The sequence below is a fragment of the Brassica rapa genome, chromosome A03 (genome assembly GCF_000309985.2).
Source record: "Brassica rapa cultivar Chiifu-401-42 chromosome A03, CAAS_Brap_v3.01, whole genome shotgun sequence".
Lineage (NCBI taxonomy): Eukaryota > Viridiplantae > Streptophyta > Magnoliopsida > Brassicales > Brassicaceae > Brassica > Brassica rapa.
In genome coordinates this window covers 37,870,032-37,942,120 of record NC_024797.2, presented here as the reverse complement: position 1 = coordinate 37,942,120, position 72,089 = coordinate 37,870,032, and the positions used below count along the sequence as shown (strand labels likewise).

General features: G+C 41.1%; 1 protein-coding gene and 3 long non-coding RNA genes across 4 annotated transcripts; 2 read left to right on the top strand and 2 right to left on the bottom strand.

Annotated features, from left to right (window-relative positions):
- Positions 1–229: 229 nt before the first annotated feature.
- On the top strand, positions 230–4,775 carry LOC117132966. The gene is made up of 2 exons (XR_004456737.1): positions 230–3,474; positions 3,574–4,775. It is a non-coding gene; the product is annotated as an uncharacterized LOC117132966 (long non-coding RNA).
- On the bottom strand, positions 1,317–6,836 carry LOC117132965. The gene is made up of 2 exons (XM_033288625.1): positions 4,776–6,836; positions 1,317–4,699 (listed from the first exon to the last, which is right to left on the bottom strand). The coding sequence occupies exon 1, from the start codon at positions 6,770–6,772 to the stop codon at positions 5,747–5,749; it is 1,026 nt and encodes a 341-aa protein (XP_033144516.1). The 5' UTR covers positions 6,773–6,836; the 3' UTR covers positions 1,317–4,699; positions 4,776–5,746.
- Positions 6,837–26,229: 19,393 nt separating this feature from the next.
- On the bottom strand, positions 26,230–32,865 carry LOC117132918. The gene is made up of 2 exons (XR_004456664.1): positions 27,353–32,865; positions 26,230–27,322 (listed from the first exon to the last, which is right to left on the bottom strand). It is a non-coding gene; the product is annotated as an uncharacterized LOC117132918 (long non-coding RNA).
- Positions 32,866–48,310: 15,445 nt separating this feature from the next.
- Positions 48,311–58,644, top strand: LOC117132953. The gene is made up of 2 exons (XR_004456722.1): positions 48,311–50,354; positions 50,447–58,644. It is a non-coding gene; the product is annotated as an uncharacterized LOC117132953 (long non-coding RNA).
- Positions 58,645–72,089: the final 13,445 nt, after the last annotated feature.

Sequence of the window (72,089 nt, the reverse complement as noted above, 5' to 3'; positions counted from 1 at the left end):
GTATAAAACAAAATATATAAATAACTAAACAAAACATTTTCTATTAAAAATAAAATAGTTGTATAAAAAATCTAAAAGGAAAAACTGATTATAATTTTTTTTAATGTATAAATAAAATAAAAATGTAAAAATAATCTTATTTTTCATATCATTAACTAACTTTACTTTTTAATAATTTTGTGTTAAAAAAATATAAACGAATATTAACTTCAAATATTTCACCTAATATTATTGTGACATGTGTCAATAAAAAAAATAGATTGTGAATGTGTCAATAAAAACTGATATTATGTGAAAATAACTTATTATTTTCCTAAAATCCTAAAAAAAAAAGATTTATAAAAAATATATATATTTTCTAATATTAACAAACTAATATTTTTTTCTTTTTTAGATCCTGAACAAAGAATTGTAAAATTTTATTTAATAGTAATTTTTACTTAAACATTAATGATAAACATGAAAGTAACAGTTATTTAATTAACAAATTTTTTAAAAAAATATTAGTGATATTACAAAAAGAATTTTTAAAATGGAAACTTTTAAAAATAGTTAATATAAACTGGAAATAATTATTTGATAAAAATGTTTTTTTAAATCCTAAACAAAATATAATTCTAAATGATTATGTAATATTAATTTCCTATCTAAAATCCTAAAAAACTGTAAAAGAATATTTGATATTTATTTCCTTCTTTATAAAAGAAATCCTAAATAAAATAAATTTGTATCATATTTTGAAGTCCTAACCAAAAGAGAATTGTAAAATTTTATTTGATAATATTTTTAAGAGAGTATTTGATGATGAAGAAGATACTAAAAATTATTTAATAATAAAAGAATCACTACAAGAAAACATATTTTTTACGAGGGCAATATTCGTTGTAAATTCGTCGTAAACGGGGTATTACGACGAATTAACCTCGAAAGATGTTTTGTCGTAAAACGTCCGTCGTAACAGAGGTTTTGTCGTAAACGACTTGTTACGTTTACGACAAAATATATTCCTCTTAAAGCGCATGGCATCGTTTCGTCGTAAACGAGACGTAATACTTCGTGGTAAACTCCACGTAACGGTTTTGGTGTAAAGCAGACGTAAATTCTTTCGTTGTAAAGAACACGTAAACGTTTCGATGTAAAACCCTCGTAAATCTTTCGACGTTAATCACTCGTAAACATTTACGTGGAGTTTACATCGATTCTTATTAATATATAATAAATTTGAATATTTTTTTAACCTCAAATATAAATTTAAATTTATTTAAAATTCAGAATTTAAAATAATTTAAATTTTAAAACGAAATATGAAAATGAAAAACATATTTTAAAAAAGCATTAAAAAGTCATACAATAATATTTAAATTCATAATACAAACCGAAATATAAAAAACTACATATCATCGAAGTAGTCGGTGGGGTTGCTCGGCTGTTGACGGGTTGGATCGGACTCTTGGGGATCTCGTACTGGCAACTCAAGAGCGGCCTCGTCTCTCACTCAACATTCTCTGCATAACCGGGTTTCCCACGGCCATCACGTCTAGCAAATCCTCAAGAGAGTCTAAACGAACTTGCTGGCTATACATTCGAGCTTTCATCTGAGAAGTCTCTTCATCCCGTCTCGAAGTGTATGACGAAGTTGCCCTTGCAACTTCGTTAACAGAGCCTATACCGACTATCCGTCCCTTCCTTTTAGGAGCCACCTATAAAATTAAAACATATATTAATATAGTTAATTATGTTAAAATATTAAAAATAATTTAAACAAAAATTTTAAGTTGTACCTCTTCGAAGATTCTGTCGGCGTCTTCGGTGGACAATGTGACGGGTAATCCATCGGGAGAATCCTAGGTTACTTGCGTCGCCCGTTCTTCAATCCGAGAAGCCACTGCTTGTAAGAGTTTCTCAGATGCAGGATCCACAAAAACTCCGTCGGATGTGGCGTGAGTCATCTTGAATAGGTCAGACAGAGATGGTAAGATTCCCGTCTTCTCTAACTACAAAAAAAAATTAAATTAAATATTAAAAATTAAATTAATTGAAAATTTAAAAATAAATATTTTAAACAAAACTTACAGCTTCTAGACGGATTCCTGCATGAGGTTTTTGTCCGGTTCTGTGAAGCATGGACAAATGACCATCTTTATCCTTCGTTCTTCGAGAAGCCGAGCACGAATTGGCCTTTTTGATGGAAGAGGGGTGCTCCCAATAGGCGATGAGGCCATCCCACACATCCTTCGTGAGCTCAGTGGGCTTTCCCTCATACCCGTAGATCTCCCACTTGTCCTTCCAATCGGAGACTGTGTTGCAGAGGCGGATCTTTGCCTTTGCAACGAATTCCGCCTTCACCTTCTCGGTGATTCCCAAAGACCAATGCCACTTTTGCTGAAACACAATTTTTTTGAAGAAATTATAATTAATAATAAATATTAAAATATATATATATATATATTTAAAAGTGAAAATTTAATTAAATTTAAAATCTTACCGCAAAACATTTAAACCAAGTGATCTTAACGTGATTTGGTGTATTGCTCCAGTTCGGATATGCCCCGTCGTAATAACTCTTAATCGTCTTCGAAACGCTCCGGCTAACATGGTTGTTAGCCCCAAACCTGAAAAAAAACAATATAACCGTTAGAAAATAAAAATAATTTAAATTTTAATGTAATAAAAATTAATAACTTACCAATAAGTTCCTCGGGGTCTATCGGGGTCTAGAACATCCAAACCCTTCCGACCAGGCTGGGCAAGCAAATCCTCCACCGTATATCTCGCGAATGGGGCATATGAAGGCACACGCAAATCCGGATGAACTGCACCTTCTGGGACAGGCTGAGGTGCAGCCGCTGGAGGAGGAGGTGGAGGCATCTGCGGTGGAAGAGGAGGACTCCAAGCAACTCTCTGAGAAGGCTGAGAGTCTGGAACTGCATCAGAAGACGATGGACCGGAAGAAGATGTACCGGAACCATCGCCAAAGAACTGGGAATAAGTAGGTGCTGCTGATTTCCTCCTAGGAGCCATCTAAAAAAAATTAAAATAAATTTAATCAATTACGACATAATTAAAAAGTTATTCTGTTACCTAACTAATCACCTAAACTAGTATTCCGTCACCTAACTAATCACCTAAACTAATTATCTAACTAATCACCTAAACTAATTACCTAACTAATTAATCACCTAAACTAACTTCAAAAAAAAAGAGGGCAGAGAGTTTACCTTAGAGGGAGAGCAAAGGAGTTTGGGAGGAATGAACGAGGCAGCCTCGCTCTCGGCGTCTCATTATATAGATAATGATTCGTCGTAAACGCAACGTAATATTACGACGAAGTTATCAGGCCCGCGTTTTTCCATTTACAACGAAGTTACCAGGCCCGTGTTTTTTCATTTATGACGAAATTACCAGGTCCGTGTTTTTCCGTTTACGACGAAATTACGTTGAATAGGTTTACCAGGCTTTTCCATTTACGACGAAGTTACCAGGCCCACGTTTTTTCTTTTACGATGAATTTACCAGGTCCGTCTTTTTCTATTTACGACGAAATTACGACGCCCTTGTTATTTTTACAAGGAGTTTACGACGCTTAACCCTAAACACCGAGAATGAAATCCCTAAACCCCAAAGTCACATATCATCTAACATCATATCTTATTCTTTACTACTTCTCACTCTTTCTCCAACTTAAACCCTAAAACTCCAAATAAATTTTTAAAAACTAAAGATGAAAAATTATATAAAACAACATTTGTTACACATATATTAAGATGGTAAAAAAACAATATTTCTTTAAACATACATTACAATAGAGAAATACAACATTTGTTACGTATATTACATCACTAAATCATTTTTCGTTCTCATCACTATCATTACAATCATCATCGTCGCTTCTCTCGAACTCGTCTTCACGTGCTTCATCTGTCGCATCTTCGGGAATATCTTCATATTGAAAGTTCTGCGGGTAGATCAAAAGGATTTCATCAGTTGGTTGTTCTAGTACCTCAACTTCAGTGATAGCGTCTTCTTCTTGCAAGGGCGGTTCTTCTCCAGCGACAATGCGTCCACGAGGTGTAATTTTGATAGCAGCTACCCAGTTTATCCCGGAAGTTCGAAGCCGAGGATAAGGAAGGAAGCTAACTTGCTCAGCTTGTGAAGCTAAAAAGAAAGGCTCAAATTTGTTGTATATTCTCTCATAATTGACATCCACAACACCAAATTTGTTATACCGAATCCCTCGGTTCACAACAGGATCGAACCATTCACATTTGAAGAGGACGCATTTTAGCTTCAATAACCCCGGAAATTCCACTTCAATAATCTCCTGCAATATCCCGTAAAAGTTTGTTTCACCTTTCACACATATTCCGTAGTTACTCGTTGCCTGATGTCTCTCATACTTGTATGTGTGAAAGGTAAATCATCATGTGAAATACATAGGTGATGTGGTGACCTTTGCAACTGGACCTTGAACCAATTCGTGAAACCATACGGGATAATATGGATCGTCATAATCAACCTGCAAAAAGCAGATTTTCTTAATTAATATTGAAGTATCAAAACACTTACTTAATTAATCAATGTATGAGATATATTACGTACCTGTGATTTTAACCACTTGACAAAGTACTTATCTTTACGTGTGTCCACATCAGTTGCAGATATTCCTGGTATTGCTTCTTCAACTTGAAATACAAACATGCTGCAAATTAAACAAATAATCAAGTCATACATAATTAACTTCAATTCATATAATTAACTTTCACAAAAATATTTACCTTTCAAAGTAACGGGTCATTGCATCCTCGCAGTTGAGCAGAATATAAGTGTGGGCACTATGTTTATCCTCTTCACATGACCACCATACTTCTTTCGTTTTACCACCAAACCGTCCAATTTCGCAGAAAATGTCAGGAACACCATCAATTGGATATGATGTCGGTACTTCACCATCATCATATCTTCTAGGAACTCTTTTTCTCGTACGAACAGTTGGAGCAAAGTAGTATGATGTGAAGTTAGATGTTTCGGCTGTCAAACTCCCTGCAACTATTGAACATTCTACATTTGCAAGATTTCTTGATTTCCTCTTCAAATGTTTAATCTGTCGCTCATACGGATACATCCATCCATTGTGAACAGGTCCACGAAGCAATGTTGCATACGGTAGATGGACAACTAGATGCTCCATGACGTCAAAAAATGAAGGAGGAAATATCTTCTCCAGGTTGCACAATATGATCGGAATGTGCTGATGAAGTTGTTCAATGACTTTCTCCTTGAACGTATGTGTGCTAAGATCTCTAAAAAATGCTCTGATGGCTGTATATATATTGCAAAAGTAATCAAATTAATAACATTTCATAACATATGTATATATATTATAAATTTATAATTACCTGCAAGTGCTTCATGGACATTTGCTGGAAGGAGCTCGGCAAAAGCAAATGGAAGCAGTTGTTGCATAAACACATGACAATCATGACTCTTCATTCCGGAGAACTTTTGACCTCGTTCAATACATCTTGACAGATTTGAAACATAACCATCAGGAAACTTAACTTCCGATGCAACCCAATTAAACAAGGTTGTTTTGGCTTCTGATGACAACCGGAAGATGGGAACAGGAACGTTTCCATTGCTCTTGATATGTAACTCACTTCTTGAGCAAATATCAGGTAAGTCCATCCTTGACTTTTTGTTATCTTTTGTCTTCCCAGAGACGTTAAGTAATGTATTCATGATGTTCTCAAAAAAAGTTCTTCTCAATATGCATGACATCCAGATTGTGGCGTAAGAGAAGATCCTTCCAATAGGGTAGCTCCCAAAATATACTCTTCTTATGCCAATTGTGAGAGACACCATACCCATCAGGCATATTTCTAGGAACATGCCAATTTCCTCCTACCTTAACTGTTTCCTGAGCTCCGTAATAATCAATGTCCGCTTCGATCTGCTGGCCGGTGAGATATGGAGGAGGACTGTCTGTAACAATTTTTTTGTGTCGAAACAATGTATTATTTCTTCTGTACGGATGGGCAAGTGGAAGAAAGCGACGATGACAATCAAACCAACAACTCTTCCTACCATTCCTCAGTTGAAAAGCATCCGTGGATACAAGAAAATACGGACAAGATAATCTTCCATGTGTTGTCCAGCCAGACAACATCCCATAAGCAGGAAAATCACTTATCCTCCACAGCAGAACCGCTCGCATCGTAAAATTGTTTTTCAAGGAACAATCGTACGTCCTCACCCCTTCTGACCACAATTGCTTTAGCTCTTCTATCAACGGTTGAAGAAAAACATCAAGAGACCGTTTTGGATGCTTCGGCCCAGGGATTAATATGGTCAAAAATAGAAATTTTTGTTCCATGCACATATCCGGCGGTATATTGTACGGCGTAAGAATGACTGGCCACATAGAATATTGTCTACCATACATTCCAAATGGACTAAATCCATCGGTGCATAACCCAAGATAGACATTCCGAATATTTGTAGCAAAATCTGCGTGTACCTTGTTGAAATGTTTCCACGCTCTTGCGTCTGATGGATGTGCAACCTCACCATCTCTCTGGACATGTTCTGCATGCCACCTCATCGACGCAGCAGTCCTCTCAGATTGATATAATATTTTCAATATGTCTGTAATTGGTAGGTACCACATCTTTTGGTACGGTACCCTATTCCTCCCACGGCCTTGCGGTTTGAATCGTGGTTTTTTGCAGAATCGACACTCTTCTAACTTGTCATCTTTCTTCCAGTAGATCATGCATGTGACACCCCCGATCGAAGATGACCGGAAATGACACGGTCGATGTTCCTCGATTGTCGATCTGAGGTTCTCAGAATACTTCTGATCGCCTTAGACCAACAACCAAAGAACACCAACGCTCCTATCGGATATAACGCTAGGCTTTTCAACCCGACAAAGCAATACCCGATAGTTAGTTCGTCCGGACAAGGACTAATATCATATGGAACCCTTACTTAAAAAAAAACATTCTTTATATATCAATCAAAAGCATCTTACAAAATTTGTTATAAATTAACCTCGAGGTTTTCGGTCAATAAATCTTATAATAAGAAATATCAAAACGCCTTTGCAAGGATAATAAAACTACCGCTGGCTAATGATGTTCCTTCCCGTCCTAGAGTTAGGTCTCCCACCTATTGGTTACCTGCATCACAAATGAGTCATGAGTAACTAGTTTACTCAGTGAGTCTAATCCCACACCCAAACACATATCAATAGTATCCCGAGCAAGCGACACCATTTGAATGCAGTGGAATTATATTCCATAATTAATATAATTATAAGGCCTCTCAATCCATCCATGTGAATCTATCTTAAACATCACCTCCACTATACCCGCCAATCACTCACTCTTAATATATATATATGCTAAACCCGGAAAACCACCAAGGCTAACCGAGCTTAACGGGGAATAAATATAACCATCATCTCCATCAGATATTCCAAGATAGAACATCCAACGCTGCATGCAGTTACACGGCCTCCAGGGTGCGACCCCATCATCGTGTCTTCATGACCTTGATCCATATCGCAGGACCAATTCACGGTAATGCGGGACTTTTGGGAGAGTGAGTATACAATAAGACTTCACATGATTCACACTTATTAATAGAATACTTATAGATTAGTACTTGAGAACAAGTACTAAGGCTCGGGATAACCTCAAAGAATTATTCTTATTAATTCTTAAGTATTTAAACTAGATAAATACTTCATATATAAATATAGATCAAGGGATAATACTTAATCAATCAACCATAATTACTCCTTAATTAATACATGATTAATCCTTAATTAATCAATGATTATCCCTTAATTAATTCATGATTAATTCTTAATTAATCAACCATATTCAATATGCAATCATGCATACTCATTCATCATCTATCTAGACTCACCTTTAAATCCATGAGATTGGCTAAGGAAGACTAGACTCGAGCTCAAGCTAATCACACTTCACTTCTGGATCACTCTCGGTTCAGAACCATCACAAGGATCCGGCTGATCCGAATACTCTCCTTGGCCATCAGTTTTACTCAACTAATTAAACTTGACTGGCTGTCTATCTTCAAGCTAACCACGAATTAACCGATCAAAATCAAAGGCTGAAGAACATGGGTGATTCTAAACTCTTGGACACCAAACCTTCAGCTCTTAACCACACCAGAAGACACTGGATAAAGACACAGGATGGTGAGAAAGGTTCATCAATAGCATAACTAAAAGAAGTTCCGGTCAACAGATAACCATTTCAACTCTGAACAACTCGGTACATACCAAATAACGGATTTGCGGATTTCCCCAACTTTTCTAAAACAATTCTTTCTTTTCTGAGCAAACACTTTCACGATAACCAATTCTTCATCGCACATAACTTTCATATACTGCGGTCTACATACTTCCTTTGGCATCGTTGAATTTCTGAATACCATTACTTCTGAAACCTTTCTATTTGCTTTCCTCCAGTTCAATAACATGGAAATATGGAACGTCAGGTGATGTGCCATACGTGAAGGTAACATCTTCAGTCTGGTCAATGTCAACTTGATTAACCGTGCAACAATCAAACAAGAACATGCACGATCAATCACGCTAACATGATTCAGACCAAGGGTGCCACTCTCAAATACACACACACACACTTATTCCAGGAATGATTTCCCTTACAGTATTCCATACCCTTCTTATCTATCTGAGATACTCTTCAAAAACTTTTGAACGACTCAATCTCATTGAAGTTTCGCATATCCAAGTCTTGTTCTATTACTTTCTGATTTCCTTCTTCTGTCTAGTAACTGAGGAATCAACAAGTCCGCCTATACCAAACTTGATTTACCAACGAAGTACTCTTGTATGATGACTTCACACTTTCTCTGTTAATACATCTTCTGATCTCTTAACAACTTGAGCATTCCCATATGCCTTATGGTTATACCTTTTTCCTTGCACTCTTCAATCTTCCTTGGGATTTACTTCACATCTGCTTAATTTTAGGTTGAATTTGGGTTCCTTCTCCCACATCTCCACTTTATGAACTTGTACATGACACAGTCCTCATACTATCCTTCGAAATTCTCTTCACCCAGTTCCTTCTATGAATTCCTTAGATTCTCATCCTTCAACTGAGTTCCTCAAATACGAATGAATAAGCCATCTCGATTTTCTACTTGCAATCTAGGAGGTTCTCTATTCTCTCCAGACTGATATGAGCGAGGCTCCAACATTTAGTAGAATACCACTTCAGGCCAACGATAACTGGTCTTCTCTCAAAGACTTCCTTCCTCAACAACATCCTAATTGAGCTCGATAACTAGATAGCCAATCTCATTCTAGATAGAAACAAACCGCTCTAATGGAAGTACTAAGGAATGGGGATGGGACATGAAGGCATACCATAACTCTAATTGGCAGCCAGTACTTCCACGAATAAGAACAGTGTACCTGAATTCACTAAAGTGAATCCTTCCTAAAACAATGACACTACCCGAGAACTACATCTATGTGTTGTTCCCGCATCAAACACAATATGGGCGGAAAATTCCATCCATAGGCAAGGTCTCATACGACACCTTGATCACTCCTTCACTTATTTATTTAATCATTCATAAATTTTTAAAATGCACACAACACGCAATGGGATAAGAAGCAAACCTGTGATTGGACCTTTCAGGGGTTTTGACGGTCCAGTCAACTATAAAGTGTAGGCTCTACCCAAATAGCCTAACACTTGGATGTGGACTAACGGTAAGGAAAAGTGGACAAGTTCAACATGTGTTATCTTAGGTATAGGTAACGTAGATCGGGTAACTTCATGAGGAAGGGTCACCTAAAATCCTAACTCTTCACAAGAACCACCAAAGCGCGAATGATGCAAACGTTCCAGATTTCCCAAACTTTGACAATCACGACCATTTTGTCTTTTCGAGTCACAACCATAACGGCTCAAGGTCCTCGATCTTGATCCGATGAAATGTACACCAAAAATCATCCCCAACGACTTACTTAACTCACTGCTTGAAACTGACCTTTGATCTGCACCTGTTGAAAAATAAACGGTCTGCATGACTTGGTAAACTTCTTCAGTAAAACAGCTTCTATAGAATTCATGTGATCCTCCACCAACTCCTCATAGCTCTTAAGCTTTATAGTTTGGGTTACTCTGAGATTAATGGCTAAGTCACAATAGTACATCTTCATGATCTTTAGCTCATCCTCCAAACCATAATGGATGAATCAGATTAACTTGACTTCGAAATCTTGGCGGAAACATCTCACTGTGCGAACTCCATATCGGTCCCATGTTTTGGGTAGAAAACACTCTATCTTGAACTCTTGAAAGAAATCCGCCTAACTTGGACTAACATTTCCCAAATGATGCTTGACGCTTAATCACCAACTTACTGTATCATTCTTGATGATCTATGGTTCCATATCCTTCTTGCAATCTTGTGAACAATGGGCCATGTTAGTTGTTCTGCTCCTAGTGTTGCATTCGAAATCTTCCTCTATACAAAATCTACATCGAATGGTTTAGTAATTGTCGGTGTTGTCCCAACTTCTTTATCTTGTTCACAAACTTCAAGATGTCTTGTTGCAACGGAATGGTGCTGGTGCGTCCATCGTCTTGTACTACTGCTGAACTATCTCCGCCACCAACGTTAAGCTTGAAACAAGTGCTGAATCAATCAGGCTTGTACGTCTCTGGTTCTGGTACGTTTGGGCATAAGCTGGATTGAAATGAGCAGCCGAAAGAATAAGTCATATGAAGTCGGATATTCTGAACCGGATCATCACCAACAACGTCAACTTTGACTTCAATAAAACACGGGCCGAAGATGTAATTGATGTGTCAACTCTGTCTCATATATCTTAGAATATCGATATCCACACTAGAAATTGTAGGAACCGCAGGAAAGCATGATGATACCAACTCCGAGCATGATGGTAGCAAACCCAAGCACGTCGTTAGCTCACCCGAGCACGATGATAATGGATTGAAGCATGACCGGATTGAACCAAAACATGACGATAACAAACCGAATCATGACTGTAGAAAGCTCAATCATGACTGTAGGAATCTCGATCTTGACAGGATCAAAATTGGTAAGTACACTCCACTCCGTCGAGAATGTCTTGATGCATCTTGTATGAAAGATAACAATAAGGTAACTACCCATGACTATCTATCCTAAGATGAAGGAACCAGCCAGCACATCCTAATTATCCTTGCGACTCATTTTGACTTGAAAAACGTTTAAAACAAGTCCCATTCAAGCATCGTATAACCATGCTCTGATACCACCTTTGTGACACCCCCGATCGAAGATGACCGGAAATGACACGGTCGATGTTCCTCGATTGTCGATCTGAGGTTCTCAGAATACTTCTGATCGCCTTAGACCAACAACCAAAGAACACCAACGCTCCTATCGGATATAACGCTAGGCTTTTCAACCCGACAAAGCAATACCCGATAGTTAGTTCGTCCGGACAAGGACTAATATCATATGGAACCCTTACTTAAAAAAAAAATTCTTTATATATCAATCAAAAGCATCTTACAAAATTTGTTATAAATTAACCTCGAGGTTTTCGGTCAATAAATCTTATAATAAGAAATATCAAAACGCCTTTGCAAGGATAATAAAACTACCGCTGGCTAATGATGTTCCTTCCCGTCCTAGAGTTAGGTCTCCCACCTATTGGTTACCTGCATCACAAATGAGTCATGAGTAACTAGTTTACTCAGTGAGTCTAATCCCACACCCAAACACATATCAATAGTATCCCGAGCAAGCGACACCATTTGAATGCAGTGGAATTATATTCCATAATTAATATAATTATAAGGCCTCTCAATCCATCCATGTGAATCTATCTTAAACATCACCTCCACTATACCCGCCAATCACTCACTCTTAATATATATATATGCTAAACCCGGAAAACCACCAAGGCTAACCGAGCTTAACGGGGAATAAATATAACCATCATCTCCATCAGATATTCCAAGATAGAACATCCAACGCTGCATGCAGTTACACGGCCTCCAGGGTGCGACCCCATCATCGTGTCTTCATGACCTTGATCCATATCGCAGGACCAATTCACGGTAATGCGGGACTTTTGGGAGAGTGAGTATACAATAAGACTTCACATGATTCACACTTATTAATAGAATACTTATAGATTAGTACTTGAGAACAAGTACTAAGGCTCGGGATAACCTCAAAGAATTATTCTTATTAATTCTTAAGTATTTAAACTAGATAAATACTTCATATATAAATATAGATCAAGGGATAATACTTAATCAATCAACCATAATTACTCCTTAATTAATACATGATTAATCCTTAATTAATCAATGATTATCCCTTAATTAATTCATGATTAATTCTTAATTAATCAACCATATTCAATATGCAATCATGCATACTCATTCATCATCTATCTAGACTCACCTTTAAATCCATGAGATTGGCTAAGGAAGACTAGACTCGAGCTCAAGCTAATCACACTTCACTTCTGGATCACTCTCGGTTCAGAACCATCACAAGGATCCGGCTGATCCGAATACTCTCCTTGGCCATCAGTTTTACTCAACTAATTAAACTTGACTGGCTGTCTATCTTCAAGCTAACCACGAATTAACCGATCAAAATCAAAGGCTGAAGAACATGGGTGATTCTAAACTCTTGGACACCAAACCTTCAGCTCTTAACCACACCAGAAGACACTGGATAAAGACACAGGATGGTGAGAAAGGTTTGTCCATGCTCAATTCTCTTCTCTGAATTTTTTTCTGAATTTTTCAACTAGTTTTTCTCACAAATTTTTCTCTCTTCTTTCTCTCTTTCTCTCTGAATTTTTCTCTGGTTTTTCTTGCAGGTTATGAACGTCCAGAGGAGAGAAGATGGTGTTTTATAACATAAGAAGTTGCTTCAGGTGAGGGTCTACTTAAACCAAAGCAAGTTGGTGTCCTTTCCCTCCCTTGAAGAAAGATTATTTTGTTTTTATTAAACAAGCAACCAGCTTGTGACTTTCATGTGACTTTAGTGAAGCAAGAAAGCAGGTAGGTGCAGCTCATGTGACTGATTTACTGAGAAAGCAAGAAGAATAGCTGGTGAAGGTATTAGACTGGTCGGAATTTAGTTAAGAAACTTAACGACAATTTCGGACAGTTTTCGACTAAAATTTCTCATCCTTTGAATCTCGTCTTGCTTTCAACTAAGCTTGCCTAGCTTAAATAAAATTCGACCAACATTATTAACACTCTACCAGAACTATCAATGAGAGGCCTTTCGACCACAAGACAGTCCCGTCGAGGTATTAATTCACCGGGTCGACTTTATTTTTAAATCTGATCGACTAACTCCAAACTGGTCGAGCGGAGTTTTTCTCGACCAAAAATTAACTGGCTCGTGAAGGTTATAACAATGCAGTTGTCGATGCAAACATCAATCATCTCCGAAGGTAACCCAAGACTATAAACCAATTTCTGAATCTTATAATAAGATTAAGCAGACACATTGTCTTCTGGCAAATACTCTTTAAACAACTCCGCCCATGCATCCATGCAATTCTCAGGTAAATTATGATCCATTTTAATATTCAACATCCTAGCTAGGGATGTTAATACGGGCTTCAAACCCGTGGGCTCTAACGGGATCTGTATAAAATTTCTGGCCCGTTACCCGTTTATTTGTATGTAAAATTTAATGGGTCCATACCGGGTTACCCATTAAGGCCCGTTTAATAAATGGGCGGAGTGAATATAAAATTTCGGACCCGTTACCCGTTTTGTTTTTTTTTTTTTAAAGAGAAAAAGACGTCGTTAGGTTTCACTTTACATCTTTCTCAAGCCGTCGCTCTTCTTAGATCGTATCCTCTTCAAGCTCTCTGTCAATCGAATTTGAGAAATCGAGAAAAGTTATATGAATCAAACTTGAGAAATCGAGAAAAGGGTCTCTTTGTTTTCTTCATTAAGCTACGGTAAGCTACTGGTTTTGACATTTTTTCATCTTCTTCGAGAGCAATCTCTGAAACAACTCTTCCTCTGATTTTGATTATGGGTTTCAGATATCGGCAAAGGATCACCAGCTGAGGAAGAAGTATACGATCCAACTCAGCAAGGATCACCAGCTCGTCCTTAAGGTATATACATCTCATGACTCTTACTCGTACTGTTACACATCAATGCACCGTCCTTGCTGAATATCTTAGTCTCTTAGGGAGTGAAGAAGAGTCTCATCTTAATATTTTTGTGTATTTTCAGGATGGATTTAGATTCTCTCAACACAATTGCAATCCTTGAGGCTCAAGAGGAATACATGAACATGAATGAAGAAGATGCTTTGAATGAGGAAAATGCAGTGAGTGAGGAAGAGACAGAGATGCAAGAACCAGAACCAAGTGACACACAAGTAGCTGAAACAACTCAAGCAACAAAACCACGCAAGAGGCGCTTAACTTCTACAGTTTGGAACGATTTTACCTCAGTTGGAGTTGAAAGTGATGGCAAGGAAAGAGGTCAGTGTAACTATTGTGGTAGAAAACTAGTGATCAATACTAAAACACATGGCACACAACACTTGCATCGCCATTTAGAAACCTGTCCAGAAAAGCCTAAGAAGGTAGATAGGGTTCCATATGATCATAAAGTTGATAGAGAGATGACTAGCGAGATCATAATCTATCATGATTTTCCGTTTAGATATGCTGAATATAAAAAGGTTAGAGCAAGGAGTTTGTATCTCAATCCGGATTGTAAGCCAATTTGTCGACAAACTGCTGTCGCTGATGTCTTTAGAAGATATGAAATAGAAAAGGAAAAGCTTAGGAATGTGTTTGCAAAGCATCAGGGTAGAGTTTGGTTTACTTCAGATTTGTGGCTAGCTCGTCCCACTACCATGGGTTATCTTTGTTTGACTGCCTCTTTCATTGATGATGACTGGAAATTGAACAATAAGGTTTTAGCTTTCTGCGTTCTGAAGTGTCCACACACTGGTGGAGAAATTGCTAGCACGATTATTAAGTGTTTGAAGGATTAGGGTTTGGAGAAAACGGTATTCTCTTTCACTCTGGATAACGCTACCAACAACGATAGTATGCTGATAATACTTAAAGGGCAACTTCAGATGATGGGTGGCAGTGGTTTGTTATGTGATGGGAAGTTTATGCATGTGCGATGTTGTGCTCACATCTTAAATCTGATTGTGAAAGATGTTGGGGTCAAAATCGGTCACGACGGAATCAATGTCTAAAAGTCCGTAAAAATCAGCATTAACATTTTTACGAAAAAGTAATCTTCGTAAAGATATATTTACAAAGAGCCTTGCGGTAAAATCTTGTTCAAATCTCAATCGAACCACTAAATACCGATTGTCCGAAGGAAACATACATGTATCCAATTTGGCCACGGACAAGCTCGAGTACGACAATCGGACCACGGACAAGCCAAGCTCGATCGATACGCGGCGACCAAGCATGCACACAGCCCGGTCGCTACGTAGCGAGCGAGCGTCCGTCCCGCTCGGTCGCTAAGTAGCAACCGATCTCGAGCCAAGCTCGGTCGCTACGTAGTGACCGAGTGATCGTCCCGCTCGGTCGCTACGTAGCGACCGAGCTCGAACCAAAGCTCGGTCGCTACGTAGCGACCGAGCGATCGTCCCGCTCGGTCGCTACGTAGCGACTGAGCACTCGTCCCGCTTGGTCGCTACGTAGCGACCGAGCTCGAGCCAAAGCTCGGTCGCTACGTAGCGATCGAGCCCAAGCCAAAGCTCGGTCGCTACGTAGCGACCGAGCGCTCGTCCCGCTCGGTCGCTACGAAGCGACCGGGCTGGAGCCAAACTTCGGTCGCTGTGTAGCGATTGAACCTTTTCGAACATCGATACGACACCAGTTCTTGCATTCTCGTCAAACCTTCGAACGCTATCTCCCGAAGACCGTAGCAAGCTCAGTCCATGTTTCCCGCCATTCTAATTCATCGATCAAACTTAGCGGATTAGAAACCGCGGAAAACTCGTAGTAAACGTGTCGAGTCGGAAGACGGCCCAAAGGGACCTAAAACACGACTCGAGGCCCATCCTATGATTTTCCTAACCAAAAGCCCGTAAACCACATCATGGTTTACGCTTGGCCCACAAGGAAGGATAAATGTCAAGTTTCCGCGGATAAATACGGAAGTTTTGAAGATAATTGTGAAGATCGGGAAAAATGGAATATCTCCATTTTTATGCTATGACGGCTTAAGGGCAGAAGAGTAAAAGCGTAAACCGACCTTGGAGCTAGTATATAAGGACTCCTAGGCGAGGAGCAAGAAAAGAGAGAACTTTTTAGATTTGGAATTCTCTGCACTTAGAAACTTTAGGCTTTATTCTCGACAAGTTCGGTTTCTATGACTGGCACTCAATTACTAGACGAACTCGCCCAGGCAGTTCGATCTCTTGTCCAGCTCTATCAATTGAACTACGTTCGGCTTGATCCTTGAAAGGGGTACGTAGGCAGCCTTTAACAAGGTTCAGTCCGAAATCAATCAAAAACCTTTTCTTTATCTATTTCGTCTTTCGTTATCGAGCTGCGACTCAACTAGGTTTGAGCTATTAGGTCGCTAGAACTAAGTAACTCGCTGACAGCCTTTGCGGCCAAAGCTTTCATGATCTCTTGTAATGATCGCAACGCTCTTACGCGGACTCGAAATAAGATCAACTGTTTTCTCTAAACTCATTTGTTACCTTTTCATAATTTCCGCATATATTTGGTCACTTATCGTTGGCACTCACAGAGATCCGGGACCTCTGGGAAATTAGGGTTTTCCTAGTTTCCTTATTTAAACGGAAATCGACAGTGCGAATTTTGGTTCCCACAGTTTGGCGCTAGAAGGAGGGGGGGTTACGGATTACTCTTACTCATGGCCACAAAACGCTTGATCGAAACGATGTTTGGATATATGAAAGACAAACTCGCAGCACTGACTGCTCCTATGGCCAACGCTTACGCAAACGCCGTAGTTTTCAACAAAATCGAAAACTTAGTCGCGACCTTCCGCCACAGGAAGAGCACTAAAACAAGCTCGCGATTTCTCCCTGTAAACAAGAAAGGAAACAATAAATCTTATCAAAACCTCGTAAAGAAATCTCGATGCGTAAGGGTTTTACCAAAACACGTTTTCCGAAAATATTTCGGAAGGATAAAACTTGTTCTCCCAAAAAAACCGCTGAAAAACCTCTACGTTAATCGCGGAAAAAGGAAACACAACAAAACGCTTACACAGCTTGGTCGCTACGTAGCGACCGAGCACGCACACTGCTCGGTCGCTACGTAGCGACCGAGCACGCACACGGCTCAGTCGCTACGTAGCGACCGAGCACGCACACGCTGCTCGGTCGCTACGTAGCGACCGAGCACGCACACGCTGCTCGGTCGCTACGTAGCGACCGAGCACACACACTGCTCGGTCGCTATGTAGTGACCGAGCTCAAGCCAACTCTCCATTCGCTACATAGCGACCTGTAAGGCCTCAGAAAGGTCCTCCTTTGGGTTCTCTTTTGAATCCTCGTCGAAACGCTTTTCGTTTCGTCTCAATCGGAGTTTCCGTTGAGATTTTACGACGAAAACAAGTAGGACGCTTCTCGGCTTGCTTCCATTCGTTACGTAGCCACCTGTCAGACTGTCAGTCGCTACGTAGCGACCTGTAAATCCTCAAAGGGTTCCTCCTTTGCGTTCTCCTTAGAATCCTCTTCGAAACGCTTTTCGTTTCATCTCAATCGGAGTTTCCGTTGAGATTTTATGACGAAAACAAGTGGGACTCGTCTCGGCTTGCTTCCACTCGCTACGTAGCGACCTGTCAGACTGTCAGTCGCTACGTAGCGACCTGTAAGGCCTCAGAAAGGTCCTCATTTGGGTTGTCTTTTAAATCCTCGTCGAAACGCTTTTCGTTTCGTCTCAATCGGAGTTTCCGTTTAGATTTTACGACGAAAACAAGTAGGACTCTTCTCGGCTTGCTTCCACTCGCTACGTAGCGACCTGTCAGACTGACAGTCGCTACATAGCGACCTGTAAGGCCTCAGAAATGTCCTCCTTTGGGTTGTCTTTTGAATTCTCATCGAAACGCTTTTCGTTTCGTCTCAATCGGAGTTTCCGTTGAGATTTTACGACGAAAACAAGTAGGACGCTTCTCGGCTTGCTTCCATTCGCTACGTAGCGACCTGTCAGACTGTCAGTCGCTACGTAGCGACCTGTAAGTCCTCAAAGGGTTCCTCCTTTGCGTTCTACTTTGAATCCTCTTCGAAACGCTTTTCGTTTCGTCTCAATCGGAGTTTCCGTTGAGATTTTACGACGAAAACAAGTGGGACTCGTCTTGGCTTGCTTCCACTCGCTACGTAGCGACCTGTCTGACTGTCAGTCGCTACGTAGCGACCTGTAAGGCCTCAGAAAGGTCCTCCTTTGGGTTGTCTTTTGAATCCTCGTCGAAACGCTTTTCGTTTCGTCTCAATCGGAGTTTCTGTTTAGATTTTACGACGAAAACAAGTAGGACTCTTCTCGGCTTGCTTCCACTCGCTACGTAGCGACCTGTCAGACTGTCAGTCTCTACGTAGCGACCTGTAAGGCCTCAGTAAGGTCCTCCTTTGGGTTGTCTTTTGAATCCTCATCGAAACGCTTTTCGTTTCGTCTCAATCGGAGTTTCCGTTGAGATTTTACGACGAAAACAAGTAGGACGCTTCTCGGCTTGCTTCCATTCGCTATGTAGCGACCTGTCAGACTGTCAGTCGCTACGTAGCGACCTGTAAGTCCTCAAAGGGTTCCTCCTTTGCTTTCTCCTTTGAATCCTCTTCGAAACGCTTTTCGTTTTGTCTCAATCGGAGTTTCCGTTGAGATTTTACGACGAAAACAAGTGGGACTCGTCTCGGCTTGCTTCCACTCGCTACGTAGTGACCTGTCAGACTGTCAGTCGCTACGTAGCGACCTGTATGGCCTCAGAAAGGTCCTCCTTTGGGTTGTCTTTTGAATCCTCATCGAAACGCTTTTCGTTTTGTCTCAATCGGAGTTTCCGTTTAGATTTTTCGACGAAAACAAGTAGGACTCTTCTCGGCTTGCGTCTACTCGCTACGTAGCGACCTGTCAGACTGTCGGTCGCTACGTAGCGACCTGTAAGGCCTCAGAAAGGTCCTCCTTTGGGTTGTCTTCTGAATCCTCATCGAAACGCTTTTCGTTTCGTCTCAATCGGAGTTTCGGTTGAGATTTTACGACGAAAACAAGTAGGACGCTTCTCGGCTTGCATCCATTCGCTACGTAGCGACCTGTCAGACTGTCAGTCGCTACGTAGCGACCTGTAAGTCCTCAAAGGGTTCCTCCTTTGCGTTCTCCTTTGAATCCTCTTCGAAACGCTTTTCGTTTCGTCTTAATCGGAATTTCCGTTGAGATTTTACGACGAAAACAAGTGGGACTCGTCTCGGCTCCCTTCCACTCGCTATAGCGACCGAGATGACATCCTCACTCGCTATAGCGACCTGTCAGGCCTCAAAGGGGTCCTCCTTTGCGTTCTTCTTTGAATTCTCATCGAAACGCTTTTCGTTTCTCTCAATCGGAGTTTCCGTTGAGATTTTACGACAAAAACAAGTAAACCTCATCTTAACTCCTTGGCTTGTTTCTGCTCACCCTACCTCCATCTTTGCGTTCACTTTCGAATCTCGATCGAAACGTCTCTTGTTTCGCCTCGATTGAAGTTACCATTGAGACTTTACGATATAAAAAAAAACCGCAAAGACCTATTTTCTCGCATGGATTCAGACTAATCGTATAAAACGGCAATGGTTAACTTAACACCTTAGCCGCCTTAACTATACGATTACGTTGAACCTTTTTACAAAAATCGACGTCTTATCTAAGGAGAAGATAACAGTCAAGTTCGGAAGATAAATTTCAAGTTTCAAAGGATAAACACCAATATCGGAAATGGCGAACATACACGAGAATAGGAAACGGAAATGAGCACGCAAAACTGAGAAGGGACAAAACTGCATCTTCGAGAGAACTAAGGTATTTCCGACTTGAAATTTTTGAAATCAGACTTAGAATTTTCGTAGGAAATTACTTTGAGGCTGCCATAGAACTTTAGGGAACGTAAAACCTAGGCGGATAGTCTAGCGAACTAAGTTTTAAGCGATTTTTCCTGTCTCGATATATTGTTCCATAATTGTTCATCCAGATCTTGCAAACCGATCTAAACTCTCCGAAAGTCGAGAAACGATCGCCACGCATATCAAGCTCGCTTCCTAAAGAGAGAAAAAGTTAGAGACATGAACGTCGTCTTAAAACCGATTCGTTTCTGGCAATATTCTCGGAACCGACATATCCCAAGTCGTCAACGTGGAAACAACCAAATCACAGTCCAAGCGTCGTCTATAAATCGTCCCGAATTATCGATCATTCCAAACATCAGGAGAGGAAACGTACACAACCCTTCAAAGTATCGGATCAACCTTTTTTCTTTCGTAAAAAAAAAAAGGGGAGTAGGTACGTATACTATACTCGTATACTCCCAAACTTCAAAAAACTTCTGCAAATCGTCAAGAATAGGCAAACGACAATCTTAATATTCGTCTAAACGCTAGCAACATATCCAGACGATCATGAACATAATCTCAAAAACTATACATCATTTCTTGTCGCAATCATGCGTACAGAAAACTTGTACCAATATCAAACTGAAACTCGACGATTAGCCAAAGTATTGAAGCCTTTTCCGGTTTCAGAAAGCCAGTTTCGTTTTAAAAATTTCTACGAGAAATCTTCAATCACCAAAGCGTTTCTTTCAGTTTCCGTTGTACCAAGTAAGTCACGGAAAAGCATCGAAAACATTTGCGACGAAGAAAACTCGAGAATATATGTAGCATCGTGCACATTAAAAGGATCATTTTCCTCCCGATGGTTAGCTAGAACCACTTCTGGTTGACCAATTCGTTCAAGAAACGAATGTGTCATGAGAATCCTCTCGAAAAACCTATGAAAAGCGTTCCGCGAGTAGATCGTATTGAAATAAACTTCGGTAATACTCCATGGGTAACTCCAAGCAACTTTCATCTAAGATCAAAATCACAGCGGGAACGTTTCTCGTAGAACCCGCAGAAACAATGCTACTTTGACATATGTTTACATATCACTGATTTACAACCTTCGTAAAATCGGTTATATGATATGATAAATTATCGTGTAGCCCACAGTCGGAAATCATATGATAAACTCTTCGTAACGAAACTAAGTCCTAACAACCAAACGGTTAACGGAAAATCTAAACTTTTCGAAAATTGACCAAGTTCAATACGCTCCACAATTCACTTTAAGCCCGCAACGTTTTAACCATAATACGCGGCATGTAAGGAAAAATTCGTAACAAAGCTTCTAGAGCTATACGAAACATCCTAAAAAATGCAAGTAATACATCTCGGAAGGCCAACTCTTCACAAAGAACCATGAAGGAAAACGCTTGTTCCCATGGACAAATTTACACGACACCTCAGTCATAATTCCTCGATCGCAAATAAAGCTATTAGCATCCGAGCAGGAACAACAATTTTTGGCTGCGAACATTCATAGTCAAACCAGAACGTTTCTCAAACACAGGACTAATACTAAACCCTCGCAACATCGCGAAATATCTTCAAAGCCCGCGAACATTTCAAGCACGAAACGTGGCATACGAAAGAATAACAAATCTTCAGCATCGCGAGACGTCGCGGACGCCTGAAGATTAGTTCTTCGACGAAATTTCCTTCCTCGATAAAAACACCTTCATGGAAGACCAGACAGTCATACGCACTAACATCTTGTCAAAACATATTCTTCGCGAAGACTCAAAATAGTAATTTTTACCATTAAGTTTGTTGCTGATCACAACAAAATCTTAAACGTCCTAAACAGACTTAGCCATCTCGTAGAAGATGACTCTCTTACATCCGACACAAGGATAATAGCGCTATAAAAGAAATCCGAAATTTTGGTCTAGCACTTCCGGTTTCCGGAGAGATGCTCGATTCGTATCAAACAAGTCGTATAAGCCGAGAACCTATCGCGGACTTTAAATCGATACGAATCAGGAAGAAATCGCAACAGGAAAAACGATAGCCGGCCAGTCACCGCACAATCCTTAAACCGAAAGTAAACCTAGGTCTTGCCCTAAACCCAGCGCACTGGTCTCTAACATCTCTAGGCATAGTATCAAACACCCTGATACGAGATCCCAAAATTTGTCTCTTTGCCAATATTCGAACGTCTTCAGAAAAATCCCGCAAGTTTACACACTGCGGAAAACTCTCGAAACAGATTATGGATATGGCAATACACACAGAGTTAGATTACGAGACGACAACTCGTAGTCTTCCCTCTACACCCATACAAAATGCCATCGGCAGCAACACGCCTTATAACCGCTACATAAAAACTAGACCATAAAGGTCCTACTGGAAAACTAGTCATAAGAACCTTAAACTCTAAGACGAACTACGAAAGGCTTGATCCCTTCAACAAGGGTACGTAGGCAGCCGTCATAAGGCGCAGCCCCAATCTTATCGCGTTCTATTTTTAGAAGAGCGAGAAGACCATTTACCACTGACCTTTTCAACCATTAATTCCGCCTAACTCACTTGCCTAACTTGCCAGGCCACTCGCTAGAACCTCACGCTGTAAACTCATGGTTCTAACAAGCTGGGGGGCTAACTGTTGGGGTCAAAATCGGTCACGACGGAATCAATGTCTAAAAGTCCGTAAAAATCAGCATTAACATTTTTACGAAAAAGTAATCTTCGTAAAGATATCTTTACAAAGAGCCTTGAGGTAAAATCTTGTTCAAATCTCAATCGAACCATTAAATACCGATTGTCCGAAGGAAACAGACATGTATCCAATTCGGCCACGGACAAGCTCGAGTACGACAATCAGACCACAGACAAGCCAAGCTCGATCGATACGCGGCGACCAAGCATGCACACAGCCCGGTCGCTACGTAGCGAGCGAGCGTCCGTCCCGCTCGGTCGCTACGTAGCGACCGAGCTCGAGCCAAGCTCGGTCGCTACGTAGCGACCGAGCGATCGTCCCGCTTGGTCGCTACGTAGCGACCGAGCGATCGTCCCGCTTGGTCGCTACGTAGCGACCGAGCTCGAACCAAAGCTTGGTCGCTACGTAGCGACCCGAGCGATCGTCCCGCTCGGTCGCTACATAGCGACCGAGCTCGGCCAAGCTCGGTCGCTACGTAGCGACCGAGCGCTCGTCCCGCTCGGTAGCTACGTAGCGACCGAGCTTGAGCCAAAGCTCGGTCGCTACGTAGCAACTGAGCGATCGTCCCGCTCGGTCGCTACGTAGCGACCGAGCTCGGACCAAAGCTCGGTCGCTACGTAGCAATCGAGCGATCGTCCCGCTCGGTCGCTATGTAGCGACCGAGCTCGTCCCGCTCTGTCGCTACGTAGCGACCGAGCTCGAGCCAAAGCTCGGTCGCTACGTAGCGACTGAGCGATCGTCCCGCTCGGTCGCTACGTAGCGATCCCGCTCGGTCGCTACGTAGCGACCGAGCGCTCGTCCCGCTCGGTCGCTACGAAGCGACCGAGCGCTCGTCCCGCTTGGTCGCTACGAAGCGACCGAGCGCTCGTCCCGCTCGGTCGCTACGAAGCGACCGGGCTCGAGCCAAAATTCGGTCGCTGTGTAGCGATTGAACCTTTCCGAACATCGATACGACACCAGTTCTTGCATTCTTGTCAAACCTTCGAAAGCTATCTCCCGAAGACCGTAGCAAGCTCAGTCCATGTTTCCCGCCATTCTAATTCATCGATCAAACTTAGCGGATTAGAAACCGCGGAAAACTCGTAGTAAACGTGTCGAGTCGGAAGACGGCCCAAAGGGACCTAAAACACAACTCGAGGCCCATCCTATGATTTTCTTAACCAAAAGCCTGTAAACCACAGCATGGTTTACACTTGGCCCACAAGGAAGGATAAATGTCAAGTTTCCGCGGATAAATACGGAAGTTTTGAAGATAATTGTGAAGATCGGGAAAAAATGGAATATCTCCATTTTTATGCTATGACGGCTTAAGGGCAGAAGAGTAAAAGCGTAAACCGACCTTGGAGCTAGTATATAAGGACTCCTAGGCGAGGAGCAAGAAAAGAGAGAGAACTTTTTAGATTCAGAATTCTCTGCACTTAGAAACTTTAGGCTTTATTCTCAACAAGTTTGGTTTCTATGACTGGCACTCAATTACTAGACGAACTCGCCCAGGCAGTTCGATCTCTTGTCCAGCTCTATCAATTGAACTACGTTCGGCTTGATCCTCGAAAGGGGTATGTAGGCAGCCTTTAACAAGGTTCAGTCCGAAATCAATCAAAAACCTTTTCTTTATCTATTTCGTCTTTCGTTATCGAGCTGCGACTCAACTAGGTTTGAGCTATTAGGTCGCTAGAACTAAGTAACTCGCTGACAGCCTTTGCGGCCAAAGCTTTCATGATCTCTTGTAATGATCGCAACGCTCTTACGCGGACTCGAAATAAGATCAACTGTTTTCTCTAAACTCATTTGTTATCTTTTCATAATTTCCGCATATATTTGGTCACTTGTCGTTGGCACTCGCAGAGATCCGGGACCTCTGGGAAATTAGGGTTTTCCTAGTTTCCTTATTTAAACGGAAATCGACAGTGCGAATTTCGGTTCCCATAAAAGACGGTTTAGAGTTAGCATAAGATCTCTTGCATGACATTAGGGAAAGTGTCAGATATGTAAAAGCATCTCAACAAAGAATACAGTCTTTTGCAGCTTGTGTTGAGAGAGTTGAGAACATAGACGGAGCAGGTCTATCTCTTGATGTTCCGACTAGATGGAACTCTACATACCAGATGCTAGTCCGAGCATTGAAGTTCAGAGCAGCTTTTGAAAGCATGACATCTTTTGATACACATTACAAGTCGTTGCCTTCGGAGGCTGACTGGAACCGAGGGGTTAAGATATGCGAGCTGTTGAAGCCTTTTAGTGTCATTACTACATATTTTTCTGGTTCTAAGTATCCTACATCAAATGTTTATTTCACAGAGGTGTGAAGGATACAAAGATTGTTGAAGAAATATGCTCACTGTGATGATGATGGGATAAGAGAAATGATTCAGCCAATGCAAGTTAAGTTTGATAAGTACTGGGAGGACTATAATATGATTCTCGCTATGGGAGTTGTGTTAGATCCGAGATTGAAAGTTGAGATTCTTGAAAAAGCTTATGAAACTGTGGATCCTACTACTTATGCCTTAAAGATCGCAGTACTTAGGGAAAACTTGGAGAAGCTCTACAAAGACTATCAAGCTTGAGAGTGGGCAAGCTCATCAGGTCCTTCAGCTTCACAAACTCCATATGAGATAGTCAATGAATCACCACTTGAAGAAGAATTTGACAATGTAAGTAAATGTTTCAGACTTTGCATCTTCATTGTATAGGATCTTTTTGAGTTATTGATATGAAGCTTCATTGTATAGGATCTTTTTGAGTTAGAAAGAAGCATTGCAGCTGGTGTGGACAACCCAAAGACACATTTAGATATTTATTTAGAGGAGCCAAGAGTAAACAGAAAAAATTATCCAAACTTGGATGTCTTAGGTTATTGGAAAGAGAATCATCATAGGCTGAGTGATTTAGCTGATATGGCGAGGGATTTGCTTACCATCCCTCTTACTACGGTTGCCTCTGAGTCGGCCTTTAGTATTGGATGTAGAATTTTGACGCCATACCGAAACCGGCTTCTTCCAAAAAATGTTCGAGCTTTGCTTTGTGCTCGCAATTGGCTTAGAGGATTTACAGAATTTGAAGGTAGTTTTAAAATTTTACACAAACAGATTTATAGTTAAATGATTCTTGGATTAACTTGCATTTTAAATTGTAGGTACCATCCAAGATACTGATGAGATTGTCACTGAAGATGTCAGAAAAACAGTGAGCAGCTCAAGAGTAGAAAGTTCAAGGTCAGGAGATTCAACATGCAATGAGACAGTGAAGAGGTAACCTTGAGTCCTTGACTGTTACTTACTCGGTTCTTTGATACAGAATGGTCCAATTCTGATACTTTTATGTCTTGCTAGGTCATGTGTTTGTGGCCTTGACTGTAAACTGTTATGTCTTTTATGTCTTGTTAGGTGTGTTTGTGGCCTTGACTGTAAACTGTTATGTCTTTTATGTCTTGTTAGGTCATGTGTTTGTGGCCTTGACTGTAAACTGTTATGTCTTTTATGTCTTGTTAGGTGTGTTTGTGGCCTTGACTGTAAACTGTTATGTCTTGTTAGGCATTGGTTTAGTCAGATAGAGAATGGTACAATTCTGATATTTTTTTGTCTTTGGCCGAGAGTTATTCACCACTTTGGTGTAATGCTCCATTGTAAACTCCTTACGTAATGCTGATAAATAATGTCATTTCTTTGCAGAGCAATTCTCCAAGTAGATGGAGAACTCGTTGTTGGTTTGAGACTAAGAGAGGAGGATGAAGTTGGTTTCTATCTTGTTTATCCATAGTTGTTTCTCTATGGTTTGCAGTTTTTTATTTATTTCAGACACAAGTTTGGTGGCAAAACTGTTTTGTTGGTTTGCTCTAGAACAGATATTGTCGGTTTTGTTGTCTTTCACCTTCAAAAACAGTTTTAAAACAGATTCATTATATGTTATTGTAAAGCTCCAAAAATTGTTTGCTTTACTTCAGATTTCAGATTCGTTAAACTTACAAGTTACAAACACATATGTAGAAGTTTAATAAATATTAAAACTGATAAAGGTAAGCATTATGGATTCATTGTAAAATAACATCCTTAATCATAAGTTTCTTAGGATTAACATAGCAAAAGAGAGAAACAATAACAAATCTATTTAAAAAAATAAATAAACTGTATTTAGAAAAGAAAAACACAAACGGGCTCACGGGTATCTCCAATTCAAAGGGGCTCATAACTAAACGGGCTCTAACGGGTTTGCGGTTAAAAGGGCATGCAGTTAACGGGTTTTAAACGGGTATGGTCTAAACGGGCTGGGCCTAAAAGGGTACGGGTAGCCCGTATTAACATCCCTAATCCTAGCTGCTAGAAACAATTTAGAGAGACCTTCTCTACAACCAGTGTAGATTGGTTGATTTGCAGCATCTAGCATTTCATAAAATCTTTTTGCATCCAAATTAGGTTCTTCTACATTTCCAGTTCCACCAGCTATCGTTGTAGTTGTTTCTAAAAATGCATCACTAATCATATCTTGAACCCTATCATGATCTACCATTTGCTCCTCTTGATGATAATTATATTTATTATGCACATGATTCGGTTCTTCATTATGATGAGCATCCTCAAAATTATTATTACTACCACTAGCTTCATTTCCCCCATAACCCTCTCCATGTTGATACCAAATGTAGTACTGTGGTGTAAATCATCTGTTTACTAAATGATTCCATACAGTTTCACTACGTGCAAATTTTGAATTCTTGCATTTTCGACAGGGGCAGAACATCTTACCGCTTTCCTGCGTGATCGGTGTACAGCCCGCCTGGTGCATGAATGTCTCTAGCCCATTCAGAAATGCGTTCGTCACCCTCCCGTCGGAATTTTTGTGCGCATACATCCAACTCCGTAACTCGTACATACTACCGCCACCGGCCATTTTTTTCTTAGATTTTTTTTTTGAAATTTTTTTTTTGCTGATTTTTTTTTTCTGTTTGTGTGTTGTGAGGAAGAGAGTTGTGAGAAATGACATATATATATATAGAGAAATTTTTGAGTTGGGTAGTTGAAATATAACAACGATTTTACAAGGAATGTTTTACATGGAGTTTACATGGTTTTAATATCATATTTACAACGAATTTAGGTAAGTTAAAGCACACTGAATACACATTTTCACCTAAATATAACGGTAACATGATTCGTTGTAATGTCGATGTAACGTTTACGACTATTTTCGCTTTCCACGTACTTTCGTCATAAACTTACATGGACTTTACGACGAAACAGTTTCGTCGTAAAGTTCCATGGAGTTTACGACGAATTTTGGTCTCGTCGTAATTGCGTTGTAAACACCTTGCAAATTTACGAGGAAGTATTTTCGTAGTAAATCTTTGTTGTTACTGAAACGTTTTCTTGTAGTGGAAGTGTAAAATTAGTATTGATACGAATTGTAAAAATAGTAAATTTAAAATTATTTATTAATAAATAATAATAATTATTTGATAGAAATTTACATTTTTCTGAAATGCTAAAGAGAAGATAACTGCAATAGGTTATATGACAGTAATTTTCTTTTCTAAAATCTTAAAAAAAATTTTAAAAGAGTATTTAATATTATTTTTTATTTTTTTTAATTGTAAATATGAAGGAGATATATTAAATAGAATGTTTTCCTTTTTAAAAAAAGTCCTAACAAAGTAAAATTTTTTATAAACTTATTTAATAAAATATTAAATTAGTACATAAGAATATATATATAATGTTGTCATTGACTTTATTTTTGTAATTTACTTTCATTTCTTTTTACTTTTCATTGAATTTCTTATGCAAAAAAAAACAAAATCATAAAATTATAATAAAATAATTTATTATTTTATAGTTTTTATTAAATTAAAACATCAAACAAAACCCGTTGCAACGCAACGGGCTCATATCTTGTAGATAATAAAAACAAAAGAAAATTTAGTGGTTAGTAATTATTATTACATATATATTATATAGATAACAATATACATATACTATAATATAAAGTAAAACGTAAAAGTAACATTAGAAACATATATTTAACCTTTCCCATCAACAAATCTATAAAAATCAAAAAGCTCTTTCTCTATAAAAAAATGTTTAAAATTACTATTTACTGCGAAAGCTGCTAAATTATTTCATACCTTTTAATAAAGATTGTTTAAGAGATTTGAGGTTGTAAATATAATGTTTATTTACTGCAAAATCACTATTTGCTGCAAATTTAGTAATTATTTCATACACATCTAACTGTTTTAATTTATCTAAATTATTTCATTGACTATTGTTTATAATTTCTCTGAACTTTCCACTAACCAAAACGTTTTGGTTATTTGTATCCAATTCTTGCATATTTAACACTAAATAATCAACATGGTGAATTATTTCTAGCCATATTAGCCAATCAAATTATTTTGTGATCTCAGAAATTATTGTCGTCTACATATCATTTTAGAAAATATTATTTATGTTATCGTATATATTATTTTTAGCAAATATTATTGGGATGAATAAAATTAAGTTAATATTAAATTAATTACATTTGGAAATCAGAGTACATAATATATAATAAGACTATAGATAAATTAAATTGCAGTATACAATAACCATTTTACTATAGTTGTTGATAAAAAAATCTAATAAAATATTACAAAAGTCGTATTTATATATTTTTAAAGTAAAATACCAAAAGATATAAATCTGTTTATTTAGAGAATATATATCAAATAAAATTCATATTCAAATTTGAAAAGTAAAAATATATTATAGTGTGTCAAAAACATAATTAATATTATATGTATCAAACTTTAAAAATTATTTATACCTGCGAATTCGCGGGCAACCACCTAGTAAGGTTTAAATGAAATCAATATGTATTTTCTTTTATTAATTTCGGTAAATCATCTTTAGTATATTGTTTTACAAGTTTGAGATTTTTCTTATATCTGGGTGTATATTTAGGTTTCGAATGTTACGAACCGCCCCGCTCCGCACCGCAGTTAACAGTAACAATACCATATATTTATACATTTTTATAACTGTTAAAAGCGCACTGCAGTTAAACCGCTTGTCCCGCACCGCTCAAACCGCAGTTACCATTCGGAGCCTTACTTTCGACAAACGTAACAATTTTGAAGTGCGTTTTCATTATTCATAGAGCAATCTATACAATACTAAAAGGGAGATAATCTCCAATTCTAGCATGTCCACGTCAGCATAAATAATCCTCCAATCAGAATTTTTTTTTTTTTACTTTATGTTTCTCTTCTTCCACTTCTCCGTCGTCGTTGCCTATTGATTAATGCAAATCTCCGTTTCTGATCCACTTTCAATCGTTCAATCCTTTCTTAACTCTATCTGGACGTTTTAAGCTGAGTCTACCATGCAGTTGCTCTGCTTCGAAATCGCATTGAAAGTACGGGGACACAACGCTCCAGCGGGACTTGATTGAATTCTAGTATCTCATCAACCGTAGCTATCCAGTCGAGGGGTTCTTCAGCTACTTGGTTCCATGAAATTTCGGAATCTCGAACTTGAAACTCTGATTTCATCATTCATTGAGTTGTACGGGTTGAGCTACGTTTTGATTTCCTCTGAGAACATCAAACGGGTTAGCATCGTCGTCATGGTCGGACTGCTCTTCATCGTGTTCCTCAGCAAGCGCATCGTTTCTTTGGAAGATCATACCTTGCATAGCTTGAGTAAGTTGAGGAATTTGTGTATGCATCTCTTCTATAGTTCGTTGCTGGATTTCAGCTTGCATTTCTTTCTTGGCGCAAGGTATGATGGTGGTCATGTGTGGGGTATGGATGGATCTTTTGCTCTGATACTAACCTGATCAATTTTTTATACAGAACGAGGACGTAGGAACACAATTTCATACGGTGAATGGATTTTTATTTCTTCCCTTATTAAAATTTGATAATAAATCTACTTATTATTAAATTGTAAAAGACGCTAAAAAAAAACGCTCTAGTTGTTTGCATAGTGTTCTAACTTTCATGCATATGTTCTCTGTCTGATTAAAATACAGTTCATAGATGACATCTACGGTCTACCAAAGTACGGTATGTCCCACCAACAGTTCAGCAGAGCTCTAGATCATCGTAGAGTAGACACCATACCATAAAAATTCTCTTTATGGTTTAACGCGCTATTACTTCAATGATTAGCATTTAGCAACAATACTATTATTATAGACTATAATCAAGAATCATCCAACGGAATTTTTTTTTTCATCAACATAAATATAATCCTACTGATTCTACCGGGAACTCCACATCCAGGTGAATGATGAAAGACAATTGCATCCTTACACTGTATGCTAAACAATCCGCCTTAGAATTTTGCGTTCATTCCAATGGAATTTATTCATTTCCAACATTATTCTGAAATTCACCTTAATTTTTAAAATAGAAGTCAAAGTCTATATATGGTTTTTTGGAGTAAACCATCGAAGTAGATCAGTTTGTAAATAAATAAAATTATGAAACTTTTTCTTTTCTTAAAAATAATGTATTAATTGGGCATTATGTATAAAGTAAAAATAGCAATTATGATTGAAATCTCATGCAAAAATACAGTTGTAGATAGATATTTTTTTTAACGCCTGATTAATTATGCTATTACAACGATGAGAAATATTACATAGACGATTTTACAGCCGACAATTCTATCATCATATCCATGTCAGACTGCATCACTCCGAGCCGCCCTATGAGATCCATATTCGATGATACGTCCTACACCATGCTGAAGACCTCTTGTAACATTTTTTCTCTATAATCTGCATAATTTGCATTTTCTGGGGTTTGAACTCCAGATCTCCTGGTGTTGAAGCATTAATGAACCTTTAATCAAACATTTGGACCAAGGGAGCTTCCACTGTAGATAGATATTCCAATAGTACAATCAATTCCTGATATAGAAATATTTGGATATATCCTGATTCCTAGAATTATTTTTTGCCAAATGTATAATTAAAAAAAAAATTATTATTCATCTTCCAAACTGAAAAACACCAAAGTACATTCATTTTTTTTGTGGCAAAAAAACATTCAAAATGACTGAGAATCACATAAAGTTTCCCAAAGTAATAGAAAGAAAAAGAAAAAAAAAGAGGAAGGGAACATTCTTTATCTCTGAGACTTTCAAAATATCCCATCAAAAAATTTAAATATAAATTTTGTTTCCTATACTTTCCTCTAATTTGCATTTTTATTAAGAAAAAAAAATAAAAACTCATTTTCCCCTCAAACAAGAAAAAATCTATACTAATAAAATAGACCTTTTGAAGCTCCACAAAGCGTCAACATAAGCAAAAAATCATTCTCCCATAAGAAGTCACGTGACATTTTTTTAGTAACTGTCCTTAATGTAATATTATCATTTCATATAAATATTTAAATAAATAAATTCAAAAATATACAATATAAAAGTATATATAATATTACATTTTTTACATTTAGTTTTACAAAAAGGTTAAATAAATAAACTTGAAAATTTAAATAAGAAAATATCTATATATATATATATAAATATGTTGGTCTCTCTCCTGGATGTACCACCTAGGATTCCAGGTCACTAAGTCGGCTTCTGTCGAAGCGACACGTGTCCCGGTTAGACAAAACACATCGCTTCACTAAAACCAGTTTGATGGGCTTTGTTTTGTTTTCATTGTGTACGGGCTTTCTCATTTATATTATTTGGGATTGCTCTGTAGATATTTTTATTTGTGAAAAAAGGCCAACCCAATTGAAAGGAAATCATCATATTCTTCAAGATGTTCGTTCAACGTCTTCTTCTATCTTAATTCGTCAATCTAGGGTTTATCATCAGACGAATCCATCGCCATTAATGGAGTTTTAGGAGGTTGTGTGGAATGATTCTTCTTCGTGAGTAACATCTGGGTTGAGCCGTTCGTGTCGGTTCGTCTGATATTCTTCTCGTCCAAACGTTACCGGATTCATCAATTCATCTCCATTAAGAACTATCTTTACTCCTTCAACCCACAACAAGCACAATTTTATCATTAAATTCTCCGTATTTCTCTTCGAGACGGTGTATATCCACCTATAAAAGGTCAGTCTTCATCCCCTGAACTTTCATCCTCACAATTCCTAAAAACACTGAAACTTATTTTATCACGCTGTATCGTGTTCAGCCTTCTTATTTTGTTTGCAGTGACAGGTGAGTTTCCGTTATTGATTTGGCGAAGAAGGTAGAGAATATAGAGATTTAATTCTTCTTCTCGGTAAAAAGTGTGGATTTACTAAAATTCATAAGAAGCTCAAAATGGTGGATTTACTAAAATTCATAAGCTTTACGCTTTTTATCACGAAGCTCAAAATGGTAGAATTATTTCATAAGCTTTACGCTTTTTATTTGCATTTGATAAAATGTGTAGACGCAATATCTCTAAAAATCGTTTTTATTCTCTTTTGAAGTGTATGTATTTTAGATGATATCATATATTGTATGCTAAAATAATTTTACATTGATGGATTTTTTTTGTTAGATTGTAATTAAACTATTGATTAAAACGAAATTTTGGGTTAAGTCTCTGAGAGGGTGCTGTCTTTTGTATTCAAGTTGTATCTTATTTGTATATTTATGTTCTCTGATTGTCATTGTGGTGTCACTGTCGCTACTTTTTAACTATCACAAACTCCAAGTGCCAGCGGTTTTAGCTTCTAAATCACCAAAGAGGCTTTTGGAAGAGAAGCTCATCTGTTTCTCAGACTCATATAAGACCCATAAAAAACTTTAACTCATGGGTCTGAACACAATGATCATGTTGGTCCGAGAATCGCCACTTGTTGTTCGAACACGGTAATCGATTACGCATACCAAATTGGTTGACAAAATCCCTTAACCAAGTGTTTCGGTTTGAAATGGTATGTTTAATGGGTTCATGCCATACGTCTAATGAAATTTTGTTCTTGTTCAAGAGGATAAGAAGCATGGACGTGATGCCAATTGCCTTACTCTCCCGGTGATCTTAAAAGCTTCTGTGATGGTTAACGATCTAAGACAGTGGGCAGCTTTCTTGAGTGTTGGATTCTTTAAAAAAAAGCTTTAAAAACATAACCGTTTCTTTCGTTTTCTACTAATATCAGATCACAGAATATTGTTCCCTTCCCACCATTATTATTATCTTCTGACCTTCATTAAAAAAAATCTTCTCTTCGCGTGGAGTTACCAAAATTAGCTATTGTATAATTGTACCAGAGCGTCTTTCTCAGCGCGTCAATGGCCACTTTGTCGTTTATCCCGCTGATCCTGGACATTATCAGCTTGAACCGGCTGATAAACTCGCGGAGGGGTTCGTCTTCCCTCTGGGAGAGACTCCAGAGATCGACATCGGAAGTTTCTCTGTCTATGAACACAGAGTATTGTTTGAGAAATTCCGATGCGAGCTGTCAGAAACTCCCAATAGTGTTGCAATGAAGGCGTTCGAACCATTCGAGCGCCGCTCCTTCCAGATTTTCGACGAACAGGCGGCAGTAGCCGGCATCTTTTTCGCCGTCCTTCAGTCTCGCTCTTCCCATCGCGATGTGGAAAGCCTGAAGGTGTGCTTTTGGATCGGTCGTACCATCGTACTTCGGTACTTTGATTTTTCCCGGATCGGATACCCTCATGTCCGAAATGCGACTGGTAAAGGGTGTCTTCCAAGCTCCTTCTAGCAGTCTATCGATTTCGGGGGCATCGCTAGTAGCATGATGGATTTGTGATTTCACGGCTCTTACTTCAGCCGCAGTTTTGGTGATGTAATCGCGAAGATCGAGGATATCCGACGTCTCGCCAGCAGCTTTCTGAGCTTGTCGGCGTTTGCTGCGAGTGAGCTCGGTTTGCTTTTCAGCTAGCTCTTCCTGTTCGTTCCAGTATAGGGTTTCCTCCTCTTCTGTCATTGGTTTGTCGAACGGAGAGCTTTCCCGAGCAGATCGACTTCTGGTCCTTCTTGGATGTATGTCAACGTCCTCATCGGTGTCGTTGGAGACATCGCTAGGATCCAGGTCAATGCGTTCAGCTTCATTGTTCTCCGAATCCTTTGCGGGAGGCGGAGGACTTTTGGGGTTCCCCTTTTCGACGGACGATTTCTCGCTAGGGTTTTTTCCCGAAGGTCGTTCCCGCGAAATTCCAGATCTATCGAGTGAGGTAGCGAAGTCGAGTCTCTTTCCGCGGATTTTGGTGGTTCCGCGGGGACGGATTGCTCGAGTCCTTGCCGTTAAGGTTTGAACCTGTTTGGTCAAGGTACTCATGAGCTTATCCTGTTCTTCCGACCTTTTCTCATAGGTGGCGAACATCTTTTTAAACTCCTCGAGCGCCGCGGCGTTGGCTGGTGCGTTGGCCGCGGATACGTCCGCTGCTGGAGTGTGGAGATCGGTGCCGCTGCTTCCGTTAAGAGGAGTCTGCACGTTATCCGCGTCGTTAGTTGACATGTCTGATTGAGCGTGATGTGGCTTTTGCGAGTTAGATTGATCTGTATCCCCCTCCTTTTAGCGCCAAACTGTGGGAACCGAAATTCGCACTGTCGATTTCCGTTTAAATAAGGAAACTAGGAAAACCCTAATTTCCCAAAGGATCCGGATATCTGCTAATACCACACGTCAAACAATCAGAACACGAGAATAACAACTATAAGGTATATGAAATCGAAAAGAGAGCAAAGAATATCTTATTCTGAATTTGCGTATGAGCGTTTACAACAAGGTATAAGCCTGGGATCGGGAGCTGTCGGCGAGATACGGCTAAACCTAATTGAGTCGCAGCTCGAAATAACAAAAACGGAAAATTGCCTAAATGCTCTAAGTGCTAAGTTTGCTCTGAAAGAGGTCTCCCTTCACGCTCCTCGCCTAGGACTCCTTATATACTAGCTCCAAGGTCGGTTTACGCTTTTACTCTTCTGCCCTTAAGCCGTCATAGCATAAAATGGAGATATTCCATTTTCCCCCATCTTCGCAATTATCTTCAAACTTCCGTATTTGTCCGCGGAAACTTGACATTTATCTTTCCTTGTAGACCAAGCGTAAACCGTCCTTCGGTTTACGGGCTTTGGTTAAGAAATCGCAAGTTGGGCCTCGAGTCGTGCCTTAGGTCCCTGTGGGCTGTCTTACGACTCGACACGTTTATTACGATTTCTTTCGATAAAGAACAAACTTTCCGCGGTATTAATCCGCAATGTTTGATCCATGATTTAGAATAGCGGAAAACATAGACTGAGCTCGCTACGGTCTTCGGGAGATAGCATTGAATATTTGACTAGGATGCATGGACTAGTGTCGTCTCGACGTTTTGGAAGAGCTCGGTCGCCTCGTAGCGATCGAGCGGAACGCACGCTCGGTCGCTACGTAGCGACCGAGCTTTGGCTCGAGCTCAGTCGCTACGTAGCAATCGAGCGGGACGGACGCTCGGTTGCTACGTAGCGACCGAGCTTTGGCTCGAGCTCGGTCGCTACGTAGCGACCGAGCAGAACGGGAGATCGGTCACTATGTAGCGACCGAGCGGGACGGACGCTCGGTCGTTACGTAGCGATCGAGCTTTGGCCCGAGCTCGGTCGCTACGTAGCGACCGAGATTTGGCTCGAGCTCGGTCGTTATGTAGCGACCGAGCAGAACGGATGCTCAGTCGCTACGTAGCGACCGAGCTTTGGCTCGAGCTCGGTCTTGGTTGCTACGTAGCGACCGGATAGCGTGCATGTGCGGTAATTTCGCAATGATCGAGCTTGAGTTGTCCATTTTGAGCTTTCAAGGATACTTTTTCGTAAAAACTTCGTATTGGTTATTTTTTACGAAAATCATATTTTCATTTAACTATCTTTTCGGAAATACGATTTTCGAGGGTTTTCGGGTGTTAATTCTGTTATGATCATTTTTGACCCTAACAGCGGTTTTCCGCCACTACGAGACATCCAGCACCATATTGACCTCGTCCGTAACGCCACCTTGCCCAATCGAGCTCACTATCGAATGAGCCCCGCGGAGCATGAAGAACTGCGACGCCAAGTAGAGGACCTATTACACAAAGGGTACGTTCGCGAGGGCCTTAGCCCTTGTTCCGTACCAGAACTCCTCATCCCAAAGAAGTACAAGTCATGGCGTATGTGCGTGGACAGTCGGGCAATCAACAAGATCACAACCCGTTACAGGTTCCCAATTCCACGCCTAGACGATATTTTGGACCAAATCGGAAAAGCAACAATCTTTACCAAACTAGATCTCAAGAGTGGATATCATCAGATTCGGATTCGACCTGGAGATGAATGGAAGACAGAGTTTACAATGCGAGAAGGTCTTTTCAAATGGCTAGTCATGCCATTTGGTTTATCTAATGCACCTAGCACATTCATGAGTATCATGAATCAAGCTTTGCGTCCATTTATCGGTAGATTTGTTGTCGTCTATTTCGACGACATTCTCATCTTCAGCTCCACTTTGGATGATCACCTTTGCCATCTCCAAGACGTGTTACTAGCGCTTCGTCGAGAAAAGATTTATGTTGCGCGGCAGAAGTGCGAATTTGGGGTATCCAAGGTCTTGATTTTGGGATATGTGGTATCGGCGGCAGGTCTTCGCGTAGACCCACATAAGGTATCAGCGGTTGTAATAACCCTCACAAGCAGATATAATTTTGGTCTAGAAAAATCCCGCTCGACCAGTTTGGAGTTGGTTCGACCAAAATTAAAATAAAAATCGACCGATGAATTATTCTTGATGGGACTGTCCCGAGGCCAAAATACCTACTCTTAATAGTTCTGACCAAGTGTTAATTATTATGGTCGAGTTTTATCTAAGCTGGACGAGAACCGATGGACGGGAAACATTTTATCGAAAACTGGTCTTGAATACTTTCAGCTGCTTGCGAGTCATGTGCATGTCATGTGCTGCCTGGCTGCTTGCTTCCTTCCTGACCTGAACATGTCACTTGCACCTTCCTTCTTGCTTACTACATTAAAGTCATGTGAGTTGCACACCTGCTTGAATTTTCTTCATGGAAAGGAAATGACATTACTTCATGGGAAGGAAAGTGTGATTCAGCTCACCACATGTCTCATACTGATCTGAAACTTTTGTCCTTTCTTGCTGACTCTTCTCCTGCTGTTTCCCCTGTCATATATCACCTTGTCCTCTTTCCTGGTCGAGCTCATTTATCTCAGAAAAAAGAAAGAAAAATTCATAGAGAAAGAGAGAAAGAAAGAAAGAAAGAGAGAAAAATCTGTGAGGAAAATCAATGAAACAAATCAGAAAAAATTCAGAGAAGAGAAGTGAGCTTGCACGACACTTTCTCACCCTCTTATGACTTTTATCAGTGTGTTCTGGTGTGGCAAAGAGGTGAAGGTTTGGCGTCCAACAGTTTAGAATCACCCAAGTTCTTCAGCCGTTGATTTTATCGGTAATATCGAGATCAGTTTTGCTTGAGCTTCAGTTCTTGTTAGGTAACCAAAACGAGTTGTTCTGTTTCTGATCTTGAACCTATCATGGATGTCTTGTTCTGATCAGGTTAGACGTGTGTTCAGCTTGAAGCTTATAGCAACAAAGTTCATTTAAACCTTGAGAAAACCGGTAAGCTTTAGCTTCTAGTTCAGAACAGTTTTGCTTTGAATCAGTGGACTGATTTGCTAAGCTTCTTGTCCTGGATCAGTTGTCTACACCTTTGTGTGGTTCAGTTTTATTTATTTTTGGATTAAATCAGCTGATATGAGCTGATTGGATTTAATCCAAACTGAAGTAATTTTGTCCTCAACCAAACTGGTAGGAGCTGGTCATAATCGAACCCAACTGATCTTAGCTGAGTCTAACCATACTGATTTCTTCTTGAACTGGATTGATGAACCTTATATCCAACTGTTATGCTTTTGGTTCAGTTGGTCGAAGAGATTGAAATTACCAGCCGGATCATGCCTTGTCCTCATTCTATTTTGGGGAGTTATCAGCAAGTGATGAACGTTTAGCTTGAGCTCGAGTCTAGCTTTCCTTAGGCAATCTCATGGATTAAAGGTGAGTCTAGATAGATGGTTGATCAATACTGAATGTAGATGATTGATAGGCTTTGTCTCTTGATCAAATATTGAATTGGTGAGGTGTTTACTTAGTGTAAATACTTAATAAATATTTATGAATGTTCGTAGAGGTTTATTCCGAACCTTAGTACTTGTTCTCAAGTACTAATGAAAGAAACCATTGAGTGACCTGTTTACAGTTTTTCTTTCTCTCACTCGATCTTTAATCTTCCTATCATTCTCTCTTTTCAGATCGAAGTAAAAATCTCTTCGAAATCCCAAATGGAGTCTCGAGCCGGTGAAGTTTCGGGTACTGCATGTGAAGAAATCTCTGAAGATCTGCCCCAAATGATGTTCGCCGATAGGGAAGAACCAGTTGGAGTTAGAGATCTAACCTATCAATCTTCGCGGGCGATAAATACAGTTTTGAATTCCCTACATGAAGACGAGATCCGTTATTTGTGGGCATCGTCTTTTGGGAAGCTTGTTGAAATTGCTGAGAAACCTGCATTTTATGGGAGATTTGCTTGATTTCTTCTTTCAAGAGTGGAAAAGAAACATGAGGCGTGGTTCCGGTTTGCGGGGAAGCCGATACGGTTTTCACTTCGTGAATTTGCCATTATAACCGGTTTACCCTGTGGTAGAAATTCTGGAGAAACCGAAGGCGAAGAAGAAGAGAGCAATTAAAGATAAACCGTATTGGCCTGAGTTGTTTGGTGCTGTAGAAGATATGAGCATTTCAAGAGCATTGAAAATGCTCCAAAAAAATCTGTTGCCGATAAAGAGCTTCGGATCAAAGTTGCATGCCTGGCCCTTATTTCGTCTGTGTTACCTTCCACTAACCTCAAGATGAAGATGAAAAATCATTATGCGGAGCTTTTGGTTGATATTGATGAGTTTCTTGCGTATCCATTGGGTTGTGTCGCGTTCGACATGCTGATGACTAGTATCAAAAAAAGAGATGAGATATCTCTTTCTCAAAATACAATCGCACTGAAAAGTTTTGTACTAGCTCTTCAGCTTGTCATTGTTGAAGATGTTCTCGCATTGACTGAAGTGGTTCAAGAAGTATGTTTGTGACACCCCCGATCGTAGATAACCGGAAATGACACGGTCGATGTTCCCTGATGGTCGACCCGAGGTTCTCGAAATAAATCCGATCGCCTTAGACCAACAACCAAAGAACACAGACGCTCCTATCGGATATTACTCTAGGCTTTTAAACCCGATAAAGCAATATTCGATAGTTAGTTTGTCCCGGACAAGGACTAATATCATATGAGAACTCGTGATTTATAAACATATTTTTATACATTATTTATTTACTTTAAACATTTTACAAAGTGTTATAGTTTTATCCTACGGCCTATTGCCTAACAACGTTTTAAGTAAATATATATCAAAAGGTACGTTGCAAGGACAACAAAATACTACCGCTGGTTGGCCGTTCCTTCTGTCCAGAAAGTAAAGTGTCTCCCGCCTAAGGGTTACCTGCACACACGAATGAGTCATGAGCAACTAGTTTACTCAGTGAATCTATAATCACAACACAATCAATAATAAACAAAACAATTATCAAATACATATACATGATCATGCAAGTACTAGTACTATACTTTAGTATACCAATCATCATTGTGAATTCTTATTTTAAACATCACTTCCTCAACACCCGCCCGTTACCAAACTCATATAATACAATATATATACTAGGCCCGAGAAACCACTAAGGCTAACCGAGAATAGTGAGTTAGCATCACCATCATTGTCGAATGTCCGGTATGAACAATCCGACACTGCATCGTCATGCAGTACACTGTCTCCAGGGAGCTACCCCATCATCGTGTCTTCATGACTTTGTTCCATTCGCAGGACCAAGTCACGGTAATGCGGGGGCTTTAGGGATAGTGAATATAACAAGACTTCACATGATTTTACTTCCATAATTATTCCAAAATTAATCCTTAATAAATCATAATTAATCCTTAATTAATCCCAGATTAATCCTTAATTAATCACAGATTAATCTTTAATTAAACCAAGATTAATCCTTAGTTAAACCAAGCTTAATCCTTAATTAAACCAAGATTAATCCTTAGTTTTTTGCAGGCAAAATCAGCATCGATCGACAGGCTACGAGGGCCTTGGATCGATGGCAAGAAACTTGTGGAGTTACTTCCTTACACAGTAGCAGAGGTTGACAAGATCACATCCAAGATCTACACTGCTCTAGACACCATGGAGGAACGACTTGACAAACGCTGCGATGACATCTACTTTCCATTCGACAACAAAATCAGTGGACTAGACAACCACGCAGAATGGCTACAGAAAGAAGTCAAAGCCATTCAGAGGCAACTCGCAGTTCAACACCAGATATCAGCATCGATCGACAGGACACTAGCGAAATCGATCGATGGCAACTCGCCGAGATCGACCAACGAACACATAATCGCATCGATCGACGCCGAGTCTACACCAATCGGTGAGCAGCTGATACACAAGACGGTAGAGTCAATGCAACAGGAACTGACAGAACTTTCAGCATACACCTATGACAACATAGGCTGGCACCAGGTCAGCATTGACAACGTTCAAGAAAGGCTACAGAACATCTCCAAAGTACTTGAGAAGATGGATGACAAATGGACAAGAAATGATGAGGCCACAAGAAGTTTCATTGCATCTTGGTCCAGAATGCGCAGAGAAGACGTGGATGCTTGCTTTCCAACAAGCAGCTGCTTCTCCACCCAATAGCCAATCACTACCACAGTCAAGCTAAATGACTATAACCAAGCGCTGAGTGGGAGGCAACACACTATTAGGTATTTTAGTTTGGTTTTATTAGCTAGCATTTAACTTCTTTCGTTTTATTTCTTTCAGATTTAGGAGACCCAAGTAGGAGGACCTGAATATCGACCGACGACGAGACGTCGAAATCGTTCGACATAGGCAACCACAAGACGATCGATGTAACACTTACCCATCGATCGATATCTACTCCGGTCAGATGTATCTTCCCTACGTGTTACAATTCGTACATCATAAACTATTCATCATAACTCCGGCTGAGTTACAATGGGACAGTGTAATTTAAGTCTGGGGGGAGATTTACTGATATAATTTATTTTATTCTTATGTAAAAAGGAATTTCAAATAAATTATGCTTAGCTATTGAAAATAGGGACTATAATCTTATATTGATTTAAACATGAATATCTAACCAATCTTTAGCACCATTTTAGATTTACTGATTGCAGATAGCACTAAAGATGCTAAAGCGGATCAACCTATCAACTACACACTTACCTTGAACCGTATGAAGTAACCAAAGCTGATTTCCAACACTAAACCTCACATAACCGCTTGTCTTGGGGCTTGGTATACATGGGATCGAATTCTTCAGACAGGTTTGGAAGGTAACGCCTGGTTTAGATTATTTATCACATTTTCTCTCTCTAAATTTCGACCTTAGATTAGTTAGTGAGTATTATAAAAATATATATATATAATAATAAAAATAAATAAAAATAAATAAGATCTATTGTTTAATTAGGACGAGTCTGAACAGGACTTGGTGGCTAAAACCATTAAGGCTTGATTCATAAAGACTCAAATAAAAGAGTTCGAAACGGGACTTGGAGGCGGCAATCTTCAAGGCTCGCTTTCGCAAAGAACTCTTGGATATAGGTAAAAAAGAAGTGAACAAAATTTGGTGGCAACCACCATTAAGTTTTGATTCATGGAAGCTTGTCCAATGTTGGTCACTGGTCCTACAATGGAAGCAGACTTTGACTCAAGAGAGAAATTTAGAGAGAGAGAAACTAAGAACTAACTTTTACCTACAGCTCCAGATACCTGTCTGAAATCCTTGCATCATGTGATCGATATTGCCAAGGTAAAGCAGTCACTTTATATTTACGCTAAGAAATGAAATCAGTAGAGGGGATGTCAGACGTGAATTGATGAGTTGTGTTATGTTAGAAATGGTTGCTAAGCAAGGATATTGCATAGTGTGCTTTTGTGATTAGGACTTTTTAAATGTGGTTGCAAATTGAGGAAAAATTTCTATGTTTTAAAATCTTAAATCCCCAAATTTTTTCAAACCTCTTTCAGAGAGACTGCCTGTATGTTTTGCTTGAGGACAAGCAAAATGGTAAGTCTGGGGGAGTTGATATACCTTGGATTTGACCCGTTTTTATCCATGGTATATAAGTATTTTACTATATATATATCTATGTTTTCTACTCTTCTAGGTATGTTTTCAGGTTCAGGTGCATTTTGGAGTAAAGCTATGACTTTGGAGCATTTTGGAGCTTAAAGGACATTTTACCCGAGCTGACCACTTAGAGGTCGACGAGAGGAAGAATAATCGATCGATGCGCATCAGTGCTGACGATCGATATCAGGAAATGCCTCGACATATGAAGATTAATATCGATCGATGTACACAAGTACCATCGATCGATGTCGAGACACCAGACGCGACATTTTGGATTCAGCAGACTTAAAAACCAAGGCCAAGCCAAATTACCAATATGCCCTGACGAGTTTTTAACCTAGTAGAATATATACTGCCTAAGTGTTTTGACGACAGAAAGAAGAACAGAGCTTTTTCTAGACCTAGTTTTGTTACAAGTTTCATTTGGGAGAGAAGATCACTTGTGATTGGAACTCCTTGTTTCTATTTCTTTTCATCTATTCTATGAGTTTCTATTTCTCTGTTGATATGAATTGCTTTGCCATGTCTGAGTAGTTCAACTGTTAGATCCAGGGTTCAGATAGGTTTGTGGGATTAGCCCCAAACTATAGATCTGCCTTGTTGTGATATTCATGATAGATTTGTATTCATTGCTTATTTTAGCCTTGCTAACTAGAACTTGATCATAGGATTGCATATTCAAGCACCTTTGTTATCCCATCCTGACATCTATCTATCTATCATATTAGGATTGCTAGAGAGGGCTAACCGCCAATTTAGAATCTTAGTAGGGCATTTCATACTCGCGCATATGCCTGGCTAGAACACGTCGATCGATGTCCTCAACTGACAATCGATCGACGTTGGCAAAGGTGTATCGGTCGACGTCTTAATAGACTATCGATCGACACTCTCTCGTTGTCTGCATACTAACCGGTGAGACACGAGATCTAGTCTGTTAACCAGTGGTACATGCGACAGCTGATCACTGAGTTAAGCGAATGAGCTCTAATATATCATGCATGCAACAATTAGGCATCTATAGGTATTATAATCTCCAACACCTGAATAGTGGCCCTGCATCTAATATCATTTCCAACCAAGTTACATTTATTATTTACTCGCTTGTTACTATTGCTATTTCATTTAAACATTTACAACCTTTAGAATTAATAAACACTAGATTGAATTGTTCCCTAGCTCCTTGTGGATTCGATCCCTTAGTACTACATCTGAACCTCTTTTGATGAGACTAACACTCCTTAGTGTAATTTGAGTGGTATCACCCCCCTTAAAAGAATTCGTCCCCGAATTCTCAAAATACAAGTGTACACCCTTTACTGGACGACTGGGGTATTTGAGAAGAGTTATAGGTAATCAGCTCGGAACTTATCTTCATCCTTCCATGTTATAACAACTCTCTGTCACTTTTCCCAAAATACTTGAACTTGCAAAATTTCCCTCTTCTATTTGTTGATACGATGTTCGCCTATTCGCAAAGGACCTTCAGGATAGGTGAGGTTAGGTTGCAAGTTCTCTGGTAGCTGCAGCTCGACCATATTCGGATTTGGTATATTCTTATGCAGTATCGACACATGAAATACCGGATGCATAGGCATATCGGGTGGAAGTTCTAGTCTATAGGCTACTTCTCCAACTCTAGCAACAATTCGGTATGGTGTCTTTGCTATTGCAGCAGATCCGGGTTCTAAGGTTATACTAAAGGGGTTACTCCTAGACGGCGGCAATCCCTCTAATGCCTTAAATACGTCCTCATATTCTCTGACTACTGGTATTTCTTCCATGTTCTGCTCTTTCTCGTCTTCAACTGGTCCAGCAACCAAGGTCACTAAGTATACTCCTTCATCCTTCTCCAAAAGGTTTTCAATTCTCAATGCTGATACTAATGACACTTCAACACTTGGTACTATGGTGTGGTAAGCTAAAGGGGGTTGGGTATCTCTCTCGAAAATAATATTCCCTCAACCACAATCAAGGTGAGCTCGGTAACTTGACAGCCAAGCCATCCCTAAGATTACCTCGTACCTCTCTAATGGGAGAACTAACAATGAGCCGGGAAAACCATATCTTGGATAATGATTGGAACTCTTAGATTGCAGCCTTCAGTTTCAAGAACTTGATCTCCGGGAGTTAGAACGGAAACGGATAAATTCACCTTAGTGAATTCTCCATCGAATCTATATGCTACTTCGGGAGCTACAAAACTATGTGTTGCTCTCGAATCGAAAGGATGTGGGCGGATATTCCACCCACAAGCAAAGTCGTTGAAAATAATTGACTTTACCATCAATTACTTACTCAACAACTTTTATACTATTTTTTTTATATCACCAATTTACCAATCATTTTAAAATTATGCAACACGCAATTGGATAGGAAAACAAACCTGAAATCGGACCCTGAGGTGGTCCGGATGGTCCTGGTAGTTCTAAAGCGTAAGCCCTACCAGCAGTGGCTTGACGCTTAGCAGGAGGTAAGGGTAAAGGTGGGTTAACTGGTACAACGGGTTGAGCACTCGAAACAACTGGCTGAGCAAGATGAGTGTGTGGACATGATGTCGCGTAATGTCCTCGCTCTCTACACGTGAAACAAGTAATGTGAGATGGTACAGCCGATTGGAACTGTACCACGTTCGGACAATCTCGCCAAACATGGCCCAGCTGGCCACATGTGAAACAAGTCGGGGTTCTAGGTCTAGAACCTCCAGAATGACCACCACGAAAAAACTCTACCTCCTCGTCCTTGCTGCATAGCAGAATGCGGCTGAGGATGGAACGGAACAGATGGACGTCTAGGTTGTGCGGAATGGCTAGAAGAAGCTCTCTCAGCAGCAATGGCCTCCTCAACGTTCACAGCACGCTAAACAAGATCAGCAAGCCTATGAAACTCTACTCCCTCAAGTCTGCTCATGATATATGGGTTAATTCCTGGAAGGAACTTACGGATAATCATCATCTCGTCATCCCGACCATAGTGGACATACTTCCTGAGACGGGTGAACTCTGCCTCATGCTTCGTAACAGATAATCCTCCCTGAACTAACTCTATGAATTTAATCTCCAATCGATTACGGGCCTCCGGTGGAAAATGCTTTCGAATGAACGCTGTACGGAACTCAGCCCAACTCAGATCAAAGTCTCCAAAGTTCCTCTCTACGCATAACCACCAACTTGTGGCGTCCTTCTCTAGATAGTAAACAGCCACGTCCTTCTTAAATTCTTCTGGACAACGGGTTGCAGCAAAGTTCTGCTCGACATTGTGAAGCCACACATCAGCTTTAAAGGGATCAGTGCCTCCCTTGTAATGCTTCGTCCCCAAGTTCTTCATAATCATGACTATCTTCAGGAAGTACGGATGAGGAGTGGTAGGTACTGGAGCTGGCTGAGCACGCTGTGCGTCATGATGTGCATTCAGTGCTTGATGTTGCAAATTCACCATCTCAGCCATCAGTTCTAGAAGTGCTATTATAGCTGGATCAGTTGGCGCTGGTTCAGGTTGTGCTGCCGGAGTAGGTACGGTAGGGGTTGGTGAAATATGAGCGGCAGGAGATGCAGGAGCTGCGGGATGATCTCCGTACACTGGACTATCATGTACCACATCCACCTCGATGTCCATAAAGTACGGGTCCGGAGATAGTGGCATGTGCATCGGTGTCTGATCACATGACCCTTCAGACGGGTCAGTCACAAAGCTAGAGCCCGACGGTGTAGCCTCAAAACTAGGAGTCGGAAGTGGTGCCGGAGTAGATGGCGGCGAAGAGTCTGAAGATGATGAAATAGGTATCGGTAAATAATCTCCACCACGATGTGCCTGTCTTGGTGGCATCTGCAACGAAAGATCATGGTAAGTTTCTACCCAGGTCTATCTATTTCTAAAAGAAGGAACAAACCAGCATATCCTAATTATCCTTGCAGCACATTTTTGACTCGAAAATTATTTGAAACAAGTCTCATTCTAGCATCGTATAACCATGCTCTGATACCACCTTTGTGACACCCCCGATCGTAGATAACCAGAAATGACACGGTCGATGTTCCCTGATGGTCGACCCGAGGTTTTCGGATTTATATAAATCCGATCACCTTAGACCAACAACCAAAGAACACAGATGTTCCTATCAGATATTACTCTAGGCTTTTCAACCCGATAAAGCAATATTCGATAGTTAGTCTGTCCCAGACAAGGACTAATATCATATGAGAACTCATGATTTATAAACATATTTTTATACATTATTTATTTACTTTAAACATTTTACAAAGTGTTATAGTTTTATCCTACGGCCTATTGCCTAACAACGTTTTAAGTAAATATATATCAAAAGGTACGTTGCAAGGACAACAAAATACTACCACTGGTTGGTCGTTCCTTCTGTCCAAAAAGTAAAGTGTCTCCCGCCTAAGGGTTACCTGCACACACGAATGAGTCATGAGCAACTAGTTTACTCAGTGAATCTATAATCACAACACAATCAAAAATAAACCAAACAATTATCAAATACATATACATGATCATGCAAGTACTAGTACTATACTTTAGTATACCAATCATCATTGTGAATTCTTATTTTAAACATCACTTCCTCAACACCCGCCCATTACCAAACTCATATAATACAATATATATACTAGGCCCGAGAAACCACTAAGGCTAACCGAGACTAGTGAGTTAGCATCACCATCATTGTCGAATGTCCGGTATGAACAATCCGACACTGCATCATCATGCAGTACACGGTCTCCAGGGAGCTACCCCATCATCGTGTCTTCATGACCTTGTTCCGTTCGCAGGACCAAGTCACGGTGATGCGGGGGCTTTAGGGATATTGAATATAACAAGACTTCACATGATTTTACTTCCATAATTATTCCAAAATTAATCCATAATTAATCCTTAATAAATCATAATTAATCCTTAATTAATCACAGATTAATCCTTAATTAAACCAAGATTAATCCTTAGTTAAACCAAGATTAATCCTTAATTAAACCAAGATTAATCCTTAATTAAACCAAGATTAATCCTTAGTTAAACCAAGATTAATCCTTAATTAAACCAAGATTAATCCTTAATTAAACCACGATTAATCTTTAATTAAACCAAGATTAATCCTTAATCAAAACCATGATTATTTCATAGTTAAGATTAGTAGTACTTGAGAACAAGTACTACAATTAGGATTAACCTCACTTTAAAATTATTCTTTAAGTGTAAGGGTTTATCATGAGTAAACACAACACCATTCTTAAATATTCAGACACTTTACTAACTTAATCAAGGACTCATTCATGATCTATCTCAACATCTGTCTAGACTCACCTAAAGAATAGTCTTGAAACTGGCTTGGACAATACTTGAGTTCCTCTTGAACAAAGCTGAATGGACCAAGAGACTGAATGGATAGGATGGGATTAGAAAAGCTCCACACCTTAGCAAAACAAACTAAAGGACTAGATGGCCTCAACTGATCCTCTTCTCCAAGTTAAGCTTGCAGCCGAACTTCTGATCTTTCTCAAAGTAACAGACTGATTTAGGGTTCAAGATTAGATCACAGGAATTTTTTCTTGATTTATTTTCCTAATTTTCTCACTGATTTTTCTGTTCTTCTTTCTCTCTTTCTCTCTGAAATTCTCTAGGTTTTTCTGTAGGTTTCAGAACGTGGGAAGCAGCTGGAGGAGAGTAAAATACAACCTGAGGTTACTTCATATGAGGGTTTAGCTCATAACCAAGCTTGGCTGAGAGCAGACAGCTGGCAACCTGTTTCATCATCTACACCATACTGTCCTTTCCCTCCCATGAAGCAGTTTCCAGCCAATCATAAATAATTAAAGGAGGAAGCAAGCACACATGCAGCTTGTGGTGGTCATGTGCCATTTACTGAAGAAGCTAAGTAAGCAGGCAGGTGCAAGTCAAGTGAATGAATACTGAACAAGCAGGCTGGTGGAAGACATGAGTCTGTTCAAAATAAATTAGGCAGTTGGTTGATGATTTTAAATAATTTTCAACCAAATATTCCTTGTCTTTGTCTCTCGTCTTGTTCCCGGAAAGTCTCGTCCAGCTTAATAAAAATTCGACCAAAATATTTAAGACTCGGCCAAACTATCAAGTGAAGGTCTTTCGACCACAAAACAGTCCCGTCGAGAAATTAATCTACCGGGTCGATTTTTATTTTTATTAATCATGGTTGAACCAACTAAAAACTGGTCGAGCGAGATTTTTCTCGACCAAAAATTTATTGGCTCGTGAGGGTTATTACAATGTTCATCCTCTGAATCGGAGAGTGATGATGAAGAAAGTGATTGTAGGATTCAGAAGACGAAGAAGAAGACATTGAGTCCTGGGCACACTCGAGAAGTTGACAAGAAGGCAAATTACTTACAGAAACTATGAATTCATGTAGTTTTACAATTATTTTGAAGTTGGTTATCTTTATTATTATTAGTGTGGTGATTAGTCTAACAAACAAGAGATGTTCATTATTGTATACTATTATTAGGTTCAAGTTTGGAGCATAATCCCCCAAGATCCCGACCGTCCTATAGATGAGTCATGACTAATGTGGCAATTGAAGTGCTCGACGTGAAGGTGGAAATTTTGGTTAAACTCATCAATGCGAACCATGTATTCATGAAGGAGATGTTCCGTGGAGGTGCTACAAAATTAGATGTAGAAAGGATGCGTGAGAAACCAAGAATACATGCGAGAAAGAAGACGGCATCAGTGAAGGGCAAAGCTGTAACTTCATTGGATGAGGCGAAGATTATCTCCCTTGTAAGTGGTATTCTTAAACCCGAGATAGAGAGGTCGATGGGAAAGTAGCATCGGCGATTGCATCGGTTCAAGCTTTGTCCACCGAGGCTATATCGCAAGAGGCTAGTGTTTCAAATTGGAAATTCTGAGTATGGTGCAAAATGCTCTTTCTAAACATGTTCTGGAGAAAGAAGCGATGACGCCTCCTCGGGTTACCACAAGCAAGGTTCCGTCAGGTGCTAACATCACTGCAGGTCCGGTCGATGCTAATGACGAAATTCTAAAAAATGTGATGGCAAATATAAGTGATTATTCCACGCCTCCTGATTCTGTGGACCGTGTGCAAGTAAGTTAGTTTCAGTTTACATAGTTTACATATGTAAGTTGGACAGATTATGGTGGAGTTATATGTTAGTTATAATTTATGAACAAGTGTTTGTCAAGTAACCGGATTAATTAGAAAGTCAAAGGACATAAATGCTACGTATATATCCGGTTTTTGTTTCATATGTGGGTTTATCTTACCACATGTTCTGTATCGCTAGTATTTTGGTATATATTGGTTTATCTTTATATGTTATGTACGTTTGTTTCATATATGTGATTCTTGGGTCTAACTTTCCTCCATATTTCTTCTACTGTCTACATTTCCCAGCTTTCTGATGGAAGAACTCGTAGTTATCGTCCGCAAGGTATTGCATCTCCTGGTATGTGGAATGAAAATAATGGTGGAGCTACGTATTCAGCAACCAGTAAGACCAATGACAGAAACAAAACCGAGGTATTTAGTTATTATCATTGCTCTTGCTCTTTCAGTATATTAAATTTTTGTCACCAAACTAAATCTGTCCTTTAAACCACTGCTAGGGTATTCCTTCATTTGACTTGGGTGTTACTCAAGATGTACGTCCACCAGTAGCTGTTCAAGATGCAGAGCTCGGGGACACTGGGGACAGGCAATGTGAAGAAAGAGTTGATGATCCTCAGCCATGTCGAAAGAGCAAGAGGCTAAGGCTGGTCCCTCCCCCCATTGATCACTGACTATCAATGCGAAATTGCAATTCTGAATCGTGCTCGTGAAGCAAAAATGAAGGGGAGAAACTATTATGACTTCAATGTAGTTGAAGAGAAGTTCGCTAAATTGTCCATCATACTCCAAAAACCATTGTAAATTTGATTAAACAACAAATGTGTTCTTGATGGTTATTAGCTATATTACTAACTTGTTCTATATCTCAATGGCCAGTGTGATAAATGTGTCGGGATTGTCTGTTACTGGAAAAGACATTACCGATATTGCCGAAAAAACTCGCCCTTTGCCCGGGAAGGTAAGGAGGAAGTCGCATCTAAGCTTATTTTACATAGGAAATTGAAATTTTAATCGGAATGTAGTTGCATCTTATCTTATTTGAAAATTTAATCCTGAATGTAGATAGGTGCGAGATTGTGTTTAGTTGCATATTGGATTCCATTTTTTATAAACCAACTAATGCATACTTCACTACTCCGTATTTAATATTCACTTCATGATTTGCGCATTTTACGTTTGCGTGTCAGGTGTTTGCTATTGCGGCTGGTTCGGTCTACGTTCTACAATCAAGTTGGCAGTAGAGGTGGCAAGATACCTGAGTTCCTCGATAGTAGGCTTGTCTCCTTGTTGGCGAGGAACTATGATAGGTTCAGGAGATCAAAGTCTAAAGAATCATATGTCTTCGCTAAGGGGTTGGTAGACTGCCTTGTTAAGAGTTGCAGCTCAGGAACGCATCAAGCCGATTCTACCTCCCTCTCAATGTTGACAAAAAACACTAGATTGGGTTATGTGTGGATTTCCCAAGTGCTAAGATTTATGTCTTAGATTGCAATTCAGCGGTGCGTAGTGATTCTCAGCTGGCTCTGGATCTTCTTCCCATCTCTGATATGTTCCCTGCTTTATTGAAGAGTAGTGGTTTGTTAGAGATCCCCGGAGGTATTGGACTTTTGTCAGAAAGAATAAAAGGTGTTGCGCAAAACAACAATGCGGCTGACTCTGCTCTCACCGCCGCCTTGCTTATGCAGACGCATGCTCTGTTTGGACCCAACACTTGCAGGTGTATTACTCCGGACGTACTTGGTGATGAGGCACATCGTGCTGCTGTTATGTTGTATGAGTTCCATGAGAAGCTCCAGTAAACTTTGACTCAATGACATGTAGTTTATCTGTTATGTTTTGAATTTCCTTCTGTGAGAGATTATTCCTTCTGGATTGTGGGTTCTTTAGTATCGTTCTTAAACTCTATTTATGTTGCATATGTCTGAGATTCAATGACGTTTAATACTTTTTTTTCTACTCCTTTGATGCTTATTTGAACTGTTTTTCTTTTCATAAGTATGGGTTATTTAGGTGCATGTTTCAAGTTTATCGGTTTCACTGTGTAGGAATGCTTAATTACGTGAACTCACCAAATTTTTTCCTCTTCCAACTAACACTAATTACAATTCATTTGGATCTTATTTTTGTCACAATGTTGTTTATAAAGTTGAATAATACTGTCAAATTCTTGTATATGCAATTGCTTATGATTGTTCTAATTATTAGAAGTTGATTGGTGTAATTGCTTCTTTTAATTGTGTAACCGGTTATAAGTTATTGCTTTTGCATTGAACTTCACAAAACTTTTTTCCCGTTTCTACGTACACATTTTCAAGTAGTTTTTCTTTACGCAAATATTTAACATAAAAGAGCATATGGCCAACAGAAAAGCATATTACACATAAAGCTATTACACATAACATGCATAACAAAAGAAGCCAGAGTTTTAACATACTAATTAAGATTCATTCTACATTCGTATGGTAGAACAGAAGGGCTGATAGCATATGTCAAAAACCATCCTAACTCCGTCTTTTGTATAAGCCAAAATATTATTACTTTTGCTGCCTTTTCACATCAACAAGATTTTCCCATATCTCCGGTTGCTTCTTTTACTTTAACGGGGTTAATAGCGTCATCAGCGGCATCATCTGGCACTGTTGTGGGGGTGATCATAAGGACGTCCTCCATCATTCATTTGCTCCAGAACCGATCATGTTTGAATAATATGTCTGCCCGTTTCGGCGCCCATTGCGGAACTTTCACCTTCCAATTATCTATGACGAAAGAAAGTGTAAATATAAACACAGTTGCAGAGGGGCTGCATAATATTTTGTATGGACATAATAAAATTATGTTGTGTTCTTACCTGGAAAGAATATTCTACCGGTTAGACGGTCTTGAGTACCTACATTACCTTTACTCATGGTTCCTTCACATTCCAACTGAGGTTTATTCCTACCACTTGAAGCACTTGAAGAGTCCTCGCTTAAGAAAAGTATAGGGTGTCCTAATGGGTTGTCGGGGCTGCCTATGTTGAGTGAGCTGTGTGGATAGCCGACGTGTTCTGATCCCGTTACTCCATAGATTCTTTGGAGCTCGACTGCATATCTTGAAGACATTAAATGTTCCCAATATCCATTCCTTTTTTCCTCTTCAGGCGAAGTTGTGGTAATGGTATGGTGTTGATCAGTAGGGACAAATCTCCCCGCGTGTTGACTGTTACGCAGAAATCCCCTCGCAAAGCTACCATGGGTAGTCGAGGGAAGTCTGTTCAGATTTCACGCTCCACTGGGGAAGCCGTACATTATACATGGAAAGTGGAAAAAAAGTTTATGTAATGGTATTTATTATTTTTCCTAAGTTACTATATGGACGTAAGTAATATTGATTTAAATATGAAAGTATGTCGATCGCATACTACTAATCTGATTCAGTTATGTGGCCATAGTGTTGTACTCGCTCCGTCTGATTTGTACTACCCATTCTTTCAAACATAACGTTTGGGTGAATATGGAGAGGGACAACGTGATTGCCATTACCATCAGCAGCGCCGCGATTAAGGTCGAAACGGCTTTTGGCTTTACCATCTTCAAATGAAAATCGATAAACACTAACCATCTCTTCTGGTGTGAAAATTTCATTCAGCACTTGGTCGCTACAGACTATCTCTTGACCTCTCACAATCGTTGCAGTATATTTAATTTATAAATTTTAATCCATGTAACACCAAATCAGATAAATAAAGTTTTGGTTTAAACAACAACAAGCTCTTAATATTACCCATAATCGCGTTCATGTGTGATTCTTCAGTAACTCCTTTGCCAAGAAAAGACCAACTTCTGATCTTAAACGGCGCCCTGCATGTGAACTGGTACTGGGCGACGTCTTCTGCGCCGAAGATAACATAAAGAGTTTGCTCGGTATTCCATTTGTGGACACTTGTTAGCATCTCAACGTCAGCAGTGGTGGCTATGTTGTGAGTTGGGCACGTCTCACCGTTTGGTTCTAGCATCCATGTAGGTAGTTGAAATGTGATTAAAAGTGGGGTTCCGGGAGTTAGGTTAAAGACACCTCTAACAAAACCCCTAACTCTATCGAATTGTTCGTTGTCACGGATGAGAATATATTGACGCAAGACAGATTGATCTTGGGTGAACCTCCATACTTCCTGCTGCGATTTCGACCATCGTCCCTTCATAACTCGGATGAGTCGAACCATCTGAAAGAGTGTGAGTTAGTAAAATATTTAGACTTTTCACACAAATATCTTTGTAAATGACATGAATATGTGAAACAACATGGAAAAGTCTTACTTTTCTTTATGTCCCTTGTCTAGTTAATTAAATATATATTTATAAGGATCTGCAAGTTACCCGTTTTAGTGACTTAAAATTCGGAACTACTTCCTTTACCTTTGATCTTCTTTCTATTGGTAGATGAAATAATCCGGTTTATAAGAAGACGAGGTTGGTGTATATAACTGAACTTATAATGTCGTTTATATAGCCACAAATTGAAACGGTGAACCGGTCATTTTTTTTTAATATTTATCAAACCAGAGAATCCATGACATATCCAGCCATTAATGCTCCGCAGACTACCTATTCTTAGGGTATCATCATGACGTCCCCTTTTGACATGACAACACGTGAGGTCTTCATTTTTAATAAGTTTTAAAATGTTTAATAAGATCATTATCTTATGTGTTACGGTTTGTAAAAGTCTTCTTCCGTAAGCTATGTTTAGAAATATCTTGAATAGTTCCATCGTTGCGATTATAGTGCCACTGGTTTAGGAATAGTGACACCGGTTCAATTACAGAGCATCCGGTTGATGCTACGCCTACTAATCTTTATATTGGTGAATTAGTATTATTTACCTTATTTATTTATAACTTCACTTATCTGAGGTGGTTATATAGTGGTGGAGAAATAATGCCATGTAATAGAAAGTGTTAAACCAACTAGGGAGCCTTCTACCTTCTCTCCTGGATATTTGTGTGTTTTCCCAAGACATAGAGGAGGCCTAGGACGTGATCATCCATGAACAAACTCCATCACAGGGTTGTTCCCAACTCCCAGGATACTGCTTTCCCACACACCTCTCTCCTTAAGGCTCTCTTGACCATAGGAAGTGGAATCCGGCCATCTCTTTTCTTCCCTGACTATTTGTGTGTGTTCTCAGGTCCTGGAGGACGATTTGGGTGATGTCAACATGAATCAATACCAATCAAAGGGTCGTTCATAACTTCCCCTCTGATCTCTCCCAAAACTGCCTATTTGTGGCCTTCACACCACTTTTGGGGTTGGATGTTGGATCCGACCAACTCTCTGTGTTTTCTTTGTGTTTCATGGTGTAGGAGGAAGCTCTGGTGTGCCTGAAAAGGCACGGAATTGCCTGCCTTTTATAGAAGAAGGGATGGTTACTTCTCAACCATTGCATCCCTTCGATTTCAATTCTGGCCACTGATTTAATCAATGGTCCAGATCACACCCATTCGCCTATGGAAGTTACCAGACGTCATGAGCCTGCTAATCCACTCCTAAACAAGTCACACTGAAGCCCTCACGGATTACCCAAGCCCATGGCTCAATCCCAAGAGCCCACTGGCTCATAGCCATCCTTGGCCAACCAACCGACCCGGTAACCGCCCGGACCTGTCCTACTGGTCCGAGACCTGAACACTCAGTCTAGCTGAGTTGAGCTGATCCCCAGCTGAGTGAGGTAGTCCATCCAGCTCAGGGATCTGACACACTCTACTTGAGCTCCAATCGAGCTTCGTCTAGCTGGTTGAGCTTCTTGCTTGAATCGCCTAGCTGCTAGACACTTCGTCCAACTTGGTTTCTTCATCTTATTCAATCCTTATAAGTCCCTTGGTCTATTTCTAGACCTATACTAAGTTTTTCCATGATCCATGCTGGCTTACACTTGGTGAGCTACCTCCGAGCTTTACCATTGTACCGTCCAGCTACTGTAACACTTGACCAACTCCTTTGAGCTTGTCTCTAACCAGTTTTGGTTAAGTCTCAGCTGTCTGATTCTCTTAACCACGTTTTTGGATCATGACATGCTTGTCTTTAGGTCATATGACCTTACTGGTGCGTCTCCTCGCACCATGGCTCGTCCCGGACGATCCTATCCAGGATCGGGGATACTACATATATTAATAATAAACTATATGCATTTTTAATAAACAATATCAAAATAACAGGCAAAAAAATTTCACACCACTTTTAATGATATTAAAGCTACTAATTAAACCCTACATTCTAAATTTTCAACTCTAAACCTTAAATATAAACCCTAAACTTTAAATCTAAATCCTAAACCCTACATTCTAAATTAACATTCTAAACACTAAACCCAAATCCTATACTTAAAACCCAAATCCTAAACCCTGAACCCAAACCGTAAAACCTAAATCCAAGACTCTATATCTTTAACCCAATTATAAAACAAAAAGCTTTAAAAACATCGGAAGTACACGTTACAATAAATTCTTTATTGTTCGGATGTATTGTGTTTCGATCAGAATTTATCCAAAATTCGTATGTTTTCTTTGGTTCTAAAACCTATGTTTTTGAGGCTATCCGGTTATTTGTCAAGGATATTAAAAACAATAAACCCCCGAAAACAGAGATTAACCCTAAGTAACAAAACTTAGATTCATCCTCTGCTGCCGCCAGGATTTACCCAAAACTAAATTCTAAACCATAAACCCTAAATTCTAAATTCAAATTCTATACCCTTAACCCAATTCGTATATTTTGAACCCAAATTCTAAACCCTAAATCCAAACCGTAATCCCTAAACCCAAACCCTATATCCTAAAACCAAAAAGTATATCCAAATCGCAAACCCTAAACCCTAAATCCAAACTCTAAATCCAAACCCTATACTCTAAATCTTTAACACTAATATAAAACAAAGGCTTTACAACCAACGGCTGTACGGGTTACAAAAAGTGCTTTATGGTTTGGATGTATTGTACTCCAGACAGGATTTACCGAAAAGTTGTATGGATTTTTTTTTTCTGAAACATATGTTTCTGAGGCTACCCGGTTAAGTTCAATAATATAAAAACAGCAAAACCCTATTTAGCATCATAAACCCCAATTACAAAACTATAACATATACCTTACACAAATATATGAATCAGATACCATTAATCACATATGAAACCAAAATTCATAAGAACCTATAAACCAAGATATTTACTATCCTGACAAAATACAGAAAATATATATAGGACAGAATTGATCCAAATGAATGCATTGAACCTTAATCTATCTGCTCATACAATGGAGTAAAATTAAATATTCCTGTCAAAAATACATAACCACTGCCATCGATTGACTTAGTCACAGTCATATTAAAATAGAAAATTTTATCCTTAGAGACACATTTCATATTTCCAATTACTGAATAAAGCACATTAGACTTTGAGGTCACTTTCACCTAGTGAATTGACCTATATACCCCTAAACTAGCTATTCTTGTGTTCTATTACGTTTCCTAACCAAACAAAATTGACTGATTATAAAAAAGCCAATAATCCATTAATTTTGGAATTATGTTGAAAACCAATCCTCTTTAGCAAAATATAAAAACCTAAATCCCTAAATCCACTGAGACTCTTCACGAAACCCAATCACATTTTTTTCTCCATTTCAAAACAGAATCTGGAAAAATCTCTCACCTCTTACAAGCTTTTATTATCGAGACTACCGGTTTGGAGAATCTCCCTTGCGGAATCAAAGCTATCAGAATCGATCGGCGCTGTGGTTCACTCCAAATCTCCGACATGGAAGATCCTTTTCTCTCTTCTATGCTCCAACATGAAATTTTCTAGTTTAGTTTTGTCTGAGTTCTCAATATAAACCTCAACTCCATGTTCTTCTGGTTAAATCTGCATAAAAGTTTTATCCTTTATTCCTCAACTCTGACATTCACTCGCCACCTATCCTTGATTCCTCACCACTTCACAATTTGTCTGACCACTGCTCGTTGCACAATCACACAATCTCCGTTCACACACTTCGCAACCACTCCACTCCTGACCACTCACCGCCCATCCACATAACCTCTGACCATAAAGCTGCCGAACAGCTGACGCCTAACCACAACAACCTTAGTAACCCGTCTCATGTCGCCACACATGATACACCTAATGGGTACCTGTTGTTTTGCTCTTAATGTGCCCTTCAGCTTATGTCTATTCATGTACTTTAATGCCACAAAATGAGTATGTGTGGCTCTTTTGGTATTTAACTAACATATTGCATACTCATGCCTACCTTCATCCCATGTCCACAGCTGCGTGTCCACTACAAACCTAACCACTGATTCAATACGCACACAACGACTTCACATGCATCCACGCCAATCCCATCCAAGTCCAAGTAACGACCTTGCCCACCAAATTGTGTACACAGAATTTGCCCACATAAAACTTTGTAACATTTTCGTGTCCATATAAATTGTATCCACAGAAAGTTGTATAAAGGAAAAAGAGGTTTGTAACGTTAGAGAGTTATAGCGAAATCTGCTTACCTTCTCTCGCACCATCTACCAAACACCCTCGTAGCACTAACATATCCGCCGCCGTTAGATTTTTTAGGTTTTAAACAGATCCAACGACCAAAAACAATTCACTTTATTCCATACACCTATTTTTTGACTTAACCTCTTTATCATTTATTGCAACTGAACGAAAACTTAAGAAATTTTAAGTTTGACTCTTTAAAAGCAACACACTTCTCTTTAGACAAAAGGAGGGTTATTTTTGTCCGAAAAATTACAGTTGCCCAAAGAATGTGTGCCAACTAGAAAATGAGTCTGTTAGTGAAAACTAAAGTCACAATGTGTCTCTCAACGTAACTCTCTCATTAAAATAAGAACCCTGGGGAAGTCCGAATCTAACTAGTTTCATTTATATCGTCAAACTATATTCTCTTCCTGGATCCTTGAATATCGTCAAACTATATTCTCTTCCTGGATCCTTGCAATCCTATGATCAAGTTCTAGTTAGCAAGGCTAAAACAAGCAATGAATACAAATCCATCATGAATATCACAACAAGGCAGATCTATAGTTTGGGGCTAATCCCACAAACCTATTTGAACCCTGGATCTAATAATTGAACTACTCAGACATAGCAAAGCAATTCATAACAATAAAGGAATAGAAACTCATAGTATAGATGAAAAAAAATGAAAACAAGGAGTTCCAATCACAAGTGATCTTCTCTCACAAATGAAACTTGTAACAAAACTAGGTCTAGAAAAAGCTCTCTTGCCGTCAAAACACTTAGGCAGTATATATTCTACTAGGTTAAAAATTCGTCAGGGCATTTTGGTAATTTGGCTTGGCCTTGGTTTTTAAGTCTGCTGAATCCAAATGTCGCGTGTCTGGTGTCTCGACATCGATCGATGGTACTTGTGTACATCGATCGATATTAATCTTCATCTGTCGAGGCATCTCCTGGTATCGATCGTCAGCACTGATGCACATTGATCGATTGTTCTTCCTCTCGTTGACCTCTACGTGGTCAGCTCGGGTGAAATGTCCTTTAAGCTACAAAATGCTCCAAAGTCATAGCTTTACTCCAAAATGCACCTGAACCTGAAAACATACCTAGAAGAGTAGAAAACATAGATATATATATATATATATATATATATAATAAAATACTTATAAACCATGGATAAAAATGGGTCAAATCCAAGGTATATCAGGGAGGAACAAAAGAAGAGCGTGCAGAAATATATACAAAAAGAAGAAGCCGTTGAAAGTCTTCCCTGGAAAGACGCGCATCTCACCAGATCTCGGGCCGCGGGATTCAAAATTCAAAAAGATTCATTCGCAAAAGAAAGGAAGAAAAATATCAGCTGAATCTCTGATATTAAAAGAAGAAATCATCCGGGAGCGGAAAGGACTCCTATCTTTTTTGACCCGCGCGTGAACTGCACGACAAAGCTCTAGCCTTGTCATCTCCAAAGAAGATAGAAGAAATTACTATCAGATATCGACTGAACACGAAGGGACCGATCCTTACCTAGGTTCAGAATGAGTTCCCACTTGAGTGGAACCTAGGCTAACAAGATCATCGGAACAGGGTCCTGCCTAATGGGAGCCTACTGAGAATGAGCAACCCCGGTTGACTTGAGTGCACAGGTTATTCCCCGACTTTGATGACAAAGTCGAGAAATAAGGGGCAAACTGTTGGGGAAAAATATCACGGTATTCTTTCCCCCAGCCTCCAGGAAGGACTCAGATCCCTGGATCCCTGATAAATGGGTACCCCGGGTCCCCACCAGAGGGAACCCTGGGCTCGATCCCTGGACCCTACTCCCTTCCAAGAAATGGAAAACTTCCGACAAGGAGAACCTTCCATATTTCTCAATATGAAAGAGTTTAACCTAATGAAACCGACTTCTAGACAACTATATAAGAGCAACAACAGCCCTCAAGCAAGGGATCGACTTCTCCAAGGCTTAGAGACTAGGGTTAGACGGCTAGAATTAGGGTTCTTATAAAACATCTTGTAACGATACCTTGTTCTTGCCTATTCATCTAATAATACGTCTCTTCAAGCCTATTCTATTATTATTCTCTTTAAACATCCTAGAACCCTTACTAAGTAACCACAAACACTCGAGGTTTACCAGCTTATTCATCGTTCTGTGGTATCCTAAAAGAGCCTACACAAAAATCCCTAACAATTGGGGCCGTCCATGGTCCCAGTTCTGCTATGTTTGGATCAGCCCTATTAGGGGGAATGCCCTGTAGCGCCTGAAACACGTCCTCGTACTCACTGACCAGCGGAATCCCGTTCGGGTCACCAGCCCCTTCAACCTCCTTAGTGGCAATTATGGCCAGTAAGCCTCACAACCCTTCTCAAGCATCCTTTCCACCTGGATTGCTGATATCACTAAGCATCCAGAGGTCGGACAAATACTTTGGAACCTGATCGGGGGTCCACACCCACTCTCAAACTGCACCCAACTCCAGTGACAGTCCAAGGTGGCCCGATTCTGTTCAAACCAGTCCATGCCTAATATCACCTCGTGATTCTCAAGGCGGACAACAATCAGATCCGCAGGTATTACCATGTCTATGATCAACAATCAGATCCGCAGGCATTACCCTGTATGTGATCAATACCGGGATGTCTCTAACCAGCCCTAGTGAATCCATCACCTGCTCACCGGCTTCATTCACTATGAGAAGACAATCCCCTATTCCCATCTGGAACAAACCATTTTCGATCATTCCTGGACTACCAAAACTATGTGTAGCTCCAGTGTTTAAAGGTACGTGTGTTTCCACACCACCGATCATTAAGTACTTACATGACTAGGATCTCGGTTTGATCAAACATTTGGAAAACGTTCCATACAATTCTCCAAAGCATCACACTTCTGTGAACGTCCCATAACATTCACAAAAGTGTTTATAGTATACCTCAATCCTCATCATTGTGGGAACCGAAATTCGCACTGTCGATTTCCGTTTAAATAAGGAAACTAAGAAAACCCTAGTTTCCCAGAGGACCCGGATATCTGTTAATTACCACACGTCAAGCAATCAGAACACGAGAATAACAACGATAAAGATAAGAAGTCGAAAAGAGAGCAAAGTAGATCTTATTCCGAATCTGCGTATGAACGTTACAACAAGGTATAAGCCTGGGCTCGAGAGCTGTCGGCGAGATTCCTAGTTCTAGCAACCCTAAGACGGCTAAACCTAATTGAGTCGCAGCTCGAAATAACAAAAACGGAAAGTTGCCTAAATCGCTCTAAGTGCTAAGTTTGCTCTGAAAAAAAGTTCTCCTCTGCTCCTCGCCTAGGACTCCTTATATACTAGCTCCAAGGTTGGTTTACGCTTTTACTCTTCTGCCCTTAAGCCGTCATAGCAAAAAATGGAGATATTCCGTTTTTCCCGATCTTCACAATTATCTTCAAAACTTCCATATTTATCCGCGGAAACTTGACATTTATCCTTCCTCGTGGGCCAAGCGTGAACCATGCTGTGGTTCACGGGCTTTTGGTTAGGAAAAATAGTAGGATGGGCCTCGAGTCGTGTTTTAGGTCCCTTTGGGCCGTCTTCCGACTCGACACGTTTACTACGAGTTTTCCGCGGTTTCTAATCCGCGAAGTTTGATCGATGAATTAGAATAGCGGGAAACATGGACTGAGCTTGCTACGGTCTTCGGGAGATAGCATTCGAAGGTTTGACGAGAATGCAAGGACTAGGGTCGTATCGATGTTCGGAAAGGTTCAATCGCTACACCGCGACCGAACTTTGGCTCGAGCCCGGTCGCTATGTAGCGACCGAGCGAGAGGAGCGCTCGGTCGCTACGTAGCGACCGAGCTTTGGCTTGAGCTCGGTCGCTACGTAGCGACCGAGCGGGACGATCGCTCGGTCGCTACGTAGCGACCGAGCTTGGCTCGAGCTCGGTCGCTACGTAGCGACCGAGCGGGACGATCGCTCGGTCGCTACGTAGCGACCGAGCGGGACGATCGCTCGGTCGCTACGTAGCGACCGAGCTTTGGCTCGAGCTCGGTCGCTACGTAGCGACCGAGCGGGACGATCGCTCGGTCGCTACGTAGCGACCGAGCGGGACGAGCGACCGAGCGGGACGATCGCTCGGTCGCTACGTAGCGACCGAGCTTTGGCTCGAGCTCGGTCGCTACGTAGCGACCGAGCTTGGCTGAGCTCGGTCGCTACGTAGCGACCGAGCGGGACGATCGCTCGGTCGCTACGTAGCGACCGAGCTTTGGCCGAGCTCGGTCGCTACGTAGCGACCGAGCGGGACGATCGCTCGGTCGCTACGTAGCGACCGAGCTTTGGCTCGAGCTCGGTCGCTACGTAGCGACCGAGCGGGACGATCGCTCGGTCGCTACGTAGCGACCGAGCTTGGCTCTCGCTCGGTCGCTACGTAGCGACCGAGCGGGACGATCGCTCGGTCGCTACGTAGCGACCGAGCGGGACGGACGTTCGATTGCTGCGTAACAACCTGTTTCGAGCTTTCGTCGGATATCTCGATTCTTTCTTCCGCGAAGCTCTTTCGTAAGGAAGAATCTATTTCGAAAAGTACTCTTCGGAGAAACTCTTATTTTCTTCTTCGGACGTTTTGAATGTTAAATTTGTCGTAACCGTTTTTGATGTGTATTGGACGAAATTTACATTTAAAACTCCGCGAGATAAAAGTTGTCGAGGCGACGTTCCGAACCCATACTTCTATAAGTAGTGAGCTCTTGTCATTCATTTTCTTCACACCTTTCCTTCTTTATTTCTTCAAAAACCTCTCTAGCTTCATAACTTTCCTTTCAACATGTCTTCCTCCCAAGGTGATAAGAAGGATTCCGACGTCGAGATGGGTGAGGCCACTTCTCCGGCTCCGGTTCCAACTTCTCCGGCGGAAGTGCCGGCTTGTGTTGCCGGTCATCTTTCTTTCCGAGAGAAACTAGTTCGTCGCCAAGCCGAGAAAGGATTGGCTCAGACTGGCTCCGAGTTTCCGTCTTCCTCCGAGCAGGTCGTTGCCCCGTGTCATGGGACCGACGTCGCGGCTCCTCTCCCGCAAGTCCTACCTGCGGGATCTTCCACGACTCCGATCCTCGTCGAGGACAAAGAAAAGGCCGCTGACTCTATGCCTCCGCCTCCGGCCAGAAAAGAAATCGTTCTGGCATTGCGTGCTCCTAGCGCTGTCCAGGTTACTCAGCCTAAGAGTCGGAAGAGGAAACTGGCCAAGAGCGGTGACGGGGAGACTTCGCAGCGAGGTGGGTCGAGCCTAGCATCGGGACTTCGTGGAAAGGTTTGTTTCTTGTTTGAATTCTCGATCGTCTTTCGTGCATTCTCTTTACGGACTTAATCTTAGGAATTTTTACCGTTCGCAGTTCATATCGTTGATCGATGGGATGATCAGCGAATGTGGCTCTGAGACCAGTCGTCTTTCCGGGGAGTTGGTGGAGCTTCAGGGGAGATGGTCCGAAACCGAGGCTATGTTGACGGCTGTCGAGGATTCTCACTCTGCGAAAGTGTCGAAGCTCGAGGTTGCGATAGGAGAGCTTGAGAGGGACCTCGGGAAGACGGCGAGTTCCTTGCTTAAGGAAAAGAAGGCCAGGAAGGCCAAATCCTCGGAGGTGCGTCGACTCCAGCGTCAATCGAGAGTGACGCTGGACTAGCGCGCCGCGGGATCCAAGAGGCTACGGATGCCCTTCGCGCGGAGTTTCAGGCTCGCTTGGCGAAGATTTCCGCTTCCCTGGATTCCCTCGAGTGTATCCGGAGCAGGGATTTCGCTTTGGCGACGATTGAGGGCGGGATGGCCGTGGTTCGGTCGTTCCAAAGTGAGACTCCCCCGACCTTGGAGGCCGAAGAGGCCCGACTGTCCGGCTGCAAGGGAGATATGGCGGCCGAGGATGGCGATTTCGGTCTCATCCTGGCCGACCTAAAATCCGCTTGCTTCCTTCCGACGTGTTCAGAAGACCCAGAGGGGAAAGATCCGATGGTCGGAGAGAATGGAAGCGACGCGGCTCCAGGCTCGGACGAGGCGGCGGGTGAAGAGGGGGCGTAAGTTCTGAGGGTGACTTGGGTTAATCTCTTGCGAGAGATTTGTTTTTTTTTTTTTATGTCTTTATGTTTCGGCCTTGAATGGCCTTGTTTGTATTTCGGGACTGGCCGTGTGTGGCTTTGAATCCCTGCCGCTCCGCGGCTTTATGATATGATAATCGGATAACGCTTTTTATGAATTTGTGAATAGTGGGGAGGAAGGTGATGAGTTGTCGTCTCATATCCTTCTTCGATTGTGAAATGTTTTATTCGAGACCTGTTTCGAGAGTTCTTCCGCGAGATGTGAACTCTGCGGGGGTGCTGAAGGTATCGAACGTAAACATAGAGGCGTGTTTAAGAATCTCTTATCTTTCGATATCATGCCTTTGAGATGTTAGAGACCAGTGCGCTGGGTTTAGGGCAAGACCTAGGTTTACTTTCGGTTTAAGGATTGTGCGGTGACTAACCGGCTATCGTTTTTCCTGTCGCGATTTCTTCCTGATTCGTATCGATGTAAAGTCCGCGAAAAGTTCTCGGCTTATACGACTTGTTTGATACGAATCGAGCATCTCTCCGGAGACCGGAAGTGCTGGACCAAAATTTCGGATTTCTTTTATAGCGCTATTATCCTTGTGTCGGATGTAAGAGAGTCATCTTCATGAGATGGCTATGTCTGTTTAGGACGTTTGTGAGTTCGATGTGATCAGCATCGGACTTGGTGGCGTGTGCCGTTGTTTTGATTAATTTGCACAAAATAAATGTTAATGTGTGCATATATGTGTCTTTTTGCGGAGATTTCGTTTGCTCGGAAGAAACCATCTTTGAGGCATCTTTTGCGACGTCTCGCGATGCTAAAGGTTTGATTCTCCCAAGCGGCCGACTAATCTCCGAAGACCTCGTTGCGATTTCACGGGTGAGGATGTTTTGATAAGTCGAAAACACCAAAAGTGCGGTAAGAAGTTTTTCGATTTTTTGGGAGTATACGAGTATACGTACCCACTCCCCCTTTTTTAATGAGGGGGACAGCTGAATTTGCCTTTCGGCAAACTGCCTACGTACTCCTTGCGGAGATCAAGCCGTCTCGTAGTTCAGTGATTGCGAGTTGGTTCGTTTAGTGATAGTATTTTTTGAGATGCATCGCATTCCAGGTTCTAGGGATTTTTATGCCCTGCATGTTGGCTATTTCGTAGAACCTGGTCGGACGACTTTTTCGATTTTATAGGGACCTTCCCAGTTTGCTCCGAGTTTTCCCGCGTTTCGTTCAGCGGTGTTTTGGAAAACTTTGCGAAGGACCAGATCTCCCTGATTGAACCTACGATTCCGTACGTTGGAATTATAGTATCTTGCAGCGGCGTGCTGGTAGTTTTGAATTCGGATGAGCGCTCGATCCCGGCGTTCGTTAATGAGGTCGAGATCGTCCAAGAGCATAGCATTGTTGAGTTCCTCTCGTTCGGGTAAGAACCTTCTTCGAACACCGGGAAATTCTACTTCCGCGGGAATCATGCACTCCGTGCCGTATACCAAGGCGAAGGGAGTTTCTCCCGTTGCTCGCCTTGGGGTGGTACGGTGAGACCAGAGGACTCCCTCGAGTTCGTCGGCCCATCTACCTTTTTTGGCCTCCAAGCGTTTCTTCAGTCCGTCGAGAATGGTCTTGTTGATTGTTTCAGCCTGTCCGTTGCACTGCGGATATCTGGGAGTTGACTTGTTGAGTCGTATCTTCCACTTTTCGCAGAATGCCTCGAATCGGGTGGAAATGAATTGAGACCCGTTATCGGTTACGATTTCGTAAGGAACTCCATGCCTACAGATGATGTTTCTCCATACGAAATTCTCGACTTGGACGTCTTTTATACTCGCGTACGAGTCGCCTCTACCCATTTTGAGAAGAAATCGGTAAGGACTAGAAGGAAACGCTTTTGCTTTGAATTATGCAGAGGTCCGACAATATCCATGGCCCAGCGCATAAAGGGATAGGGCGATGTGATGGAGGAAAGAACTTCGGCCGGTTGTCGGATAGTTGGCGCATGCCTTTGGCATTTTTCGCATTTTCGTGCGAATTTCTCGCAATCTCCGATCATTGTTGGCCAATAGTATCCGTGGCGTTTGATTTTCACGGCTAGTGATCTTCCGCCGGAATGGTTGCCGCATGAGCCGGAATGTATTTCCTCCATTACTTTCCTCGCCTTTTCTCCTTCCAGGCACGTCAGGAGCGGTCCGGAGAATCTCCACTTGTAGATTTCGCCGTCCACTGTTACGTAGCGTGCGGCCTGTGTTCGGATCTTGCGAGCTGACCATTTTTCGGCGGGCAGTTGCCCGTCGATAATGTAGTCTCGAATCGTCTGAAGCCATGGGGTATCACAACCGTAATCGGATTGCTCCGATGGTGGTGGTATCGTAATCTCTTCTTCCTCGTCGTCTTGACCCTCTATGAGATTGACAACGACTGGCGGTCCGATACTCGGATGTTCGATGAATTCGACCGGAATTACCCTTTTGAGTCCTGGATCGGAACTTGATGCTAAGGCCGCGAGGGCGTCCGCCTGGACATTCTCGGAACGGGGGATCCGGGTAAGGGCGAAACAGTCGAAGTCTTGAGCTAGACCTTGGACCAGTTTGAGGTACGCGTCCATCCGTTCGTCTCTGGCTTCATATTCTCCGCTGAATTGACTGGCCACTAACTGGGAGTCGCAGTAAGCGTGGAGATTACGTATTTTTAAGCCGTGAGCCAAACGTAGACCTGCGATCAATGCTTCGTATTCGGCCTCGTTGTTTGAGGCATGGAATTCCAGTCTGAACGATTGTTCCAGGATCTCGCTCGTTGGAGATGTGAGACGGATCCCGATACCCGATCCTTGCTTGGATGAGGATCCGTCGACGTGGAGGAGCCAGGTGGAATTTGGTTCCTCGTTGGTTATTGCTCCCGTTGGAAGTTCGACCAAAAAGTCTGCGAGCACTTGTGATTTGCGCTCGTCCTTGGTCGGTATTCGATGTCATACTCGCTCAACTCGACCGCCCACTTGGCCAATCGGCCTGATTGACTTGGGCTATGCAAAATTGTCCGTAAGGGAAAAGTCGTTAGGATAACAATCGTGTGGGATTGGAAATATGGTCGTAGTTTTCGGGCCGATGTTACGACCGCGCATGCCAATTTTTCCATCAACGGATACCTAGATTCGGCATCGAGCAAGGTTTTGCTTATGTAAAAAATAGGTCTCTGTTCCCCGCGTTCTTCCCTGATCAGGACTCCGCTTACGGCTGTTGCCGATACCGCGATGTATAAGAATAAAGGCTCCCCTTCCACGGGTTTTGCGAGGACTGGAGGAGTAGCTAAATAACGCTTCAGCTGTTGGAAGGCGTTTTCGCACTCTTCCGTCCATTCGAACTTTTTATTCCCTCGCAGGACGTCGTAGAAGGGCAGGCACTTATCTGTTGATCGTGAAATAAATCGGTTAAGTGCTGCGATTCTGCCGGTCAGTCTTTGGACTTCCCGTTTATTCTTCGGCGAAGCCATCTCGATTAGAGCGTTGATCTGTTTTGGATTTGCTTCGATACCGCGGTTGGTCACCAAGTAGCCGAGGAATTCTCCTGATGCCACGGCGAATCTACATTTCGTCGGGTTGAGCTTCATGTTATGGGAGTTTAGTTGTGCAAAGCATTCTTCGAGATGTGACACGTGATCTCTTGCTTTGAGGGATTTGACAAGCATGTCGTCAATATAAACTTCCATCGTTTTTCCGAGTTGTTTGGAGAACATTCGGTTCACGAGTCGTTGGTAAGTTGCTCCAGCGTTTTTGAGGCCGAAGGGCATTACCTCATAACAATAGGTTCCGCGATCGGTAATGAACGCAGTCTTCTCACGATCGTCGGGATTCATCCTAATTTGATTATAGCCTGAGAAAGCATCCATGAAGGATAAGAGTTCGTTGCCCGCCGTTGCTTCTACCAATCGATCGATATGTGGTAGAGGGAAGCTATCCTTTGGACATGCCTTGTTTAGGTCGGTAAAATCTACGCAAACTCGCCATTTCCCGTTTTTCTTTTTGACTACTACGGGGTGGCGAGCCAGTCCGGGTATCTTACCTCTGTTATCGACCCAACTTTAAGCAGTTTTTCGACCTCATCGTTTACCGCGGTAGCACGTTCGGGTCCCAGCTTCCGTCTTTTCTGTTTGACGGGTTTGAATGTTGGATCGATATTCAGCTCGTGACACGTTATGTTAATGTCAATTCCTGGCATGTCTTCCGCAGCCCATGCGAAAGTGTTAAGGTTCTTTTTAAGACAGGTTATGAGTTCTGTCTTTAGAGGCTCGTGGAGATTGGCTCCAATCTCGACGCAGCGTTCTGGGAAGGCTTCGTCGAGACAGATTGTTACCACGGGTTCACAAGTTGGCTCGCGTTTTTCGTCTAGAGCTGCGAAGATACGAGATTGCCAGAAGAATTCCGCTGAATCCTGACTTCGCGTATCTTTGCTATAGGTCTTTTTCTCCGCTCTCTTAGGAGCAATTTCATGGATCGGTCTCTTTCGTTTTAGTTCCGCGGCGAAACAGACCTGTGAAACTCTTGGATTTCCCCAGATTACCTCGACTCCGTTGGGGGTCGGGAACTTGAGGCAAAGATGGTAGGTTGATGGGATTGCGCGCATGGTGTTCAGCCATGGCGTTCCCATGATAACGTTGTAAGACGCGGGGCGGTCAACGACTAGAAACTCTGTGATGTTTGTCACGGTTCCGGCTTTGACAGCGAGTCTAATCGATCCATAGGCCATGGTCGTTTCCCCCGAAAGCCCTAGCAGTGGGCTTGGGCATTTTGCGATCTCGGATTGACTGATCCCCATCTTTTCAAGAGTGTCTTTGAAGATGATATCGGCCGAGCTTCCGGTATCGATTAGTACTCTAGCGACGTCGATATCTCGAATCGTCAACTCGATAACAAGGAGATCGTTCCGAGGTTTGGCTCGATCGACCGTTTCTCCCCCCTTGAACGAGATGACATTCGCGCACGTCGAATCCCGCATGTCGTTCCTGATCGTTGAGTGGTTTTTGCGGGTTAGATTGATCCGTAAGCCCCCCTCCTTCTAGCGCCAAACTGTGGGAACCGAAATTCGCACTGTCGATTTCCGTTTAAATAAGGAAACTAAGAAAACCCTAGTTTCCCAGAGGACCCGGATATCTGTTAATTACCACACGTCAAGCAATCAGAACACGAGAATAACAACGATAAAGATAAGAAGTCGAAAAGAGAGCAAAGTAGATCTTATTCCGAATCTGCGTATGAGCGTTACAACAAGGTAAGAGTCTGGGCTTCGAGAGCTGTCGGCGAGATTCCTAGTTCTAAAACCCTAAGACGGCAACAACCTAATTGAGTCGCAGCTCAAATAACAAAAAACGGAAAATTGCCTAAATTGCTCTAAGTGCTAGTTTGTTGTGAAAAATTTCTCTTCCTGCCTCTCGCCTAAGACTCCTTGTATACTCGCTCCTAGGTCGGTTTACGCTTTTCCTCTTCTGCCCTTAAGCCGTCATAGCTTAAAAATGGACATTTATCTTTCCTTGCGAACCAAGCACAAATCGTCATACGTCTTATGGGCTGTTGGTTAAGAAATCGTAAGTGGGCTTCGAGTCACGTCTTAGGTCTCTTTGGGCCATCTTTTGACTCGAAACGTTTATTACGGTTTCTTCGATAAAAACAAACTTTCTGCGCTTTTTATCGTAAAGTTTGATCGAGAGATAACATTAAAGAGTAGACGAGAATGCATGGATTCGCGTCGTATCGATGTTTTGAGAAAGCTCGATCGCTTCGTAATGATCGAAACGTTCATGTGCTTGGTCACTACGTATTGACCAAGCTAGGTTCCGAGCTCGGTCGCTACATATGTGTGCTCGGTCATTAGAGCGATTTCCGTTTAAATAAGGAAACTAAGAAAACCCTAGTTTCCCAGAGGACCCGGATATCTGTTAATTACCACACGTCAAGCAATCAGAACACGAGAATAACAACGATAAAGATAAGAAGTCGAAAAGAGAAAAAAGTAGATCTTATTCCGAATCTGCGTATGAGCGTTACAACAAGGTATAAGCCTGGGCTCGAGAGCTGTCGGCGAGATTCCTAGTTCTAGCAACCCTAAGACGGCTAAACCTAATTGAGTCGCAGCTCGAAATAACAAAAACGGAAAGTTGCCTAAATCGCTCTAAGTGCTAAGTTTGCTCTGAAAAAGTTCTCCTCTCTGCTCCTCGCCTAGGACTCCTTATATACTAGCTCCAAGGTCGGTTTACGCTTTTTCTCTTCTGCCCTTAAGCCGTCATAGCAAAAAATGGAGATATTCCGTTTTTCCCGATCTTCACAATTATCTCCAAAACTTCCGTATTTATCCGCGGAAACTTGACATTTACCCTTCCTCGTGGGCCAAGCGTGAACCATGCTGTGGTTCATGGGCTTTTGGTTAGGAAAAATCGTAGGATGGGCCTCGAGTCGTGTTTTAGGTCCCTTTGGGCCGTCTTCCGACTCGACACGTTTACTACGAGTTTTCCGCGGTTTCTAATCCGCGAAGTTTGATCGATGAATTAGAATAGCAGGAAACATGGACTGAGCTTGCTACGGTCTTCGGGAGATAGCATTCGAAGGTTTGACGAGAATGCAAGGACTAGTGTCGTATCGATGTTCGGAAAGGTTCAATCACTACATCGCGACCGAACTTTGGCTCGAGCCCGGTCGCTACGTAGCGACCGAGCGGGAGGAGCGCTCGGTCGCTACATAGCGACCGAGCTTTGGCTTGAGCTCGGTCGCTACGTAGCGACCGAGCGGGACGATCGCTCGGTCGCTACGTAGCGACCGAGCTTTGGCTCGAGCTCGGTCGCTACGTAGCGACCGAGCTTTGGCCCGAGCTCGGTCGCTACGTAGCGACCGAGCTTTGGCCCGAGCTCGGTCGCTACGTAGCGACCGAGCTTTGGCCCGAGCTCGGTCGCTACGTAGCGACCGAGCTTTGGCTCGAGCTCGGTCGCTACGTAGCGACCGAGCGGGACGATCGCTCGGTCGCTACGTAGCGACCGAGCTTGGCTGAGCTCGGTCGCTACGTAGCGACCGAGCGGGACGGACGTTCGGTCGCTGCGTAACAACCTGTTTCGAGCTTTCGTCGGATATCTCGATTCTTTCTTCCGCGAAGCTCTTTCATAAGGAAGAATCTATTTCGAAAAGTACTCTTCGGAGAAACTCTTATTTTCTTCTTCGGACGTTTTGAATGTTAAATTTGTCGTAACCGTTTTTGACCCCAACAGTTAGCCCCCCAGCCCGTTAGAGTTGTGACTCTAGCGGGCGGACAGATGACTTTGACAAGGTTGAGTGTATTGGACGAAATTGACAAGGTTGAGTGTATTGGACGAAATTTACATTTAAAACTCCGCGAAATAAAAGTTGTCGAGGCGACGTTCCGAACCCATA

Excerpts from the sequence above, each read along its gene's own strand:
- LOC117132965 (XM_033288625.1), bottom strand. The coding sequence starts at position 6,772 with ATGATCTACTGGAAGAAAGATGACAAGTTAGAAGAGTGTCGATTCTGC.